The following is a 51,337-nucleotide window of genomic DNA, read 5'->3' as shown; positions in this document are numbered from 1 at the left end:
CTCATGTCTCCTGCAGTTTCAACCCTCTCCTAGTTGGGCGTCACGGTAGCCTCCAGCACCGTAACAAGCCTTTTAAACTTATATTTAATTAAAGTTTAAACCCAACTATCTTCTGAGCCCTGTTTGGTTCCTCTTGTTAAATTTTAGCTAGCTAAATTTTAGTTACTTTAGTAGCTAAAGTTTCAAACACATTGACTAAAAGGAGCTAAAACAGTTTAGTTCCGTTAGTCATTCAAGAATAGCTAAAATAATTTTAGCTAGCTAAAATTTAGCAAGGAACCAAACATGCCCCTGGTTTTAAAAGTGAATCAATATTTATATAACGTAGATTAATTTTATTAGGTAAAATTGTCTGGTGCGGAGGCTCTCGGCATGCACGGCCCCCTGTAGGTGGCTCAGCAGTTTCCTCCTACTGGATTTCTGAGAAGTCAAATGTTGATGTTGCTTTTCGTTACTGACACACCTGTGGAGTGTGGCCGCCGCCTGGTGGATCAGGCCTTCGTGGGCAACAAACTGACGTGCCGCCGCTAACACAGGACGCGCTGCTGCTGCCCGCCACTCTACTACAGTCGGTCCCTTCGTCGATGCTGCTGTGAACCGCTGGACCCGACGTGACGCCGTGTGCTACAAAAGCACGGCCGTGCGGGCAATGCAAGTGCCCAGTGGTGGAGCGGGCATGCACGATCATGCCATACGGCTAGGCTCTAGAAACCTACTCCACCTTAATTAGCCCAAGGATAGATTGTTGTCTTCTAGGTGGCCAAAAAAATTCCACGGACAGAAACCACAGGTTCCTCCAAGCACCCAAGCATCGTAAACCTCATAAAATTTACATTAATACTCCCTCCGTCCTTAAATACTGCTATTTCTAGAAAAAAATTTTATCCACAAATACTGCTATTTCTACTAGCATACTCAGTCCACTAGCCCATTTAATTTCTCCCGGAAACTTCCGTAGTCCACCAGCTCATTTAATTTCTTCTAGGGAGTAGTACATTGGCACATGATAATAATTGTTTAAGCCTGTTTAGTTGGCATTAAATGCAGCTCATTGGAACTAGAGAACCATGACTTAACGTGCATGATTAAATGGTGGAACCCAAATTAATTGAGGGTACAATGATCTTTTGTTTGCCACACTAATCTGTCTGAAATCTGCTAGAAATAGCAGTATTTGGGGACGGAGGGAGTAGGTTAGTATTTAAAGTCTATCTATGATGGTATTGACTTCTTAGTGTTCATACAAATTAAGGATCAAATCGACTTTATATGGCTTTTCTAGTGAGCATTGGAGTATTGCACATTTGCACGATTGTGAAGTAATAGACATGGAGGCATGTCTCACCGTCTTGAGTATTTATGTTTATAAATTTTCTTAGTTTCATACTCCTATACAATTGGTGCAAACACACAAGTAGTGTGGCGGTTGATCATCGGACAGAGGTATATATCAGGGTGCAGATCACATCTTGCACACAAAAAAATTGCCCTCACTGTTCCTCCTGAAAACAATGTTAGAGGACCGGCAAGTGCTAACGATGTGGTCTTACCCATGGATAGTGCCATAGTGGCAAAGAGTTGAGCGGTCTATTTTATAATGACATGTATGATGTTGATTATTCAAAGAAACATGGTTTAGAGGTTTTCTCGACATAATGTAAAACTGTAGAGTTAATCTTTTCCTACCAATCAAATATTTGCAAGTAAAATAATTGAAAAATCATTTTTTATATGAGACCTCTAAATGAAATAAAAAGGCCTCAGCCAAATAGAATCGGGCGCTATTTTAAAACCTTGATAAACAAGGTGCTTTATTTATTAAATTAGTTCTACAAAGGTTATTAACATATGTAGCTCTATGGCACTTGCACATGCACGTTGTTTCTTATACTCTACGCAAGAGCTGGATTAATTTACTATGTCGGCACATGCATACATAGCCAGTAATAAGTGATGGAATGGAAACGCTTGAATTCAAAGGCCTCAAGGGGACTAGAGTCTGAGGTCAACGTTTTCTTTTCCTTTTTTTTATCATGAGATCAATGTTTTTTTATTAACTTTTTTTGTGACTCATTATTAAAAGAAAACTTGAGATCAGTGTTTGGTTGTTTTAGTCTTGCGTGGGAATGGGACGTGGAGGACTGGAGCCTGGACCCTAGAGGCCGTTGAGGCAGTATCCTCGGGGATGGGCTATAGTAGGCCTAGAGCGTATTGGCTTTTTTTCTGCTGGCGGCAATGGTTCAGCAGTCTGGAGAAGAGAACACGGAGAAAATTACAGTTGGGGTTCAGAAGTTTTCTTGATTTACTATGATTCTTCTTCTAATAGAGCATTTCCAAAAAATTATTTAAAAAGACTAGCTAAATTTACTGATTTAGCTACTCTCTAAAATAGATTTGACAAAAAAAATACTAAAGTACTTCAACAGACCCGTATTTATATATTGACCCATATTTATAATAAATATATTTTTCTATTACTAAGTTGTTGATTTTAATTTAATTGGGAATAAATTATTATTATAGCATGAATCGGTTGATCTATTAATCAATCAAACTGTAAACTTAAATCTTGAATAGTTTGTTATCCAATCTATTATTAAAAACAAATGTTTCTTCAAGCTATTCGTACATACTAGTGTAAATCTTTAAGTATATTGCAACTCTCGATAAGGCTGACATGTAAAAATCGAGACACGATGACAGTTAACCCATTTTCTACTTTAATAAAATATTAAAATTACATTATAGATCCTCAAAAGAAACCACATAACTTAATATCTAACTCTAACAAAAATAAATACATATTTAACATTGCCATTCTTGTTTTCATTGATGAGTCCAGTCGTATGTGATTGCTCACAATATCAAAAGTAGCACCTATACAAGTTAACCTGTCGCAGCCGCTGCAACTGTGCAGCAAACTGAAGCAAATGCGTCGAACATTTGATAGTTTTTCTTCCGTCGTAATGCACGGGCCGCAAGCATATTTGCTGGTTATTTCTTATATATAAGACGTGGAATTTATTTACTATGTCGGCACATGCACGTAGCCAGCAAGTGATGGCATGGAAAAGCTTGGATTCAAGGGGATGTGGATTATAGGAACGGGCGTTTGAACTTTGGACTTTTGGACTAGAGTCTGAGATCTTTTTCTTTTTGATAGGATTTAGTTGTGTTTCTTCTTGCGTGGGATGAATTGACGACGAATGGGTCAATGGGGTGGCTCGGATCAGGTACGGCAACTTCTCGCGCGTCTCTTTGCATCCATCGAGGAGGATTCTTGACCGGACGGCGAACTACGACTAGTCGACTACTACTACATACAGTACTACTCTTCCTTCTTCCAGAGGTAATTAAAGGCGTCAATGCAAGGTAATTAAAAGGCGTCAATGCAAACAAACGTTCCGGTCTTCCAGACTTGCAGAAGATTTTTTTTGGTCGTCAGACGTCGTTGTCTGTCTGATGACTTCTGCGGTCCCCCGTCCGCCCTGGAGTGCCCCTTCGCGATCTCCGCCCGCCAGCTCTTCCAACGGTTCCAATTCAATTCGAAGCGGCCCAAGCAACACGCCGTCCTGGCGTCCTCCCCCTCATCATCCACCACCCACACCCAACGACAAGGACGCTGCCGCCTGCATGCTGGCCGCGGCGGGCAGCGTGGCGCGCACGTGCAGGTGCCGTCTCCCTCTCCAGTCTCCGCTCTCGCCGTCGGCCCGTCCCCGGTCCCCGCGATCACCACACGGTAGAATAGAATAGGCGTGTGTGGCAGCGCTTTGCATTGCTGGCTTGCTGCCACCCAATGCCCCCCGGGCCACGGCAAGCATGCACGCACTTGTTCCACATCTTAGATGGCTTACTGGTGTTCATGTAATCACGTTATTGAAAGCCCATCAATGGAAACTGACATCTATTCTGTACTATGAAAAGATTCAACGTAGACAAGACGATGATATAAACGAAAGACAAACATTTTGTGCTCGCTCCGGCCGGTTCCAAATATGTGACCTCCCATTTCAACTTGTACAAAAGAGCAATTTAAACCCACGCGTAAATTGAAGTAGATATGATTGTGCATCAAACAAGCCATAAGTAATTTAAACCCCTCATTTACTAGTGGTGAATAAGCTGAGATATACTGGTAACTGGTAACAGGAAATCGATATCCCTTCAACTTGCGGTGTGAATTAGCAATACACTAGTAACGTGAGAATGGATGTGTAGACATAAGTGGATAGAATCCTTTAGACATGTGAGACTAAATTTAGCCTCTACTACATTTTTTAGTGCAAATGTACAGAGGTTATGGGATGATATGATTCTATGATAGGCACAATAAAAATGCCACATATGCCGGCATTTTATTTATTTACTTGACATGTAAGGTATGAAATGCTACTTGGACGCAAAATGAGCATAGCTTATTAGCTGGTTAAGTTTTTTGTTGTGAAATTTGTCCATCAAAGCTCCACTCAGTTGTGATCATTTTAGCTGTCACTGCAAAGATTCCACTGCTCATCTCACTCTGCATATAGCAGTTCTAAGTTTCATCTCACTAAAAAACAACAGCAGCAGCCGCAGTGCCGCACTGTAGCCAAATGAGCACAGCCGACCAGGCTGTCAGTTTCGAGCTCCAACTTACGCGGGGGATTGCTATTTTAAATTAAGGGGACGTTTAGTAAAAAAAATGCAAAATACAAAATATCAACTACTTTAGAATAATGGAATGTAAAATGTCAAATTTTTTTAGAGTTATGTTTAGTTTCATCGAAAATGCAGAATTTATCGCTCTCATGAGGTCTCGTAGAGCTCTTTTGGGTTTTTTTAGCCTTTTGAGGCTAAAATTCAAAATGGAAAGTAACTATTTTTTGCCAAAAATTTTGTATGTTGTTTAGTTTTATTTTGTAAAATGATGAATTAAAATATTTTTTTTAATAGAAGGAGAATTAAACACCTTCTGACAGCAAGACACGTGTGATAAATTTGTCAATTCGGACGTTTGCTGTCCTTGTCTTGTCCAGCTTTTGGTCTGGGCCGGGCCGGATATACTGGAATCAACCGATGTGGCCGATGAACTCCACCGGGGCCTTGTGTTCTAAAATTTTTTACAAAATAAACACTATACAAGTTTTATTTATATTTGATAAATATTATCTAATTATAAACTAACTAGATTTAAAAAAATTATTTCGCAAATTAAAAAAGAAACTGTGTAATAATAATTATTTATATATATATTTAATACTTTATGTATGCATCGTAAAATTTGATAATATAGCAAAACTTTTTAGAAAAGTAAACAAGGCCCGGGCCGGCGGGGCCCGTAGAGGCTACAGCGTCGGCGTGCACGTGCCGCTGCCGTCTCCCCAGGGCCACCCCCACCCTCGGACTCGCCCTGTCGCCCAGCCGCGCGTTTCCAAATTCCAAACCCTCTCTCTCTCTGTGTCTTTCGTAACCCGATCCGCTTACATGACCGGTAGGCCTGGATGATTCCGGGTCCACATGGCAACCAAACGTGCGCTCGAAGGCTGAGGTCACAGACTGGGCTGTGGGCACGGGCACACCAGACACTGGATTTTTTTTTTCAAAAAATAAAAAAGAAATAACGTAACCAGAGTACCAGACACTGGAATAAAGCGAGTGGTTGCATAGAGTAATCTTGCATGGGTGCCAACCACATTCTGCCACCCGTTACACATGAAAGACAGGTAGGCAAAGCTAGTGTGCCAAAGGAACGCATCGCATATACAGTACACGGTTAGGTGCACTCGCTAAGAACGCGCACGCATCATTTGATTCCAACAGTAAATTAAGATTGCTGCTGTTTTCGTTTCGAAAAAAGAGATTTGCCACTTTGATTTGAAATGGAAAGGCCTCATCAGCATCCCGACCTATCATGGCAGATGATCTAAATAAAGCCAACATTATCATATACTACTATATTTAGTACTGCTCTCTCTTGGGGAAGACTACTTTTTTTTTTTTAAATAATCAATTCGGGGAAGCTACTTGTGCTTCAACGTGAGCCATACGAATCATATTACATCATAATTTAACGATTTTAGCATATAATATTATTACATCCAGAACAGAATAGCGAGATGAAGATTGATCATTAGAAGTATTTTTTTCTCTCTCTCTCACACACACAAATACTCAATGTACATAGTTGCGAAACCGTTTGACCAGTTTATCGAACAATTTACAAGGAGAATTTCGAAACATTAATTGAGCATTTTGGACTCAATGGACATAGCTGCAAAATCATTTTTGTAGTAGTGATCTATGCTGGAGCTCTTCTTAGGTTAGCTAAAAATTTTGAGAAAATTCATGCAAGGCTCAGAGCATCTCTAAGAGTCTTTTTTGAACCCGCTCTCTAAATCATCATTTGGAGAGAGTCATTCACACAAACTGTTTTCTATATCTTTTCACTTCATAATAGTTATTCTATATCTTGTATACGTTCTAGATAGTCATTTTTATTTTCTATCTTTGATTTAGCGATAAATTTGAAATAAAAAATAACTATATTTAGATTATCCAAAATCTCTATTCCCAATTATTATAACATAGTTATTCTCATACGGCTCATTAGATGGATCACAACCCCATCTACGAACGCGTATCAAACCACTTTACGAGGCTTAGTGGGTGAATATCGAGAAAACCGAAAGCACACGAGCAATTTATAAAAGATAAGCCACACGAAAACACAGCCATCCACAAGATTAAAAGGAATATAGTGATGTGTCACATCATGAATATAGAGAACTCCTTTGGTCTGGAGACAAACGGCAACGAGATATTTGGATTTGAAGTTCTTAATTCTTCTTCTCAAACAAAGCAAATTCCTCACGATAATAACGTGGTTGAAATTGTCGTCCTATAGGGTAAAAGGAAAGGCTCCTAGGCCATTTGATTTGGAGGTGAAAGCGGTATTTGTGTTTGGTTGATTCATTAACCTCCAACAGATAATGGTACCATACTAAATAAGGCCTTACTATTTCATGTAAACACAACATCTACACTGACACGTCATCTAAATTTAAAACCTTTTGTAGATTAAGTTTGAAATTTTTTATAGAATACCCTAATGTTCAAGTTTGAAATCTAGAATGTCTAATGCCTTGTTTAGATCCAAATTTATTTTGGAGATTGAAATCAAGTTTGAAATTTATATTTGACAATTATTATCTAATTATAAATTAATTAAACTTAAAAAATTACAGATAAATTATAAAATTAATTATTTTTTATCCATATTTAATACTTTATTTTATCTATATTTTCAAAACGCGGTCCCCGAATTGTACGGGCCGTCCTGCAGGAGGCATCCAACGGCAGCTACAGTATTACCTCAAAGATATCGGAGCGACGGCAGCGGCCAACGCGGCATCCACTGCAGACACCGAGAGACGGACGCGGCTGCCGCTGGCGTCTGGCGAGAGCGGCAGCAAAGAGCGCAGGCAGGCATCGGCACCAGTCAAAGCCACCGTCTTGATTACCCTTCCGTTAGTAAAACCTCTGTCTCGCCCACCAATAAAGTCCACAGCGATTTCCATTTCTTTCCCCAATTCCGTCCACCAGCTCGCACCACCAGCGGCCAGAGCAGCAGACCAAGCAAGCACGAGGGAGAGAGGAGAGAAAAAAAAAATTCGGAGCTGCTGAGCTTTGTCCCCGGAGGCGGCGAGGCGTATAGCCATGGAGCGGGCGGGGGAGGCGCCGGCCGCCACCGCCGTCGTGCGGAGGGCTCCCTCGACGGCGCCGTCGGCGCGTGTTTCGATCTGGGAGTCGGTGCGCGCGTGCGGGGTGTGGTCGAAGGAGGTGGACAAGGCCGAGCTGCGGAGGCAGGTCGTCATGCCGCTCTACCTGCGCCGCGCCGTCGCGGCCGCCGTCAAGGCAAAGGACGAGGCCGCCGGCGTGGCGGCGGCAGCCGCGGATGACCAGGCGGGGGAGGACGCGGACGGCCCCGCGGTGGCGCCCGTGGTGGTGTTCGTCAACTCGCGGAGCGGCGGGCGGCACGGGCCCGAGCTCAAGGTGCGGCTGCACGAGCTCATCACCGAGGAGCAGGTGTGTGACGCCATGGAGAATCTCTCCACGCTCGTGCAACTCTGCTTGCCCCAATTTTGCTCCTCCTTTTTTCTCCACCCAAATCGCAGTTTCGCTTTCGCGTTTTTCGATGTCGCTTTGTCGGTCGCTTGGTGTTTGAGCTTGCAAGTGATCGCTCGTGACACTCCAGTGGAATTTCACAGCGATTTTGACCTCGGAGACGTGTTTTAGGCCTTGTTTAGTTCCAAAATTTTTGTCAAAATGTGAATAGTACCAATTTCGTTTGTATTTGACAAATATTGTCCGATCATGGCCTAACTAGGCTCAAAAGATCCGTCTCGTCAATTTCAACCAAACTGTGTAATTAGTTTTTATTTTCGTCTATATTTAATACTTCATGCATACCTATTCGATGTGACGGACAATCTGAAAAATTTTGCAAAATTTTTTAGAACTAAACAAGGCCTACTTGAATTCCCTTGGGTAGGTGGACATACATCCCGTCGGAGTAGTACGCACATTGGTACTTTTGGAAAGAGAATATAAGCGTCACGCGATCTGTGTGACGGCTCTCTAAAGCAGTAAAGCCTTGTGTGGATCAATTCAAACGTTACAAGTTAGGTTACCTCGCGGCCACTGCCTTTTTGTGGAATTCACATGATAGATTGATATTGGTTCAACGGAAGGAAACGAATAATTGTTGGATGGCTCATGAAAAAAAAACAGTTATTTGTTGGATGGTGTCATGGTGAATGCTAAATGCATAATAAATGCTGGGAGTACCGTTGGCTGTTGGGAAGGCTGTAGCTATTTGCATCTCACTTTGTCACATGGCCTCGGATAGTATATAGGAGCAGATGACCTAGCTAGATGGAGATCATGTGGCATCATCTTTCTGTGGTCTTTCTGGGGGGAAACAAAGGCACGCACAATCCTTTCAGGGTGATAGCTTCCAGAGGGCAGTGATGGGACGTCCTTCTACTTCTTAGCTTGACAGTCTCTTGATAGGAAACCAAAGCGGCCAGCGACACTGATTTTGACACTGTTTAAATCTATCTAATTTTCTTATGCATCAAATCTGGTGGAACTTGATGTTAACTTCTTGGGTTGCTGATGTGACTATGGAGTATAATGGGGCTATAACTGATGAAAAACTATAGGTAGAAAACTTATATACAATTCTATGGAATCTGATAAGCTTGTGCATTGCTCTTGTGAGGTTGGACAGCTCATGTAGCATGTTATTGTGGTTGATACGTTTTCTTAAACTATCAGTTGGTCAAAACTGAACAGTACATACTGACAACCATTTTGCCAGGTCTTTGATCTTTCTGTTGTGAAGCCTTCAGATTTTGTTCACTATGGTTTGAGTTGTTTGGAGAAGTTAGCTGACCAAGGCGATAACCGTGCGAAGGCCGTTCGTGAGAGAATGAGAATTGTGGTATGTGCTTGATTCCTTTTGTTATAATAGTGCATTTCTTTATATTAACAGCACACATCCAGTTTTCTTTTCCTATCAAATAATTTGTAAAAGGCTATCGCTTTCTTCACTAATTCAGGCATCCATGTCTCTTCTCCTCATCAATAAATGATTTGTGATGTTGCTTACACATTAACCTTCAACTACTTTGTGTAACATCCATGTGCTAGTTTTTCCTGGCAGGTTGCTGGGGGTGACGGCACAGTTGGCTGGGTGCTTGGATGTCTCTCGGATCTTTATAAGACGAAAAGGGAACCAGTTCCACCTACAGGAATCATTCCACTTGGTACAGGAAATGATCTTGCTAGATCGTTTGGATGGGTAATGACCTATATATGTGTTCTTTTACTTTTGTATGTAAATCCTCTGTTTTCAATCAAAACAACTAATCAGCTCGTGCACAGGGTGGCTCTTTTCCCTTTGGCTGGCGCTCAGCTGTAAAGCGTTATCTCAGCAAAGCTTCCACTGCTCCCATTTGCCGTCTTGACAGGTGTGATCTTTGTTTGTCTTTTTGGCACTTTTTTTTTGTTATGCACATTCAAGTTTGACTTAGTTGATTATATAGAGGAAAAACGATTAATATTGTGTAGTAGCTGGTCGTCTACTCCACCTTAATAAAACTTCTGATCTACTATATGCTTATCTGCTATAAATTTGCCAATAGTGGAGCAAATTATTGCTCAATATATGCTTACCTGGCGCAGGCAGCGAGCCCAGGTGTCCGATTTTGGATACCTGTGGCTGCTGTCGCTCCTAGGAGGGTGCAAACCAAACACACCCTCAGTACATGAGATGACTACTTACTCTAGATAGGCAGAATAATATATCATGATATTAATGGGTAAGTTTGTACGTCTATATGATACCATCATAATATAGTATCTACTGTATATATTATGTTCCTATGCATGTGTTTCATCCATTTATGTGCTGATAACCTCTACTATTGTCCATGCAGCTGGCAAACTGTAATTCAGATGCCAGAAGGAGAAATAAAAGAGTTGCCATATGCACTTAAGAAAGTGGAACCTGGAGATCCGTTGGAGATCAGCCAGGTTTGACTTATCACTTCATGTCTTCATCTAGATTTGTATGCTACTTAAATATAAGTTGCCTACATTCACTACTCTTTCCATCTAAGCTCTGCTCTTATTTGAGTTTATTTATACTTTACAAATGCTAAGATTGCAAATGATAACAGAAATCTGAAAAGTATTGCTAGAGCAAGATAGTAACATAAAAACAATGTGGTTGCTTGTTAAAAAGGCGCTGGAGATAGTATTTGTAGAGTATGCTATAGTACATTTAGTGATTTCTGATTTTGGATTTATTAAAATGCTAATCTTATATGGTGCAGGAGAATGGCACAGAGTTATCCGAAAAGGCTTCTTTCTATAAAGGAGTATTCTACAACTACCTTAGCATTGGTATTTAGTTGGTTACCTTTCTCTTTGTTAAGGGTTTTCTTTTTTATCAGTTGAAAGGTTTCATTTGCTGAGATAATAATGCTCAAATACGAATCCTTCTGAAGTTTGAAGCTAGTGCAGTAGATAGACTTAAATTAGATCGTTTAACCTTTTGAACTATAAACAGAATTAGACCAGATGTTCTATTTTCTTAGGTTTCATCAAGAATTTGAATTTTGATTAATGTTTTTAGTTGTTATAGTTTATTTTCATTGATAAATTTGCTATTTACTTTGAGCAGGGATGGATGCTCAGGTTGCATATGGCTTCCATCATCTTCGTGATGAAAAACCGTATCTTGCACAAGGACCAGTTGCAAATAAGGTGCTAATAGGAACCCTCCAATGGTGTAATTTTAATGTTGTCTCGCTTAAATACTCTGCTATATGTTTCATCATTATTAGGTATGAAGTGTGATTATTGGCTAGCTCATTTTGTTGGAACTACATAGCAAATTCTTTTACTGAGTGAGCAGCATATACCCTTCCACTGAGACCGCTGGTTAGCAATATCTTTGTAGGTTGCCTGTCTCATCAGAACCTCGTAATTATGATGATAAAAATACCATGTAATGTCACAAAGAAAAAAAGAAATTCTTAATCTCCTTATATTGCTATATATCTGTTGGCTGAGCTGATGGTACTGCAAATTCTTCTAGAATATGACATATTTTTCTTGAACAAGCATGAGAGCTGTGTACCATTTTATTAAGGGTTTAGGGTTTGCACCTCAAACACACACCCTGAGTGAAACTGAAAAGGATTTGCCACGCACAAAGTTATAGGTGACCAGCTCACCCAAAAGATAGGACTGGCAGCTGTAAATATACTCCCTCCATACCCAAAAGTAAGTTCTATAAAGTTCTGTCAAACTTACAAAAGTTTGACTTATGAAAACTCTAGAAGTTGATTTATTCGGGGATGGAGGTAGTATAACATTATAACCTACGAATCAGGAAGAAGAAAATATGCTTCAAAGGCTTATTTATATGCATGTTTTTTTCCATTTCATTTCCTTTAGCATATTCCTGTGGTATCTCCTAACTTCCTTGGTTCTAAAAGGCTTTGTTGCTGCATGTCATTTGGTATTACAGATTCATGTCTTGCCTTCTTGGGTATTTACGTGACTTATAAAATGGTTCTGCTTTCTTGCCCTATGCAGTTGATTTATGCTGGATATAGCTGCACTCAGGGGTGGTTTTGTACACCTTGTACAGCAAGTCCTCAGCTAAGGTAAACGATATGCTTTTACATGAACTTTGAACTATTCCTTCTCTAAGCTGCTCTAAATTGTCCTGCTACCTATCCAAAGCTCACATAATTCTTTGTTGAATGTTGATGCAGGGGGCTTAAGAACATTTTGCGACTTTCCATTAAAAAGGCCAATTGTTCAGAGTGGGAGCAAGTTCAAATGCCTTCAAGGTTAGTTATTGATATCTTTTAACATTGTAAAGTACAAACAGGTTACAGCAAAGAGCCTTAAGAACCTTGAAAAATTCCTGTGAATCTGTGATACTTTGCCACTTCATATGCGAATTCCTGTGTAGTCATATTTACATGATGTTTGAGGTTTTTAGAAAGAGTACAAGAATACTTTACATTTTGTATGTTTGGTTCCAACTTCGAAGTTTGCACCGGTTATCACTCAAATGAACTGTTGCAATCATCCCTTGATTAGCTAGTTACTACTAGGGACCAAAGTATCTATTGCTACTAGCCTCTTCACAGCGTCGTCTAAACTGGCAAGTTGTCCCCTGCAAATAGCACCATTAGACTTATTACAATATTATTTTAATCATCATAATCCCTTTGATCATAAATAGAGGCTTCTTAGATATTTGGTATAAGATCAATACCCTTTATTTTTGAAAAAAAATCATAAAAATCAATACAAGAGCAAAAACTTAGTACCTACAATACTGCAACTATGCCATTACAAATCAGTTTTCTGTTGTTACATTGGATATTCAGTTTGGTATAATTGTACTGGAACAAAGTTGTTATTTTTATAATTTTAATCAGAGTATATCAAATAATGCTGGAGAGGAATTGCCCTGGAGAGTATATCAAACATATTTGATTAGTAGTAATTATTGGAGCATGATGCTTTTATCCTGGGTCAAATCGGAGTACCGAGGTAGTACATGGCAATGTGATTTGCTACTGTACATGAACTGATATGGCAGACACCTATACGGCTCACAATTCTTTTTAGCTGCAAATGTCCTATGTAAAGGTATGAAGTTGTATGTGGAGCTTCTTCATGTCAGTTTACAACTACACTGGCATAGTCACAGCAATTATTCAGAGTGCACATATTATGTCAGAAGATTGTAGTTTACTAATCAATATTTGAATGCCTTGGATACTCATCCTACTGTTGTGAAAACTGGATGGTATATCTGCTCATAACAGATGCTGAATGCTAGATGAGCATGCCTATAGAGAATTATCATCTAAACTATTTACTGCTGAGCAGGATGCCCTGGAACTGCACTCACATGCGTTTCTCTGATAATGCAGCGTTAGGTCCCTAGTTGTCTTAAATTTATACAACTATGGCAGTGGAAGGCATCCATGGGGTGATCTTAAACCTGAGTATCTTGAAAAGGTTAGTACTTACATTGCCATGTGAATCACATATGATTTGTCAATTTTACTTTCTGTTCCTAAATATAGTTCATCTTTTGAAAACTCAAATAAATGCCTTTGATATTGCAAAATGGTTTAAAAGATGGGTCAGCTTAGCATTTCTAGAACTATTACTGTTTCTTTTGTCCACAATGGAGTGTGATGTTAGCATTTTCTACCGATTTGCAGAGAGGCTTTGTTGAAGCTCATTCAGATGATGGCTTACTTGAAATATTTGGTCTGAAGGAAGGTTGGCATGCTTCATTTGTTATGGCCGAGCTTATCAAAGCAAAGCACATTGCCCAGGTACTTTATTTTTATGGTCTTACTTTTTGCATCATATGTCGGCAAAAGATTTGACTGTTGGGATAATCAAGAGTGATAAGCAACTGTGTTGTTGTGATCTTTTTTTTATGAGATACCTTGATAGTCACAATTATTTGGTTTATTAAGGTTTTAGAAATTTGTGGGGCTTAGTTTTGTCGATGTTATTGAGCAGTTTAGTCAAATGTCCTGAGTTGTTCCTAACGCGTCTTTTCCTACGGATGCTTTTTAATGGACTGTATGATCCAAATCCGTTTCCTGCTATCAGGCTGCGGCTATCAAATTTGAAATGAGGGGTGGCGAGTGGGATCGAGCATATATTCAAATGGATGGAGAGCCATGGAAACAACCACTCTTACAGGAGCACTCAACCATTGTGGAAATAAACAAAGTTCCCTATCATTCTCTCATGATAAATGGGGAGTAATGAGATTTCCCTATGTCAATCAGGTAAAGTTCCAAAGTCCTGTGTTTCTTTATGTACCATTTCCTTGTTGGCATATCATTTCCTGATATCACCTCTGGTCACTCGCAAATTGTACCAGGGTTGCATTCATAGATCGTTAGAATTGTGTACAGTTCAGGAGCAGCGCGCACTAGATTCTTAGAACTTGGTCGACTGCAGCGAGGATGCATCATGCATGTTCGGTGGCCTTTATGGTGCCATGGCCGGAGCATGATATGACACCATGCATTGTTGTATTGTATCATATGCGTTGTTGTATCCCAAGTTCTTTTTTTAAGGAAACAAGCTTGATCTGTTTGTATTGTAACGTTGTGTGTCAAATGCAAAAGAATAATCTGGTGAAAAACACTGTATTAACTGTCAAGTTGGACAGTTTGCCGTTTGCACTGTCCTATAGAATGTTTATTTGCGTACGCAACGTGGTTGAGTCTCAAAATTTCCTTTCCCGTGACAACTATATTATCGTAGAAGAAGTAGCAGCCTGGGAACGGGAACATGACCCAAGTTCTGTTCCCATGTTTCACGTTTTGGGAACGTCTACGTTTCGAAAATATGAATGTTCCTGTTTCCACCTTATAAAATAACATCAAAAGTTTCCGTTCCCGTTCTGGAGATGGGGACGGGAACAACTGCCTTTTCTGGTTCAGGTCTACTGTTGGTGTGGTGTAAGAGCTTGTCAGCTTACAAACTTGTATAGGCCTTGTTTATTAGTTCCCACCTATTTTTTTTTCACTTCATCTTATCGAATGTTTGGACACATGTATGAATCATTAAATATAGATAAAATAAAATTAATTGCACAGTTTGTATGTATTTTGTGAGATAAATCTTTTAAGTTATATATGTGTTATATTATCACTAAAAACTTTTCAGGGTGTGAACTAAACAGGCTCATAGATTGGGAAAAACAAATACTCTATCTATAGGTCGTTTTGGCTTTTCATACATAGTTTTTTCAGTGTCACGATGAATCCACATGCAAGTGGCACGTAGATTTTTTTTTTCTTTCCTCAATTCAGTTTTTTTTTTCTCGAAGGCGTAGAGTGTGCACGTCATTACATTAGACTGCGTTCATTTGTTACGAATGGTGATCCGGCTGGATTGCTTAGCCCTTTAACAAGAATAGAGTTTATGCTACCTTAACGAGAATAAAGTTTATGATACAAGAATTGCGACCCAACTATCGACCGGCTAGAACTGAAAACATGTATTGGTTTGGGATTGCAAGTTTGCAACACATACACTCTCCTAATGATGCACTCTGGACAGATTGTTCCACAACTACAAGTAGTGCGATGTCAGCACTTCGCTGAGCTGATGTATGTACATTGTCTAGACATTGGCTTGTTAGGCATGCTGGGGACAGATTCCCCTGTAAACGTGTACAGTTACGGGGCCGTTGATCCTGGCATGTCCACCGACACAGAGTGTGGCGCCTCCTGCATCCTCTGTTCGAACGAGGTCCCAAGCTCCGACGCCGGCGACGAACCGGCGTTGATCCTCTCCGACGGAGTGGAGGTGCTGAAACTGAGCGGGCTCATGGCAATGGCAATGGCTTCCTCCTCGGCCGCCGCCTGCACCGGTCCGTTCCCGCCACGGCCGTTCCTGACGGACTCAAACTCAGCCCATCTCTGCGTCTGGTTCCCATCCCTGATGGAGTCATCGTTCCCCGTCTTGAACGTGGGGCACTTGAGGTCTTTCTGGTCGAAGTGCCGCAGCCAAGCGCGCAGCCGGCGCATCGACGAACTCCCCGACCCTTCCTCCTCCGGCTCCGGCCGGATCTCTCCACGCTCGCGGTAGACGAACGTGACGAGGTAGACGAGGAGCATGAGGCCGGACACGACGCCGGTGATGAGGAACAGCCCGCCGAAGCTCCGGAAGCTGAGGTTGGAGGAGCCGAGGGCGGCGGTGGCGCCGCCGGCGCCCTGGCTCGGGCACTTACCCGGCTCGCCGAACCACTTCTTCTCGATCAGCGCCATCTCCTCGCCTTCCGCCAGCGTCAGGACCGCGCGCGACACGTCCGGCGTCAGCGGGCTGCCCATCGGGAAGACGAACCCGAAGCCGTCGGTCTTGTAGACCGGGCCGACCATGGTGTAGCCGTCGCAGTACTGCGACAGGAAGAGCTTCAGGTACGGGATCTCGTCGAACACGGCGGCGACCTGCCCGCTGGACAGCGCGTCGGCGTACTTCTCCGCCGTGCTGTAGCTTTTCATCTTGGCCTCGTCGAAGCCTAGTTTCTGGAGTTGTTGCTTGATGAAGGTGCCCTCCTGGTACCCGATGTGGGCCCCGGTCCGCTGGAGCTCCCTCACGTCGGTCACCGCCGGCTGGAGCTTCTGGACCGTCAGCATCGACGTCAGGCTCGCCGTGTAGCTCGACGTCAGGATCAGGACGACGAACACCCAGATGATCACCACGAATCTCGACAGGTTGCTCTCCAGCTTCTCCTCTGCACGATCACGATGGAAGCTCAATCTTTGAGCCATTGGTTCTTGTTCAAGAAAGAAACTAAACTTAATAATGGTGGTAAAGCGGATTCGCGCGTGCGTACTGTGCGAGAAGACGAGCGTGGAGAAGGAGAAGTAGAAGATGAGGCCGAACTGCTGCCACGGCGTGCCTCGGAACTCGGGGTTGATCCGGTGCTCGATGGCCCACACCACGAAGCCGGTGAAGCAGAAGAAGGCGAGGCTGGCGAGCCACAGGCTGGTGGTCAGCGGCTGCAGGAAGATCCACATGCTCGTGCTCGTCTCCGTGCGCACCGCCACCACCATCGACCACCCCGAGTCCGAGAATGGCATGCTGAAGTCCACCTTGCCCATCCTGCTCGCCGTGATTGTCACGTCGCCGACGACGATGTCCGCTTTCTGCAGTGATCATTGGCACAAATTAAGCTTCTCGATCAGCACACATACATACCATGACGTGCATCATCTGGTGTGTACTGAGTACTGACCTGTTCCGGCACCAAGGACACGAGATACTCGTAGGACTCGGAGCTGCTGGGGAACGGCACGTACTCGTAGCTCACAGGATATGGCATCTTGCTCATGACCGCGTCGAACACCTCAATGCAGTAGCCTGTGATGTTTGGATGTCCTCCTGTCGTCGTCGACTCACCGCCGACGTCGACGAACTCCTTGAACCCATGCTTCACCGGCACGGCGACACGAAGCTTCTTTCCGTTCGGAGACACGACCCAACCTCTTGGGGCGGACGTCGAATCACCTGGCCAAAGGATTTTCTTCAGACCTTTATTGGCGCCGTGGGCGCCCAGAGTCTGCGTGATCCCAGCCTCCGACGTCCAGAACCCCACCGCCCTCGAACTCTTCCCGACGATGTTGACGAACTCGTATGCCGGCGGCTGCAGCTGCCCGTCGACGAGGGCGAAGTTGCCGGCGAGGCCACGGAAGGTCGTCTCGCGCACCGCCTTGAGGAGCGTCGCTCCGGTTGCCGACACGCCGAGCCGGTCAAGGTCCGTGACCGCCGCGCTCTGCGGTGGTGTCTGGAACGCCGGGCTGGAGACACCGGCCGCCTCGGCCGCCGCCGCGATCGCCCACGCCGTGTCGTACGACCAGAGCATCATGACGGTCGGATCATGAGGGTAGATGTCGGCGCTCGGGTACTCCCGCCGGAGCCTCGCCCTGAACCGTGCGGAGAAGTTGCGCACTCGGTCCGTCACCTGCACGAACGGCCGGAGGCTGACGACCCCATCCATGGCGCTGATGTCGTCGGGGCTCAGCGCGTCCACGACGCTACCGACGCCGTCGGTGGCGACCCACGCGTAGTCCTCCGTCATCATGCCGGCCATCCTCGCCCGGCGGAAGAACCGCGCGGCGAGAAGGGCGTTCATGTGCACGACGAACACGCGCGTCGGCATCGCCTTGAAGACGTAGAGCATCAGGTCGATGCGGTCGTCGTCCGCGTCGCTCGGCACGGCGGTGCGGTCCGTGACCCTGGCGCCGACACCCTGCAGTGCGGCGGCGAGCGCCGGGAGGATGCCCAATCCGTAGGGCGAGTCCTCGTAGACGACAGCCGCCGCGTGCCAGCCGAACGCGGCGAGGACGGCGGCGACGGGCTCGGCCTGGAAGGAGTCGTTGACCGTGGTGCGCACGAAGAAGGGCGTCTGCGACGGGGAGAGCGCCGGTGAGGTGGCGGAGGAGGAGAGCACGGGCACGTGGGTGCGGTTGCCGAGGTAGGCCACGAACTCGGCCTCCGCCGACGTCTGCGGGCCGATGATGGCCTGCACCTGCTCGTTCTTGATCAGGTCCACCGCTGCAGGCAAACAAAAATCAAATGCTTCCCGCTCAGGAATGAATATGAATTGAATATGAATATGACGGAAGCCCATAAACATCTCGGCCCAAAGGATAACTTGGCCCATAGTCGGCAACAAGAGTTGGAAGAAAAACAGAAGATTCTATATGTAGCAATTGACTATAGACAAAATTGTGAATTATCACTTGTGAATTATCATTTCAATTGTACTAGTTGGTTATCTAAGATTATTGTCTGAAAATTTAAACACCTAAAATATAGCAACGCCCTTTCGTTTCACCTGCTAATAAATAAGTACCTACTAGCTAGTTTGATGCTTTGCTTGTAGTATGGCACAACAACAAAAGCTCGTGGTGTGAAAGTTCAATTCCATATACAGACATAAAAAAAAAGCATGGAATCCTGATTCCTTGACAGAAGATGGCTTTATTCGAGTAGCTGATTCTCTTTGTGAGAGGACTGTAAGATTCTTCTAGCGCATTTAATTACGTTGACCAAATGACCAGACCTCAAAATTGCTTGGTTGCCAAGCAGTCTGTTTTGTCCCTGGTTGACTGATGAATGCAGCACCATGCATCGGCAGGTGATAGATGGGTTTACGACAATTCTAGCATCCACTACCGACAGCGACGGATCGAGAGCTACTACTCCCTCCGTCCACGAAAGAGTCAATTTCTAGAGTTGTCCTAAGTCAAAAATTTTAAACTTTGACCAAATTTCTAGAAAAAATGCTAAGATTTATAGTATCAAATTAGTATTATTAGATTCATCATAGAATATATTTTCATATAATGTGTATTTTATATTATAGATGTTGTTACTCTTTTCTATAAAGTTAGTCAAACTTTAAAAAGTTTGACTGGTACGAATCTTAGGAATTGATTCTTTCAATGGAAAACCGGCCGACTATTCCGAAGGACCAACCGACCAAAGAGGGAGAGAGAGAAAGGGGTCTATGCAACAATTGCATGGAGTTGAGTCCCCATCGGCCAACCGCCGCCAACGCGCAGTCGGAGAGCACGCAGGCTACTGGTCAGTCCCAAGCAGATCCGATCAATCGGAGCGCGGACTCAAAATTTCCACGCGGAAACCGCCGGAATTTTCGTCTTCAGTGTTTTTGTCACTGGTGTGGTGTCTGACGACTGAGACTGATGACACCTGTGATCGCAACCTATTGGTATATAGAGTAGGTCATCAGCGAAACAGACGCATGACGGCCGCTGTAAAACTGATCCAGTGCTGGCGTAAAACTGATCCTGTGCCAACTAGTAGAGGGATAATAACAAAAGTATGTCTGTGTCAGACAAAAGTACAGTATGTTGAAAGGCCTCGTTTTAGGCCTTGTTTAGCTGACAATTTTTTTTGGTTTTAGGTACCGTAGCACTTTGTTTATATTTGATAATTACTGTTCAATCGTGGACTAACTAGTTTTAAAAGATTCGTCTCACAAATTACAAGCAAACTGTGTAATTAGTTATTCTCCACTTAAAATCCAAAAACTTTTTAAGATTCCCCATCATATAGAATCTTACAGCACATGCATAAAACATTAAATATAGATAAAAAAATAACTAAATGCACACTTTGCCTATAATTTGTGAGACATTTTTTTAGTTTAGTTAGTCTATAATTGAATAATAATTGTCAAATACAAACAAAAATGCTACGATAGCCAAATTCAAAAAAAAATTAGATCTAAACAAGGCCAAAGTTTTCTATTTCTATAATTTTTTAGTGGAACCAGCTGCTGAACAATTATGCCCTCAGTGGTGAATTATGCTCGGACATAGAAACTGGCATGGAGAATGAACCAGTCGTAAAAGTTTGTGGCCAACACTGGGCAGTAAGATTAGGATCTAATTAATATCTGTCGCCTAACCTGCTTCCGTACTTGGACTGAAGTCTGGCATGTTTGAAGGTTTGGACACAGCGCATGTCGCTCGCCTAGCTAGGCACGTGCCTCGGTGACGGAACACCAGGAACTAGTCCAAGTCTGGGGCATGCATCCCCCTGGATCGGAGAAGGCGACATGCATGGAGCCTTTTGTTGGTTTCTACTACCACGTCAACGGGCTGACAGGCAGACAGGGTATGGAGTATCTTGTGAAATCTAATGCGTTTTTTGTCCTCTTGGGAAGACGACCATGACATCGATCAGTTGGTAGTGCAGATCGATGACAGTTTAATCGATCGTTTGGTGCAGGAACTGTGTCCAATTGATTGGTGAGGAACTTCTTTTTGTATTCGTTGTGGGGGACCGGGACGGGAGAGACAGACGACACGGCAACTGAGCAAGGCGTTTTTCAATTGCAGAGCCGGTGAAAATGTGGATCAGACAAATTAAACCCGTAAGGTAGTACTGGTACTTGGCCACTTGGAGTCGGCGTCGTGTGGATGCTATAGCTAGTAGACGAGAACACGACCCTCGCGGTACGTACCAGTATACACTAAATGCTTGAAAGCTACTGTACTGGACAGCTCAAGGAGAAGGAATTGGGTCAGGAACCTCCGGCGACGAGATGGCCATGCATGGCCCTGTCTGCTTCTTGCTTGAGATGGAACGGGCGCGCAGAGCCACAGGAACTAGAGTGCTCGTTCATGGTTCGTATCACACGGCCGGGACGAGAGTACAGGACGGCGCAGCTACTACACAAACCGCGGCTGGTGGTGGTGGTTAGTTGCACTACGCTATGCATATATGGACAGGCAAGACAAGCTATGTCCGCCATGCATATATATGCTGCAGCATATCTACACAGTTCACTACTCGTCAAAATTGATCATGCATCTGAATTGCTCCGGAATTAATCGAAGCACGCATCATGAATGCATCTGAGTTCCGAAGAAATTAACACGGCGCCGCGCGCACGCAGAGCGCGTGATGAGGCGGGGGGATGAGACGATCGACCATTCGAAGCTATATATATATATTACCGGCGGAAGCGGCGCCGACGACGTCCCCGTCGGAGTCACGGAAGCGCAGCGCGACCCTGGTGCTGGAGCCCGGAAACGCGGCGTAGTAGTCCTCCACCGCCATCTCAATGCCGACCTTCCGCCGCTGCCCGACCAGCGACGTCAGGTTGAGGATGACGCCCACGCGCACCCGCGGCGCCGGCGCCGGCTGCTGCTGCTGCTGCTGCTGCTGCGCCGTGGCCACCGGCAGTAGGCTGGCCTGGCACCAGACCAGCAGCGCCGCCGCCAGAACGAGCCCCAGGTGGTGGCGGTGGCGGAGGGAGGGGGCGGAGTGAGAGCACGACGAGTAGTAGCGCAGCAGCCTCCCCATCTCGTCTACCTCTACCACTGCATGGATCACTCAGCAGCGACCAGCGGCAGCAGCTGTCTCAGCACTGCAGTCTCTCTCGTGTGCTACGGTTGCTATTGCTACCTACGCACAGACACAGCTGCGTGCGCCGGCATGAGCTGCTGCTTCTCCCAGCTAGCGCCGCAAAGGGGGCTTTTATGCCCAGGCCGCGCAACAATCTGGCGCCGATGCCGATCGATGGAAGCCAGTCGTCGTGATGTCGATGTCGATGTCGACGTCGCCTTGGTACTGCGACGTTTCTAATGAGTGATGAGGTGGCCTTGACTTGACTCCCAATCCCAAGTCCCATCCCATGACCATGAGGCGTGGGGCACGGCGCAGGCGCACGCAAGAAGATCGAGGGACATGCATGCAATGGTCCATGGTCGTGACACGGACGCGTCACGGTGGCAGCGAGCGCGCCATGCATGGAATGGAACGGATCCAAATCTAACCAATGCAAGCCCGGCGGCCAACGGCGACGGGAAAACGCCGGGACCATTGCCATGGCTACAGGAAATTAAGACCTCGTGCTCCTGGTCTTGGTCGTCTCCGCCCGTGTATTGGCCTACATGCCAGGAGAGAACTATTACTGGAAGGAAGAACCGATCGAGCACACGTTACTGCCTGCACCGGATGCATCATAGGTGGAGTACTTTGCGTTGCAGACAGCGGACCGACAATGTTTGTACTTGTAAACATTGACCTCTCTCTCACTAGACTTTTACAACGACAGACTGACTGACGATCTCCGTGGACCGGCCCAATACGCGCTTGCATTGGAGAAGTTTTTTGCGTTCCAAAGTAAAAAGTCTGTACGTAAAAATTGTGTGTACTTGTACCTGCTAGCACTGCATCCCGGTAATGTTTATACTCAAGTGAAAAACGGGTGTATTCGCCCGATCGAGAAAAAAATGTTTATATTTAAGTGTGCAGTATTCAGCCTGTGGTAATGTTTAGTACTCCAGGAGGAGGGAGCTGCGCCACCCAACATGGACTGACAGCCAACATTTGAACTGAAAATCTTGTCCTCAAGAGGAATAGAGGACCTTGGTATCCCTCCCCCTCGTTGGAGAAAAGTCACAAGAGCAGAGAGAATCTTTTGCCAGCCAGGAAGGCAAACTGGAAAATTGCTCATGGTAGGTAGTTGGCTATATATTAATTTAATTTCACCAGAATATGATACACTGTGAGGTGACAAGTGTACCTACTCTATAAAGATCTTTTGTATCATAACAGATTATTAGATTTCTTAGGTGCGTTTTTTTCTAAAAAAAAAAACGAAGACTAGCACAGTAGTTCAAAAGCTAATTAAAGACAGAGTATGTAACGACAGAAATTTTCCCTTTCCAATTAAAAAAAACTAGGTGAATTCCCCACACATTTGCTGCGGGATTTTCTTAAAAATAAATTATTATATATAGCATTACTATATGGTATTCGGTATATTTTGTATACAAATATATGAATTTGATTTGCATGTTATTTTGTTGTATTAAATCTGGTAAACAATAGTAAGAAGAAAAACAATAGAATATTTGATTATTATAGAGAAATAGGTGATCAAACATATAGCATATGTAGATGACTTATATGTTAATATATTAAATATTTAAAGTGTTTCACATGATATAGATGACATGTATTTTTTGTAATTAATATGAAATGACATAGACTTAGTGGAGAATGATGTAGACACCTTATATGAAGAGCGAATTAATCTAGTAGGGTTTAGCTTTATAAGAGTATATGATAGGCTAATAATAACATAAACCAGAGATATATTTTATTGTAATATAGTATCTAGAATGGTATGAAGCAACATGACGCTTGCATAATTTTATTGTTTTTTATATACATTTGTCAAAGGTGGAAGCAGAGCTGAAATTTCATGGGGTTGTCAAACTCTAACTTGAAAAAAGAAAGTCAAGATTTTGTCACCTGGTTTTCCGATTCAATTGAATTCACTTGCATCTCCAGAAATTAGTTGATCCGCCCACTAGGATTAGTTGTCATCCTATCCCACTCTATAATTTTCTTTTATTTTTTTTTGGTTAGAAGAAGAGTATAGGTTCAGCTTCCACGTCATAGATGTTGACATTACTGGGAAAACAATTGTGACATTACAACGTCAAAGCTCTTGCCACCTATATTAGGGAAAATAACTTAATAAGAAAGAAAGGAAGATAAAAACTTAAATGCAAAGTCAACTTATTTATGATAATATAGTTTTTGTTAGGCCAGACTCAATGGGTTTTATCAAAATTATAGTGAGCATTAAGTATGTTGATGTGGCACCATATTTATAAAGAGAGAGATGATAAGAGTTTTGTGGGAGCAAAGAGAGTTTCATAGGGATGAAACTCTTCTGCATTGTTTTCAAAATATAGATGTGTTGAAAACTGAGAGATATAACCTTCATTGAGACTGATCCTAGTTTTCCAATGCATGTGATACCTTTTGTCTTCAAGGGGAATGCATGTGGTAATGAGATCTTGAAACTTCAAGACAAATTCATAACATTCCTCCTAAATTGGTGATACTGTAGCATGGATTATGAAATTTAGTCACTTTCATGTACTCTATCAGATAGCTAGAAAGATGACGCTTAGTCCAGCAATTTCCATAGAGTTTCCTTGTTGTATTACTACTCTGACGTTGAATTAATCTTTCGAAAGCAGACTCGTCAATAGGGCTATCATTTTATCCAGAGGGTAAGACTGGTGAATTGTACTGATCGAATTGGTAATGACAATGAAAGCCATCGATTTTGCATAGTAATTTCCCCTTCCGTGATTTTCTACTACATGGAAATAATTGTTTTTGACGAGGCACTACCGCTCTAGTTGAAAATCAACACATTTGATTCTGCTTAATTTTCTACATCAAACCCAATTAACAAAACGCCATGAGTTTTCGCCCCTCTGGTGAAAACCACCTTTGTCACTGACGTCTGGATTCACTACAGGTCACTCCTTTCGTCATCTTATATCCTGAACAAGACTGGTGAAGTGACCATTATCCTATAGAAAACGCGTAGCGGTTCCCATGGCAGTAAATTTATTTCTAATTGGAGCGTGACAAATGGTAATCAAACCAAGCACCGCGACGAGAAAATTTGAATGGAGACAACATGCTGTTTTAATGTACGAGAAGGACTGACAACTTGTTTGATGGGGCACTTCAAACTGAATTTTCTGTGGACCAGTTCAGAGTCTCCTGACAACGTTGTTCATTTCGGTTGTTGGCAAGCATGCATCTATAGGAGTTGTTTAGTTAGTTCCGAAAAGATTTCTGTAATGTAATATTTTCGTTTTTATTTGACAAATATTATCCAATCATAGACTAATTAGATTCAAAAGATTCATCTTATGATTTATGGGCAAACTGTAAAATTAGTTTTTGTTTTTGCCTATATCTAATGTTTTATGCATGTGTCTCAAGATTCGATATCTAATGTTTTATGCATGTGTCTCAAGATTCGATGTCACAGAGAATCTTGAAAAGTTTTTAATTTTGGGGTAAAGTAAACAAGGCCATAGTACGCAAGGGCGATTCCCTGTCTTGCAACGTTGCCTTTACTAATGCAATCCAGGCATTGCCAAAATGAAAAATGCAAACCCAATTTTACAGCGTAGTTTCGGATTCTAAGGCAACATTTTACACCATACTTTTATAAAGCTGATCCAGCTTTTACATTCAAGATGAGAGAACCGAAGAACGCGACTCCATCAGCATAAACTTTCGCACTGAAGATCGAAGAACAGTAGCTTAGCAACCGCAGGAAACGCGGGATATATACATCTGTTTGCAGTAGGAGTGTAGGACGACTAGCCGAACTTGTTCTGAATTTCAGTGGCTTCGAGCTCACCTTCCAAATGTAACATCTTCTGCATGACCATGAGCAACTCGGGCCATTCACAATACAGAACTTCCTCAATGTCATCGCCATCCTTGTACCGATGCAAGTGGCTTCTTATATTTCTGTTGAGCCGCAGTAAATCATGTGGAGTCATTTTGTACTCGTTTTGAACATTGACAACCCACTGGTTGATTTTTGTATTTGCCTTGGCAGTATCCAACCAGTCTTCCTTATAAGGGAGACTAGAAAGTATCTTCTTCTTCTTCTTCTTGTTTGTACACCCAAGATAATCGACAATTCTATCGTGTAGCATCAGGAAGACCTCAGTGCTGTGAAGTGTGAAGACAAAAAACAAAATGAGTCTGTGGCAAAAAAGGGTAAAATAAGTAGAGACATTACCGGTTTCTTATGGGCAGCAGTGCAGCATTGTTTACAATCAATAATTCATCTTTCATTTTAAGGGTGTCCGATTCCAAGAGCAGGAGGAATTCTGCATAGTCTGGAGGCAATTTGGTGCTATCCCCACCCGAGATAGTAATTAAGGCTGTCAGGATCCTGGACAGCCGTTTGTAGTCATCTCTCACACGCTCAGTGCTGAAGCCTTTACTAGTGAAACTGACCCCCCTTAGCTTGACAATCCCATTGCTCCCAATCCAGATGTTGGACACCTGCAGAGGAGCAGTGAGATACTTGCCAACTGAGTGGTGGCTCCTCAGTATCAATGCAAGTTTTCTGCTGATCCTAGTCGCTTTGTCAGATAATCGCCAGAATTCCTTCGTTGTTCCTAGCACTTGGACCTGGATCAGCATCATGTTGGCCATGGCGTAGCTCATCGCGTCATACAGCCTCTCGGCGGATGACTCGTCGATGTCCTTGGTGCTATGAACACAGAGAGCAAAATGAGTGAAGAGAATAAAATTGAATCGACGGAGCAGGGAGAAGTTTCTCGCAATTATCTGAAGAAGCAACAACGAGCAGCATCTTACTTTTAATTGACAGGCAGAGCTCCTGTCATTTTTTTTCAAAAAGAAACAAGTGCAGAATCTTACTTGCATTCACACTGAGAAGTCAACACTCTGCTGGCAGGCACCCCATTGCTCCTCTGCTGGTGTCCAGTGTTTGGACCATCACCAGGCTGAAAATACCCAATCACGCACACTAAACCAACACATTTCAAGTGAAAAAATGTACTAATTGCTCAGGAGTAACACATATTGGTCCAGGAGGATCCTCATCAGTTTCCTTTCGACTAAGAGCAGTGTGTTGTCTTTTTTAAAAATAATAATAATAAATCTCTTCTCATGGGAAGGTTGTCAAAGGCTTGGCCGCTGAGATTCCCATATTACAACCCTAAGTCCCAAAATAAAGTCATGCATGCATAAGGCAATCTACATGATGTGTCAGAGGATGACCTTGCACGCATGGATTCGACTTAAAAAAGAATAATAACCTTTAACCTTGAAAAGGTAAAGTTTTGAAAAGGATTTAATGTTTTACTAAATTGAATTGCAATACATGGAATTAAGACTATCAGCTGCTGCAGCCAGCAGTGTCTGAACAAGCACATGCACAGTATGGACACACAAAGGGGAAGGAAGTGGAGAACACTGTATGTTAATGGCAGTATTTTGTACCGATGTTGATTCAAACCTGCATCAGGCCAGCACCGATGGTGAGACTCAGGTCACTTGTTCAGCTAGCTGCCAGAGGTGAAGGAAGAGAAAAGGGAAAGGCGTGGTAGGACTGGAGAAGATTAAAAAAAAAAGGAGATATAGACCTGAGACCTTCAGTCAAGCTTAATGGGCGATTGTTCATCATGGCATGACATGCAGGATAGGGGTCGACTGATTTCGAACTTTCGATGGCCATTCGGCTTGCTTTTCATCAGGCTAGTTTTATTGCTCTACTTCATATAGAATGTGTTCCTTCGGAAATAAAAGAAATATTATTTATGCATGCAAGACACCACCTCAAATGCCAAGAATAAATGGAACTGTGGCAGTGACCGTGTGATTACTGATTACCCTCTGAAAAATGATAATCCTGAATTTTCTTTTCAGTTTTGGGTCTATTACTAGACTTACCATGAAATGTTTCAGTTCCTCAATCTCAACATATTTCAAATCCTCAAGCTCAACATCACCTGCATTAGACCCCTTAACGCATGCTGCACATCTAATTCAATCAAACAATGTTAATTTAAATCACACCATGACTCAAGAAGACTAGAAGAGAACTGGAAAGCTACCTTCTTAAGCCATCAAGAACCTCCAGATTATTTGGGTCACACTTCAAGCCCTCTAGGTAAGTTTCCAAAGCATTTTCATAATTTTCCATCAGGAACTGGACTTTAGCTTTACGCACATAGCCCTTTAGAAATGTTGGTTCTAGTTCAATACATTTCTCTGCATCCTCAAGACCTTGAGGAAAAGCTCCCAGATGGATGTGGCATAGAGCTCTGTTGCTAAATGCCTGTAAGATAAACCATAAATTAAATGAATTGCTACAACCAGGAGTGCCAAAGAAAAAATGGGTCAGTTCCAGAGCATGTCTTTACAGCGAACAATGCATGCCAAATATGGCCGATCATAGATGACGTTTTACCAATGCAAAATTTTAATTTGACAAAAATTTTATAAATTTCAAAAAGAGGTACCACCTCTGGTCATATTTACTTGACATCTGACATGGGGGAGTTAGCTTATTTTCTTCTTGTTTTCTTGCCTGAAACATCATCTATACTTGACTGAAGATAAGTACTACTTTACTAAGGATCTGGAGTTGCCTTTACTTGAGAAGGAAAATCAGGGGAACAATCAATATGCTTACTCTTGGATCCTTTGGGTTCATTTTCGTAGCTCGTGTGTAGTGTATTGCCGCTTCATGGTAATTCTTCTGCCTGAAAAATTCATTGCCTGCAGCATTTCACAGTAAGGGGCAATTGTATCATTGTATGGCATATAATTAGTACTTAGGAACTGCCTGGATACATGATGCTTAAAAAACACAGATTACTAGGAGAAATATCTACTCGCCCCTTTGTTTTGTGCTCTGTCATCTTTCGCATGGAAATCCCCATACTATATAGTATATACACACAAAAGTACTAAATGGAAATTCTGAGAGTATTTCATTGTCGACCAAAATGTGTGTTTTCTTTGTGATTGATATAAGATAATGCAGAACAAAGAAAGAACCAAGGAGAAAAGCTGTCCAAGCATGGACCAAAATTGGGAACAATGATATGGAAGTTCAGGAGTGCCAGCATATTGAGAAGAGATAGAGTCTTCTTTTATTTTCCTTTCCTTTAGTTTCTACTTTCTTTTTCTTCTTCTTCTTGTTTTCTTTTCTCTTTCTCTTGTGGTCCTTCTTGTCTTTTTCGTTCTTTGCCACCTTGGCTTTGCATATGGACAGCTTGCATTTCATTTTAATTCAGATTAGGTAGAGGCCTCCCCTCCGGCCCTCCCTGACTTCCTCAAAGAAACATTGTCAATTTCACATTTCTATAGTGCTGTAATCGAGCAACATCCAAACCTTTCTCGCGGTATTGGTCGGCGGCCTCCTGATCCAATCGCTCCTGTTCCACAACCTCCTTCCTCACGCTCTCCGCCTCGTTGAGCTTCTCGAGCGTCTCCTCGCTGTAATTCTCGGCCAGCGACAGCTTGAGGGCCCTTATCGCCGGCGTGTAATCCGCGGCGCAGCACGCGAGCTCGAGCAGCGCCGACGCCTTCAGAGACAGCGCCTTCGCGATCAGCTCGCTGTCGGAGCCGAGCTCCCTGCCGCGCTTCACGGCCTCGTCGCAGTCCCTCGCGCACTCCTCGTACTGAACATGTCCCAAAGCGTTAGCGGCCGGCGGGTCGCAGCGAGGGTATGGGATAGAATCATAGAGAGAAGGGAGAGGAGGAACGCGAACCGGGAGAGACCTTGCCAATGCGGAAGTAGGCGTCGGCGCGGTTGGTGAGGAAGGTGATGTCCCTGGGGCCGAGGGTGTAGTGCTCCACGGCCTCCTTGGCGCGGCGCGCCTGCTCCGCCTCCATGGCGCGACGACTCCCAGTGGGTGCGCGATGCGGTGGCGCTACGGCGATTGCGAGGGTACTTGGTCCTCCGCCAGCGGCTTGTGGAGGTGGCGGTCGGTAGTGCAGCAGCGACGAGCACGAAGGAGCGGCGACTTGACTACGGCCGCCGCGGGTTGGTTTCTGTGACTGACAAGTAGGACACACCGGGGTTGAAGGAGGGCTCCACCTTCTACTAGTGCGCTAACACAGTAACACGTAACCATCCTACTTCTCCCAAAAACTAATTTTTAAAATTTCCTGTCACATCAAATTTTTAGATACATACATAGAGTATTAAAATAGACAAAAAAGATTAATTACATAATTTAACTATAATTTGCAACACCAATCTTTTAAACTTAGTTAATCTATAATTAAATAATATTTGTTAAATATAAAAAAATACTACAGTGTCAAAAAAAAATTCACAACTAAACAAGGCCTCAATTTCCACGCCGTCTTCTGTGGACAGAACGCCGGCCATCAATATGTGACATTGTTTAAATGCAGGACATAAAGTTTGGATTTCACGTCGGCTATTTTATTTTATGCTAACCTCACTACCTATTTTTCTTAGTATGTAAACTGTCTAACTAAATAATTTACTATTATATACAATTAAAAATTCACTATTTTATGGAATTATAATATCCACACTATATTTCTCTCAATATACAAGTTGTCTAATAACTAAGTAATGCACTATCACAAACAACTAAAATCTAGTAAAATACAATTGTAATGTCCACGTCAGTAAGACACATTAAGTATTTTGTTTGCCCACATCAGTAAGACACGTAATCTATCACATTCCCGCATCAACGCGTGGGGTATTCTTCTAGTATCGAGTATTATAATAACACTATAAAAAATAGAAACTTGTTTTTTTTAATTTATGCAAGCGTCGGCCTCAACCATACAAGGGAGTGGCAGCTCCAGCGTCCTGGTGAGGCAAGCATTGGTCTTGTACTTTTTTATTCTAAGTTTGACAACTCGTTTGATTTAAAAAAATATATAAATATAGTCAAATTTAAATTATTTTTGAAGAGTTTTTATTAATAAACTAAGCCACGATAAAAAAGTAATATTTTGTATAAATTTTTAAATAAAACAAATGATCAAACTTAGTGTTAAAAAAGTCAAACGTCTTATAATTTGAGACGAAGAGAGTACAACCCTATCTTGATCATACCATGCATGTGTTATCTTCATTGTCCCGCTCTTTGTTGCTATGTGTTACCCAGATCATGATCTATTTTCCTATATAACTACCCCTATAACTGTTTATAAATCACAAGAAAAAGTCGTCTCATACATGTATCTCAATCCATCTTTTATATTCCCATCCCAATGCTTAACACATATACGATAAATTCTATCAACCTCTCATTTATGTATCCCAACCCCTATTTTCCATGAACCAGGTGCCACATTTTTTTTCTCTAACTCTCTGTGGTGGAGCCCTCCTCTCTTCGGCTACTCCTTTTCTCAGTCGTTGACTGACTACCACCATAGAGTCGCCTTCCCAACCCCTAGCCAGCCATTTTCAAGGCTCGGGCCGTCTAGCACCCCCATGAATGTTTGCTTTTTTTTAATGGTTCACACTCCTTCACTTAGGCCTTGTTCGGTTCCTAAAATTTTCTTTTTTTGGGTACTGTAGCATTTTGTTTTTATTTGATAAATATTATCCAATCACAGACCAACTAAGCTCAAAAGATTCATCTCGCGATTTACAGACAAACTATGAAATTAGTTTTTATTTTATCTATATTTAATGCTTCATGCATGTTCCACAAGATTTGATGTGATAAGAAACCTTGAAATTTTTTGGAAACTAAACAAGGCCTTACCGACCTTAGTTTTGTCCTTATAATATTATCAAATAGACAATAATTATACAACTTATTTGCCACTTTGGACAAAGTGGTAGGTCAACTCATCCCTCTACTATGTACATGACACGAGAAATGACTATTGTTCCCTTGTCTCTTTATTTGTTTTATAGTTGATCATGTTTCTATATAGGCTTTGTTTAGTTCCCAAAATATTTTACAAAATTTTTCAGATTTCCCGTCACATCAAATCTTTAGACGCATGCATGAAGTATTAAATATAGACGAAAATAAAAACTAATTGCACAGTTTGGTCGAAATTGACGAGACGAATCTTTTGAGTCTAGTTAGTACATAATTGGATAATATTTATCAAATACAAACGAAAGTGGTACTATTCATATTTTGCAAAATTTTTGAAACTAAACAAGGCCATAGTATTCGTTCCTATTTTACTTTCACCTTGTCACCGTGGCAGCCAAGACGACCCTTCACTGTGCCTGTGCGCGAGGTGAGCTACATAGCGGCGGCGAGCACGTCGAAGCCCACGAAAATGGCCTCCCGCCTCTTCACCAGATCAGCGGCGGCGCGCCTCGTCTCCCACCTCCACCGCAAGAGGCCAGGAACTACTCACTGCCTCCTCACCCATGGCGCCGCCTTGGCGGCCCTCCTGGGGCCCACTGATGGCCTCCCCCACGCCGCCAACTCCACTCTCCTCCGCGTTCCGGTGCGGTGGTTCTCCTCTCCGTCCACGGAGGCGGTGGCGGAGGCTCCGATGACCGCTGACGGACTGACGATAGACTCGATCGCCGACAAGGGGTGGACGATTCTTCCCGAAGCCGAGAGCGATTGGCGCAGCCATGCCGCCGCCGTCGCGCAGTCAGTCAAGCTCATCAAGAAGCGCCTCAAGGTCCAATATTCACTTGACACCCGAACTGTCTTCTATTGTTGCGCCAAGGATGTGTAGCTTAGGTTCTTAATTCATTCAGGCATTTGAGCGAACACGTTCTGTGTGGAGTGTGTTTATGCTCACTAATTGGGCATTGTTTTGATTTGTTCAGTGGGGATGGATACTTGAGAGAACAAAGCAATTGGCTGTGGTGTTGGAGAGGCCAGATCTCTGGGAAGATCCAGTTTTTGCTGGGAGGGTTAGCCGTGAGCAGGGTGAGCTCATGGGCAAGATTAAGTCAGTGAACCAACTTGAGCAGGAATTGATTGAACACATTGAGATGCTACGGCTTGCACGTGAAGAAAATGATAATGAACTTGAGATGGTCAGTACAGGGCTCATTATATGATGTAAAGCTTGAAATACAGCACAGATCCATTTTCCATTCATTGTACAAACCATCTATCTGTTTCAACTGTTTTGTGCAGGAAAGCATGAGGGCTTTAGCCGATATGAGAATAAGTGCAAAGGAGAAAGAACTCAATGCGTTACTTTCTAGAGACAATGATTCTTGTTCTTGCTTCATTGAGGTTTAGTTAGTGTCTCCCTTAATAATTTCGTTATGTTTGCAAGAATTTTCAGCTAACTGCTCCATCTAGAGCACTTGTAGTTGAGGCGCTAATGCTCATCTTTTGCTTTCCTAATGAGGTTTTCAGCAGGTGATTCCTTATGACGATGGTTTCAGGTTCAGGCAGGGGCTGGTGGCACTGAGAGCATGGACTGGGCTGCAATGGTCATGAACATGTATAAGTCATGGGCCCAGCGACGAGGATATACAGTCACTGTGGTTGAAGAGATGCCTGGTGAAGTAGCAGGAATCAAGGTTGTTTTTCTCACTAGTATGTGCTGCTGAACATACAGGTTTTTTACTATAAAATCTATTCCATCTGAAACAGTTGTTTTCTGATCTGAGTAGTATTTAGGTTAGCAAAAAAAAAAGGAACTGATCTTAAGCAGCTGCTTTTTCCAGAGGGCCACTATCAAAGTTGATGGTGAATATGCATTTGGATATGCTAAAGCTGAAGTAGGAGTTCACCGATTAGTGCGAATTTCTCCATTTGACAGTGGAAAACGGCGGCACACTTCCTTTGCAGCTGTTGCTGTAATACCTATTCTTGGGGATGCCTCTAGCCGATACCAGATCAAAGATTCTGATCTTAGGATAGAACGTTTCCGTTCTGGTGGCCCTGGTGGTCAGCATGCCAACACTACAGAGAGTGCCATTCGAATTGTGCACATTCCAACTGGTATAAGTGCAACATCTCAAAATGAAAGGTAAATTTGATGTCTTCTCGTTTGGATCTCACAAGTTTATTCTTTACTCGTTATGCTATTTCTATTGTTGAATGTTTATAAACGTAAATGTAAAGTGCTATACTCCTGATTGAGAAATGCAGATCACAACACATGAACAAGGCATCAGCAATGGCAGTGCTCCAATCTCGTCTTGATCAGCTTGAGATTGCCCGCCAAGCACAGATGAATGCAGAGCACACACAATCACTCAACGAAATCAGCTGGGGCAACCAAATAAGATCTTATGTTCTTCATGTAAGCTTTCCATTTAAAATACCACTGTGACCTCTCAGTAGCATTATCTGTGTTCTCAGTGTTCCCTTTAAGCTGTGTATAGAGTTAATCTTTCTATTTCTGTTTTGTTTCCGTACCTATCTCAGGATTTTTAAAAATCAAGAAGCTGCAAATTAATGACTACTTTCAGGTGCTTTATGGATACATTAATCACATGTTTTGATCTAAACTTTCTGACATTATCTTTCTACCTAATGAAGTTTTGAAAAAAGAGAACATAAATCTTTCTTTACATATTCTTATTTCTGTCATGATTTTTCTAATGAGCTACAATATGGAGTAGAGAGGGATCTCTTAAGTGTAAACATCAATATTTACTATTATTTCTGTGAGCACCCTGTATAGTGTTAACATATATTAGTAAATAAATAATTGTTCTTGTTGTCTTTTGTCAGCCATACCGTATGGTCAAAGATCTCCGGACGAACTATGAAGTATCTGATCCTGATTCAGTTCTAGAAGGAGATCTAGATGATTTCATCTTGAACTATTTGTCTTCGTCACTGGATGAAGCTGATGTAAGTACCTGAACAAAGAATCACGCTCACTATTTTTCATGAGCTACCTCCAAATCACTTGGCTTTGAAACAAACCGAGACACTGCTGAAGCGCTAGCAACTGGAGGTGCTGCTCCAGTCTTTTGTTTGGTAGCGAATACAACTTGAGCTCAAATGAAGAAAATTTAAGGTACGTGATAGTAGTAGGTTGCAAGTGCAAAAATCAGAGTTAATTGCGCAGGATAGAGTTTATAGTGTAACAGACCAGGCAATATAGTGAAACTGTATGCTTGAGTCGAGATGCGGCTACTTTTTCTGTATTGCCTTCACCGTTTGTATGGATGTATAAACAGTCATTTAGTCAATCTATTAGCTCTTATTTACTGTAGTGAGAGTGTTGCACCCAAGTAATAAGCTGAGGTGGTCTACAATAATTGATTATTTTCTCCAATTTGTTGTTACATTGTTTGCTTGTTTTACTTTTTCCAAATTTTGTGCTGGGAGATTAAAAAAAGAATTACCACTATTGATGTAATGTCAAACTGTCTAATACTACTAGATTATATTTTGGGCGGAAACTGTCAGACAATTTGACTTGAAAGTTTAGTTGTCGTGGTTAGTGACACAGGTGGACTACAACAGGGTGATCTATTAGTGTTCAACATGGCTGCCGATGCACTGGACCACATATAGCTAAAGCAAACCAGAAGGGGTTCATCAAGGGGTCCTACCTCATTTGTCCCCAGGGAGTTTCACTCAATTGTAGTATTATTGATGGCACGGTTATTATGACAGGATGTGACGACAGTCCATTAAGGAACCTAAAGTGTTTGTTAAATTGCTTCGAATGGATGTCAGGCTTTAAAATCAATTATCATAAGAGTGAAGGCAATCATATATGAAGAGGTCCGGGTTGCTCAAGGGGCTATCTCCCCATGAAATATCTCGGGATCCCCATGGGTGTAAAGTCCCATGATCGAGAATGTGACCTCAGGGGGTTGACTCTCTAAGTATCATCCCATCATCTATGTGTGGGGACACTTCAACCAATGGATGCCATTAGATCCAAAAATATCACATGGGCCTTGTTTAGTTCACCCTGAAAACCAAAAAGTTTTCAAGATTTCCCGTCACATCGAATCTTGTGGCACATGCATGAAACATTAAATATAGACGAAAACAAAAACTAATTACACAGTTTAGCTGTAAATCACGAGATGAATCTTTTGATCTTAGTTAGTCTATGATTGGATAATATTTGTCACAAACAAACGAAAGTGCTACAGTAGGCCATGGTCAAATTTGAGAATATATGTAGGACCGAGGATTTGGAGATATGGGAACGTCAAGACAAGAAGTTTTAACGAATTCACTTAACTTATCATTATTATTTTTTAGCCATGGAATAATGTTTTCTCACACAACAAATCAATATCAGTCATTTTTTTCAGCCAGCCGAACAGGATTAGTTGTGAGAATGAAACACTACTCCAACGTTGAAAAATAGTGCTAAATAAACTCAAGCGAACAAGATTGCTGATAAGAGGTGGATTGGGGATTAGAATTCTGACAAACCTTAAATTAACTAAATCAGATGACGGTAAAGGATTTCCAAGACAGTTTTATTTGGAAGTTGGAGAAGAAAGGGATGCACACTACTAGGTCTATGTATGGAATCTTTACCAGTCGCTAAGTCATCTCACAGCTATAACTGTGGTGTCTCTCCTAATAATGATAAAAAGTATGGCCAATTCAAGTCGCAACTCGCAAGTGTAAATAGTCAAGTATTTTTTTTTTTATCTCAATCTCAGCCCTCATGGCCTTTCATTTATGGACAAAACCTCGACGCGATCGCGAGTCACACGACCCCCTCCCAGAATTTGTAAATAGTCAAGTATTGTATACATTAAACACAATCCTAACAAGATCCACGGATTGAAGTAGTGGGTATATGGGAGTGGTTTTTAGTCATGTTGCTTCCAATCTACCCGAAGTCTAAGGAGATGTTTGGTTGAGGTTGTTAAAGTTTAACTCCCAGGCATGTTTGGTTGAGGTTGCTGAGGTTGCTAAAGTTTAACTGGTACTATAGCATTTTCGTTTTATTTAACCATTAGTGTCCATCATACGCTCAAAAGATTTGTCTGGCAAATTACTCTGAAGCCATGTTTTTAGAGGGTGTTTTTTGGGGTGTTATAGTTTAAGCATTTTCATTGTATTTAACAATTAATGTCTAATCATAAACTAATTAGGCTTAAAAAATTCATCTCATAAATTACTCTATCATTGAATATACTATCATAATAAATTTATTTGAAGATATAAATTTACACATATTTTGTACAAATCTAATCAAAGTTTAAAAAAATTAACTAACACATATCTCATAACATCATCTATTTTTCGGATACAGGGAGTATATGCCACCTTTACCCGCTGGCACAGCCAGGTCAGTTCCAAACTCTGCCAATGCTTGTGTACCTAGTTTGATCAACAGCATCAGCGGGCACCTAAGAATATTCAACCAACGTGTCGTAGCAGCACCAACAAGGACTGACCGACTGAGACTACCAAATTTTAGTGTTTAATCATAACTTTGCACAAGTGAAAAAAGAAAGATTCATCTCCTATCATGTACAATTATAGCTCCATATCGAGCCTACCAATAGAAAATGGACATATTCAAACAGGTGACATCCGTTATTATTCATAGAGCTCTCAGCCTCATATCAAGCAGAAGCGCAGAACAGGCTCTTACCAGATTTTGTCATGAACTGAATTTCGTAACTTCAATTTCATGCATGAATCACTAGGATCACGTGATTAAAGAATCTCGCCTGCCTGCTTCACACTTGAAAGTAGGGACTCAAAAGAAGTCACGCAATGTCGTCAACAGAACAGAACATAAGGTGCAATCCACGATGTTGGGAAAACCTGGGTAGTATTGGCTTGTTGGATGACAGCGAGAATAGCTGTAACTTCTCCAAGATAGCAGTGATTAAAAAAAACTATGTGTCACTACATTCCATACATCAATCTCCAACTTTATACATGAAGACGGGGAGCCACAATCAGATGTATTCTTATGTGAAAAGCTGAGAGAGCAGACCAACCTAATGCATTTCGATCTCCTGCACAGGAATGGCGTTCTGATCTAATTGACGAGCATCAGAAGTACCAGACGAGCCCGCTATCTCAGATTTGCATAGAGGGCAAAGTGCATTTATCTTAAGCCATTTATCAACACAATCCTTGTGGAAACAGTGTGCACATGGAAGTTCACGGAGCTCATCATTGTGCGCATACTTTGCAAGACAAATGCAGCAAACCTGCAATACCAAAGAGTAATAAGAAAACAAATAAGTGATGATTAAAAAAAACTCCTAAAAATTCAAGATAGACGTACAGCGTCTTCAGCAGAAAGCGATCGCTCCTTGTCAGTCCCTGCAGCCACTATCCCTCCTTCTTGTCCTTCAGCTTCACTTCCTGAACCATGGCGGCGTTTCTTGGTTTTGAATTTATATGTAGGCAAAGCATTGATAGATTCTGAGGTAGCACCCCTTGTATTGTTTGTATCTTCTCTAAAACCCATAACAGATATAATGCAGGGAAGACAACAGCATATCATTGCACAGAGGATGAACGGCATGGCATACCCAATGCAACTGAAAGTGAGGAACACAATGCACAACCTGGTGGGAAGTAAAAGTTAGCAACAGGATAATGAGATGGCATCTCATCCATGGAAGAATAGTTTGCATTTACCTGTACAAGTTTGGTGCATCAGCAGCAGAAGAACGGCCACCGAATATCCACACGTTTCCAACAACAAACCAGACGGCAAAGAAACAATCCAGGGCCATCTTGAAGTGGTCAAACAGCGCATTAATCCTGCAGATGGCATAGTGCATTCATATTTAATGCATAGTCATTTAGCATAAATGAACAAAAACAAGTGACAGTCAATCATATTCATTGTAAATATCAATCCATTTTTTTACGAAAAAAGAAGGTAGGGGTACCTAGGATTAGCAAGCACAGCATTTCGTGCAGCATTTCTACGGCGTTCTGATGCACTTGCAGCATGAGTGGCTTCGTTTGAGTTGTTATGAGCAGACCCCTGAGGTGCATGTGCTGGTTCATGCTCACCATTTACAATATTACGGTGTATATAGCGCCAATAGAGATGTGGTAACGTGGCGAAACAACCAACAGTGTAACCTATAACCCACTCAAGTAATGGAGCTTGTGGGTGTTCCTTTCTTGACAGACAAAGAACAACAATGGCAGCTACAATCTGGCTCACATTGACGATAACTTCAATTGAAATCCACAGTCCAGAATTCAAAGGGCTTCTGTGCCGACGAACATAGTTATCATTTCTCCTAGTGCCTGAAGTCTGCCCTGCATTAGGTACGGCACCTATTGCTGATGGTGCCTGCAAGGCAGGTACTAGAGCTCTTGTTGAAGGCCTGTCCACGGGATTCAATTCTTCATGGTTCTCTCTACCAACACTACGAGAAACCGAAGCAGAAGGACCAATTTCCCTTGGAATATCAATTATGTGCTCAGGACCACTTACACCTGTTGCTTGCTCCATCCTCAGTGTCCGTACCAGTACGACCTTGAGCTAAGTAACGTGAGAGGCTGAGTTCATCAGCATTCAGGAGTAGACAAGAAAAGAAGCAAATTTCACATTTAGAAGATCTGCAGTCTTCCTCAAAAGGCAGGAAATATTTCTCTGTACCCAACAACAGAAGCTTCCAGATTTCAAATGAATCTTCAGGTATAGATCTCCAACTCCAAGATAGTTGCTCTGCGAGGCCACAAGGAAAAAAGAAACATTAGTCTGCGGTATGGACCGATAAAGAAACAAACAAATTTAATTACACATACTGAACCAATTCAGAAATATCATTCAAAATTCGATGGCATTATGAATATTTTCACAAGAAAATACCCAATTAGTTAGGTTGAAGACAAAATGGTTACCGAACATAATATGGCCAAGGCCCAAGAAATTAAAAAAAATATGGGCTAAATATATTGCCATAATAAGTACACTGCCTTTGTTTTTGAGTTAGGCTAAAATGGTTATATGTTCGTTTAACATGAGACCAGTAATTACTAATTAGTACATATAAAAGGCAGCAATAGAAAATTACAAATTGTGCATGATAGCATAATGACACTTTGGTCTATGGAATGGTATCAATTTTTTCGTTACAGCAACAACCAGTTGCTTAGCCAGGCTAACACAAGTTCACAACCACAAAAAAGTACAACTTTTCATTTGGGCTGAGAAGAGTTTAATACTTGAATTCTCAAGGAAGAATCAATGCACAAAACACTAGAAAGAAAAGAGTAACAAATAAGCTGGGGAAATACTGGAAAGCATATGGAGGCGTACTATTTTATTTTATAGGCGCCCAAACCAGTGAAGGGCAAATAAAATTAAAGAGTCTCATAAATAACGAAATAGGAAAATTCATGGGGGTAGGACAGATTGGTTCGATTCACCATATTAAAGGGTGCCATGTCTTTCTAAACCATTGAGCACATCCCATTAGTTTTTTTTTTTTTTTGGTACCAAGGCATTCCCTATTTACATTAACAATCAACAGGAATACAACATCAGAAGAGATGTTCAAGAAGCAAAGGATCCAGACAGTCCACCCTACTTGTCCATTTTTGTTTTATCTTCCTGCTCAGCCAAACTGATTCAGCCAACCTAGCAGAACGAAGGGGTCAGACAGAAGCCAACTCTAACAAAGGACAACTGACAGTTCAACCAACAAGTCTTACAACCACCCTTCTCACTCCATCCGAAGTCGAAACAAAACCTTCTTCCCTCCTCTGCTGCCCATAGCATCGATGGTCTAATTTATAACAGATCACTCGTAGCACCCACATCATCAAAATGTGGAGGTCTAATCTTATACCCAATCTACAAGACTGGTATCCCCAATCACTGGTAGATTGGCAGTCGAGAAGTGAACGACATTAGCTGCAGCCTCTATCCGACTGTGAACAGTACAGTTTTCACTGTCAGGATGCATCCACTACAACGACAATATAAATCTGAACATAAAAAAAAGTAAAAAAAAATGGACCCACAACAAACATATGAATTCGGACTACGCAGGAAAATTAAGACATAAACCACATCCAAGCAATTCAGTAACCTCGCGGGATCAAAGGAACACACGAACGAATTCGATGGAGCTATCAAGTGGCCAGATCTGGGAAAGGGGGGGGGACCGAAGAGGCCGGAGTCTGATGGGGGCCGAACCTGTAGGGGAATTCGTCGGTGGACGCGACGGCAGCAGTGGCCCACCCGTAGCAGGAGGGAGCAAGCGGGGGACGGCGCGCAGTCAGAACCGGAGCGAGAGCCGACGACCGCGTGCACGGAGCCTGCGCGCGTCAGACGAGACGGAAAAGGTAGACGGGGGTAAAGCCAACCCTAGCCCGGCGAGGTAGCACCAGATGCGCCCCACACACGGAGGGCGGCCGTGTTGATGGACACTGCGCGCGCGGCGGCGGCGCGCGGAGGCGAAGCGATCGGGGTCGGGGTCGGGGTCGAGGCGGGCGGCCGCGAGGAAGGAGTCGCCTTCCTCGCCTGTAGTGGGTCGGGGGAGAGCGGAGGAGGAAGAGGTGTTGGGGTTGGTGTGGCCGAGTGGCGACCAGGACGGCAGCAAGGGTTGTGCCGTCTCTCGTCTCTGTGACGGGGCGTCGGGGAATCGGGTCTCGGGAGGATGCCTTCGGGTCTCCGCAAAGCGAGAATCCGTCAGAGAGATGGGCCAGGCCGGCGATCCCAGCTGAAGCCAGTAAAGCTTCTTTTACTCCTGCGCGTGGCCTGCCGGCCCATATACAGCAGAAATCAACAAATCCTACGCTAACCTCGTTTTACCTCCTACTAGTAACTCCTCCAAAAATACTCCTCCTGTAGTGAAATATTCCCTCCAATCACAAAAGGATGCAACTATATAGCTTATGCGTTCCTCAGGAAAAAAAACAATATAGCTTATGCAAGTCAAATTAGCTTAATTTGACAAATTTTATGTATTAACATTTGTGTCTCCAATTAAATTTACTATGAAAATATATCTCATAATTAATGTAATGTTACTTATCTTGTATAATAAAAATTACTAATTTTTTGTAACTTTGGTTAAACTTCAATTGTTTGAATCCTCAAAAAGTGAGAATTGTATCCGTTTGTGCCTGAAAAGGAGTATAACAGATACAAAATATCAAAATTCATACAAAACACAAGATATTTTTGGTTCTTCTCTTCTATGTCTCTTTTGGCAGGAGCGATGGAGGTTTCTCTTAAAATTGGCGTCGCCAAAAATCAAACCTAATTGGTGAGGGGCAAGATGTTCTTTGTCATGCTCCTTGATTTATCTAAATATCGCTTGAACACCTTATATTTTAGGATTGGAGGAGTGTACTTTTAGTCGATTATTACAACAACTGCACCAACAATAAAATAAAAAATAATAGCTCTTTCATAAGATCCTGATCTTCTTCTTTTTGAAGAAGTGTTCAAAATCTCATTCAGTGTGTGGTCCTGAATACATCTGTATATATGAATAAATCTTTTGCTTATCGACACACTATCATTTCGGCTAAACCATATTGCCCAACATAGAGGCTAACTCCTACCAAGATTTGAACCTTTGTTTCATGTGTCACTCCATGTAACCAAGGATCGATATGTGCTAAATGTTATTAGGAGGGGATACCAGATTTTACATAGAATTTTTGCAATAAACTTTTTGATGGATGCATGATAACCATGTATGCAATGTCTGATTGACACAAATAATACGAAGGAGAAGGAGGAAAATAAGAAGAAAAGTAAGAATGATAATATTAATACTAATAATTATAAAAAAGAGCATTTCTTCCTTCAAATGTGGTCGTTGACTCTATATTGGTATGTTTTCTCTTCTTTTCCCTCGAGTAAGAGTTCTTATTAGATTTACCAAGAGTACCAGTTAGGAGTCTAACTGATTTATTATCCCATATGTGACAAGGTAATACGAGTTAGAATAGCGTGCACCTAGACATGAGTGGTCTAAGCTATACTTTCTGATGCAAGGGTATGCTTGCTAGTCCGTATCTATATTAAAGTAGGGAAATATCTGTCTCCATCACTCGGTCCATCATACTTCACTCCCATCAACCTTATTACAAGTAGAATTTATTATAGCCTCATGATTTAGGCCTTGTTTAGTTCCTGAACTATTTTGCAAAATTGCAAAATCCCAAAGAGAATGTTCAGCACACCAAAAACCTGACAACAACTTTTTTGCTTTTGCTGTTTACTTACCAAAATATTTTACAAAACTGCAAGTAATGCAGCTGCATTAAATGGTTGCCATGCAACCCCATGCACATGCAGGTTGACATTGATGCTGCTGTTCCACTGCTTGGCCACCATGCACAACATGCGTACATTGAATTATACACAAAATCACAGGCACTGTTCATGCACACTTTATTACAACAAAACTGTAATCATCCTATTACAACATTTATTTCCTATTACAACCACATAATGGGCTCAACAATGTTACAATAAACATCACAGCTCATATATGTCCTCAAACATTCACAGATACTCGCATGAATTCAAAACTGTCGTACAAAAATTACTCACAAACCTCTGCAATCAAATAAACAAACCTGTGAACAATAACTACACTTTTACGAACCAGTTGCTATAGCATAAGCAAGCGAGTCACGGAATGCAGCCATCGGGTTTGGACCATCTTCCACAACCTCAGGAGGTGGCTGATTCTCATACGCTTGTCGCGGCACATAGTTCTCATTATTGTCACACCTATTGAAGTGCTTATCTGGTATGCCACTGCTTCTCATAAAATTATGCAGGGCCATACATGCAACAATGATTTTGGACTGCTTGTGAGGTGCGTATGGAGGTATCTTTTGCAACATGCGCCACTTCATTTTCAAAACTCCAAATGCCCGCTCAATAACATTTCTAAGGCTAGAGTGCGCATAATTGAAGATTTCCTCTTTACCTTGTGGCTCCGGCCCGTCACGGAACTCCTGCAGATGGTACTTGTTGCCTTTGTAAGGAGCTAGGTACCCCTGCTTGTTAGCATAGCCCGAGTCCACGAGATAGTATTTCCCTGCATGAACAAACAAGCAGTTAGCCACACTGTCATCAACTATTAGAATCGGTCATGTGTATCAAATAGTCAGTACCTTGAGGTGGATGTGGGAACACAGCGCTATATGTTGTTGTCGAGTCATTGAACACTCTCATGTCATGAACAGATCCAGGCCAGCCAGCATTGACAAAGGTGAACCTCATGTCGAAGTCACAACAAGCCATGACATTTTGTGTAGTGATTCCCTTGCGGCACAAGTGCTGAACAAACATGTCATTTGGCACTACACATTGGACATGAGTACCATCTATAGCCCCTACGCAGTCCTTGAAGTGGGGATAAAACCTAGGATTTGTTAGCCTTGGATGCAATGTTCTAAACTCTGGGTCAACTGGCTTAATGATGTCTGCTGCTAGCTGCACAAGGCTATTCAAGACTCTGTTGAACATTTTTGAGACAGTCCCCAAGGACCTCTCAAACCTGTCCTCAGCTTGCCTAACAGACTGTGGTGCCCCAACCATCCATAAGAATATCCCTAGAGCCTCAAAAGAAGTCGACTTGGTAGTCGATTTCAAACCGTACTTATCACATAAAAGGTCATGCAAGGTAAAGAACATTGTAGGGGTCATTCTAAACATGTTGTAACATGACTTGTCACTGGCCGTTTTAGCATGAACCCATTCAATGTCACTCATTTTAGGAACTCTATACTCAGCTCTAGACAGGTACTTGTCACAATGCATTGCATATTGGTACATACCAAAGATGAACTCATCCTCCTCAGCATCTTCCATCATCTGGTCCAGCAACTCATCTTCTTCCTTCTCCAACTGCTGCAGCAACTCCTCCCTTCGTGCATCATACCAAGAACTCTTGGCCTGCCACATTTACAGCACAGAGTTGTCAGCATTTGGTTAAACACATTCAAGGTTACCAGAATGCCCCAAAGGTAGCATAGTAGCACATACAAATTCATAATGCAACAAAGAATGGTGATCAAACAAATTAGTACATTCAAAGGTCTTTCCAAACAAGTGACAACATAGAGTTCAGAGTTCTTGAAAAGAAAGAAATAAAACCACACACACGTACGCACTACAACATACAACGATAAACCAAAAGCATCGGCCCTCATCTCCAGCAAAAGGTTCTACACTGTCAGTGCAACTACTGTCAGTGGAACTACGGCGCCATTGCTACATGCATTAGATGGAAGGTGTTCTAGGGGTCCACCGGCGGAGGGTTGCTGGCGAGCTTCTGGATGATTCGTATCCTCACTGTCTCACTTGACGAAAGGAACAAATCCATCTGCGCTTCATTCTCTGCCAGAGCAAGGAGTCCGTCCAACAGGGCTGGCGTGTCTCGAGAAATGCCAAGCTCATGCTCAGCAATCCTAGATCACTCAGCTATTTTCCAGTTCACAGCTGTCCTTGCGGCTTCCTTGTCCTGTGCTTTTTTCTGCAGGGCATTCTTGTGAACCTCCAGCCTCTCTCTAGCAAGCTCCAAATGCGAGTTCATGTGCTGGTTCATGACCCTCGCGTATGTGTTCTTTGTCTTCTTGTTCGGGCTCGTAGCAGTTGTGCTAGTGCTTCCTGTCCTTTTGGTCCCAAGGCTCATAGGGGTACGGGTGTCCTCGTCATCTTGTCCTTCGTCATCAGATGAAACTTCATGCACTTGGGTTGTTGGACCAGCAGCTGGAACGTACGATGACGAGCCATCAACTGTGTTGCCGGCAAACATCTCGTCGAGCTGATCTAAGTACGGAGGCAGTCCATTTGACCTAATCTTCATGAACTCGGTTTCCTGCAGGCAGTGAAACAGTTAGATATTGTTGGAGATGTACAAGTGAATTCCAATGTATAGTCCATGAGACACATACCGTAGCGTTGTCGTTCCACCACTTGTCTGTAGCCTGGATGAACCCGTCAGCATCTATGTTAACTCCAGTGTGAGTACGTGCAAGGTTACAGAACCTCCACAGCTTCTTAAGGGTCCTCTGCTTGCCCTGCAATTGTTCCCTATCGTGCAGCAAACCTGTGGCAGCATAGTATCTACTGCTCAACCCCTTCCAGCCAAATTTGTTCATTTGGCCTCCAGGGCAATTCCCATAGTGCATCTCTAGAACATAGCACTCGCAGTACTTCGTTAGGTTATCGGTTGTCCAATTTGCTTTGCTCTTGTGGACCTAAACCGTGATAACCGAGAGCACAAATTATATATAACATGAATAACGTAATCTCATAATTGCAGAAGACTATGAGGGCAAATTCAACATGCACTGTGCAGATCGGTGGAAATTATATATAACATGAATCAAGGAACCTATAGTACAATTCAACATGCACTGTGGCGGCAGCGTTGTTCGCGGGGTTATATGTACTATACTAATGAATTCTGTAATATGTTGAACAGATGTGTCCTAATTCATTGATGGAACAGAAAACATGGGAAGCTTCACGGCAGATAACAGCAACAGAAAAAGGTATAAAAGGATAATGCTATAAATGCTGAAAAGACCATGCAAGAAATGTTTTGAGCTTATTCTCGAAGGAAAAAAAGGCATATAGCCCTCTCTTGTTGCTCCATTATTAGATATAAACGTGACTATGGATTATGGAAGCTCGTCAGTTCAGTAGAAAAGCCAGAACTCTTAGCTGCAATTTGCAAGGCAAGGGATAGGCAATAATATTTCAACAAAAAACAGCATGTCATGAACATCAGTTCACTCAGTCATGAATACAGCAAGAGAAAAAGGAACCTATACTAGTATACAACATGCAACATTTACAAAGATGGGGCGGGGTGTTTTGTACCTTCCCGGCCGATGCGTGTGCGCGGTGACCGCGTCCTCGGCCTCGTGATGGCGTGCGTGCAGATCGGGGGTTGCTGCCCCCGTCAGGCGACAGTCGGCCGCCGAAGCCGTCCTCGGCTGAAGGCTCAGTTGAAGGCGCTTGCCGAGGCGGGCGGAACAACGGACGCCGCGAACCGCCGACCGACGGAGCTCGAACGGGAGGCGGCATGAGGTCCCTGCTGCCGCGGAGATGCTCGGCGTAGTGGTCCACGTCTTCTGGCGCCCATTCCTCGCCAGCGTTGATGTCCAGGCCGTCGAACCCTAGGTGCGGGTTCGGGTAGGAGCTTGAACCAGCGCCAGAGCCGAAGGGGCTTGGACCGGAGGAGCCCCAGAAGTCCCGCGTCACGCCGCCGGCCCCAGATCCACTGTTGTGGCTCCGGTTGAAGGCACCCTGGTCGCCGTCGAAGCCACCGCTGCCATGCCCGGCCATGGTTCGCAAGGAACAGGCGAGGAGAGTACACGAGAAGGGTGGATCTACTGCTGGAACACGGACGCGACGGAGGAGAGCAAGGCGGCGGCCGAGGGCACGGACTGGAGGGACGAGAGCAGGGCTAGGGTTCGTGCGGGTGGCCGCGTATAACACCGCTCGCGGCCGGCCGTGGATGTTTGGGCGTGGATGTGTGCAGCAGGGAGGGGAGAGCGTCGCGGCGGAGGGAGAGGATAGCCTCGCGGCGGCGGAGGGAAGCAACGGGGGGAGAGGAGAGCGTCGCGGCGGCGGAGGGAAGGAACGCGAGAGAGGAGAGCGTCGCGGCGGGCGGTGTGCGCGGCGGGTGGGCGAATGCGGAAGGGTTAGGGTTTCACGCGGCGCCCGGGTAAAGAACGACCGCGCCCTGGAATTGGGCTGCCAGAGCCGCCGTTTCGGGCTGCGAAATTGGCCCAAAAAATTTCGGGCCCGTTTACTTCCAAAAGGCCAAATTGCAAATTTTTTTGCAATTCGGCCCAAAATTTCGGGAACTAAACAAGGCCTTAGTAGAAATAAGATTGACCCAAGCCCAATTAAATCTAACAAGATAGCTAGCTGTAGCCTCTATTTTGAACATACAATAAGGTTTATGTTTTGTCCACTAATAAAAGGTAGTAAAAGATATAAGGCAACCAAAATCAAATTGTGGAGACGTGATGGCCTGGCCTGCTGCGTGCTCTAATCCTATCCGCAAAGGTGGCCTGGCCTTTCGGCCTGGGGAATTCATGGCCGAAAGTTGAGCCTACATGGGAACGTGAAAAATGGGCCACAGCCTCACCAACGGATCCCGCGGCCCACCAGCACGCCGGAGACACAGGTCACTGAATGCTGTGCACTGTTGAGAGTGTTGGTCGCCTCACTAGTCCTGATCTACTCCGTCAGCCCAGCACAGCACAGCACCCACCAGTTCGACCATACTCCCCCCGTGGTTTCGGCGCCATGAAATCACTGGAGAACACTCTTTTTTTTTTGCGCTGGCAGCTGCTTCGCTGACTGCCGTCAGAAATCCGGCGGTAGCTTTTGCAGAAAAGCCGGCCCGTTACCAGTTGCTGAATCACGTCAGTTTGCAGGGCAGCAGCAGGGGAAATCTGACAAAGCCGATGGATGATGGTCGCGGCGGAGCCCAGCTTTTGACAAAGCCCCTCTTTTTCTAGTATCCGCCCAATCGAGGGCGGAAAGCATCGCGCTCGCGCGCCATCTCTGCCGGGACCATTCCTTTGTGCCCAAATGCGAGGCAGTGACTAGTGAGGCACCAACACTCTCAACAGTGCACAGCATTCAGGCAGGCTCCGCTCGGGACAGACGCCTCCAACCAAAGGTGATGTTGTCCCTTTGTTCTCGGCTCCTTGCCTCCTTTGATGTGGTAGTACCACAGTGTTAGTAGTTCTGAACGCAACTGGCATCCGCAGTAAAAATTCCCCCGGGTGCTCTCGAGATGACGCCTCCCCCGAGTAACCTGGGCGGCCAAACTGGGACGCTTGTTGTGCACCTGACCTGACCTGAAGTAAACAAAAGCTACGCTACCCCTGCCTGGCTTCCATTCCATCACCATCAGCAACCAAGTTGAGAGTGTGTGACCACAGGACGTCACTAGGCACCCAGCACAGCACGCCTCGTGCTTCAGTACTACAAGTTCCTTTCGACGGATCTAGCGTGAAGCTCACTCACTCACTGATGAGCATGAGCGCCGCCGCCGCCACCGCCTCCCCTCCCCCTTGCGATTCCGCGCGTGAAAAAGTGCCATCGGAACATACGGGTTCCCACGTGAGCATGTTGGCGGCGCCGATGCTCGTAGTGCACGGCACTGCATCCGTGGCCCTGCCGCGTTTGCCAATCCGAATCAGCCCGTCCAGGCCGACCCCTGGCGCCATGGTACCGGTGGTATACTTGTTGCCACTACCACTCATCAGGCATCAGCAGTGTACTCGTACGTCGATGCTACTGTAGTACGTCTATCTGTACCCATCGTCCCGTCCACACCTGGCAGCAAAAATGACAAATCCGCAAGACCTGTTGTCCGTCCGTCCGTCCGTACGCGGGCGGGGCCGTGCACGTCGGCGCGTCGCGATACTGGCCAGGTCCAGTGTTGTCGTCGTCGTCGGCCTCGCTGTCGCGCCTTGGCTGGCCGCCGGCTGGGCGAACGCCGCCGTGCGTGGCGTCGCGGGCACCCGGCGCCATCATCGCATATCGCTGCATTGAAGCCGAAAAGGCGCCTGGTTCCGTCGGCAACCGCGACGCTGCAGCCGAGGCTGATGGGTGCGTGGTAGGCCGTCCGGCCGGTGTCGTCGTTGACTTGTTGCTCCGGACCCGGAGAGAGCGACGGGTGCTTGCATGCATCGCCTGGCCGGGAACTGGGACTAGCTAAGCTAGGGAGGCCTGCTTGCGACGGCCAGTCGATCGATCGCCCCCACTGCTTTCCGTCGCGCAGCGCAACACCACCATGCCCATGCGTACATGATCTGGCCTGTGAGCTGTGTGCGTGTTGTCGAGGCCATGCATGACATAGTAATGATGACAGCCGCCGGGCCTTCATCATCATCACCATCACCCCGCGTCCACGTCAGCGCGAAAGTACTTTTCAATCCCACTGGAATTGTGATCAAGACAGTTACATCGACGTTGCTTTCTTGTTGGTTTCTGCAATGTCAAACGTGAAGCTGCAACGAAAAGGAGGGCGATGGAAAAAGAAGCAATATATATTAATCCCTTTTTCCTGTTCATTTATTATATTCGGAGCCGGTGAGAAAGCGAGCTTTTTCTAACGAAGACGGTGCTTGGGTGGAGGTTTTCAGCTAGCGGTCACTATACAAGTGTTGCGTATTGGCGTACGTACAATTTTTCAACTCTGGTGGGGACATTAAAAGATAAAAACTGTCATTCTAATTATGCCAGAAACGAAAAAACTGCTAACGAGTATAGGATGGAGTTCATGACATCGAAAGATATACATATAAAACGATATGCATATGCCGAAAGCAAGCCAGAGTCCCCAGCCCCTGACCAATAGGATTGATCGATAGATCTTATCGACTCGTGAAAAGCAAGTGCCATATCTCTATCATCCCATTTATCCATCGCTGTCTCTCGGTTCAGCTCGTAGCATCAAAGTTTTATGATAACATCTTTGTTTACTTCTAGTACTGGCACAGCTACGGCCCTCTTGCAAAATTTCTCATAGGAATAGCATTCCTTTGTTTTGCTGATGGTCATCGTTCGTTTGGAACGGAGGATTTTACATCTTCCCTAGTACGTCTGCTTCTGTGTTCTCGTGAATATCTGCTGCCGTCCTTTTCTTTGGATCGACATAATGCAGTTCCACGAAAACAAAGATGACAAAAAAAAGTACTAGTAATACACGCATGATAACATGGCTCAATTTGTCGCCGAGTAGTCAAATTTCTAGCTAAGTAAGTAGCACAATATTCTTTTCTGATTGTACGTACCAAACTTAGCTAGCTAGCTTCGGTTAGTTATATCCTCAGGCTACGCTAGGTTTTTTCCCCGTGGATTTGTACCACAAGAAGATCGTATATGAACCTTCTGGTGCAGTCTTTACCGGTGCCGGAGTGTGAACGAGAACTCGCTTTCTGTTGATTAGTGACAAGTGGTTAAAATAAGCAATGTCTAAAGAGACCTCTTTTTCTGCTGCTGGTGTGCAAAGCAGCTCACCTTTAATTTGGCATACATGCATGCCTCTGGTCATCATAATAAGGCCTTGTTTAGTTCGCAAAAAATTTCAAGATTTCTCGTCACATAGAATATTAGATCGTATGTATGGAGCATTAAATACAGATAAAAATAAAAACTAACTGCACAATTTACCTGAAATTTGTGAGATGAATCTTTTGAGCCTAGTTACTCCGTGATTGGATAATGTTTGTCAAATAAAAACGAAAGTCCTACATTAGCCAAAAAAAACTAAAATTTTGCGAACTAAACAAGGCCTAAAACTATAAAAGTAATGTAATAGTACAGTGGTGATTCTTCTTAGAGGCGGGTAGCAATACATTGGCGTGCATTTAGTAAGTAAATGGCAGTTAGCTAGCCTAACATATCACCATCCAGAACTTTACCACAAAGAAATAGTCTGCGTGGCAATCAGCTGGTGGATTAT

General features: G+C 43.5%; 6 protein-coding genes across 7 annotated transcripts; 2 read left to right on the top strand and 4 right to left on the bottom strand.

Moving 5' to 3' along the window:
- LOC8082713 (diacylglycerol kinase 7) lies at window positions 7,443-14,822 on the top strand. The gene is made up of 13 exons (XM_002454630.2): window positions 7,443-8,064; window positions 9,362-9,484; window positions 9,707-9,844; window positions 9,928-10,013; window positions 10,482-10,578; window positions 10,881-10,950; window positions 11,231-11,313; window positions 12,151-12,221; window positions 12,333-12,410; window positions 13,512-13,599; window positions 13,809-13,925; window positions 14,212-14,393; window positions 14,489-14,822. The coding sequence occupies exons 1-12, from the start codon at window positions 7,696-7,698 to the stop codon at window positions 14,368-14,370; spliced, it is 1,479 nt and encodes a 492-aa protein (XP_002454675.1). The 5' UTR covers window positions 7,443-7,695; the 3' UTR covers window positions 14,371-14,393; window positions 14,489-14,822.
- On the bottom strand, window positions 15,522-22,128 carry LOC8082712 (glutamate receptor 2.8). Its single transcript, XM_021459277.1, has 4 exons — window positions 21,615-22,128; window positions 17,360-18,678; window positions 16,958-17,270; window positions 15,522-16,855 (listed from the first exon to the last, which is right to left on the bottom strand). Exons 1-4 carry the CDS (start codon window positions 21,961-21,963, stop codon window positions 15,798-15,800), a joined length of 3,039 nt encoding a protein of 1,012 aa, XP_021314952.1. The 5' UTR covers window positions 21,964-22,128; the 3' UTR covers window positions 15,522-15,797.
- Window positions 25,542-30,008, bottom strand: LOC8081959. The gene is made up of 8 exons (XM_002452901.2): window positions 29,767-30,008; window positions 29,378-29,666; window positions 28,673-28,758; window positions 28,092-28,315; window positions 27,928-28,018; window positions 26,893-26,978; window positions 26,243-26,722; window positions 25,542-26,172 (listed from the first exon to the last, which is right to left on the bottom strand). Exons 1-8 carry the CDS (start codon window positions 29,878-29,880, stop codon window positions 25,812-25,814), a joined length of 1,731 nt encoding a protein of 576 aa, XP_002452946.2. The 5' UTR covers window positions 29,881-30,008; the 3' UTR covers window positions 25,542-25,811.
- LOC8082710 (peptide chain release factor PrfB2, chloroplastic) lies at window positions 32,212-35,586 on the top strand. The gene is made up of 7 exons (XM_002454629.2): window positions 32,212-32,640; window positions 32,792-33,004; window positions 33,108-33,209; window positions 33,365-33,502; window positions 33,650-33,954; window positions 34,077-34,230; window positions 34,665-35,586. Exons 1-7 carry the CDS (start codon window positions 32,284-32,286, stop codon window positions 34,797-34,799), a joined length of 1,404 nt encoding a protein of 467 aa, XP_002454674.1. The 5' UTR covers window positions 32,212-32,283; the 3' UTR covers window positions 34,800-35,586.
- On the bottom strand, window positions 37,339-41,479 carry LOC110434902 (E3 ubiquitin-protein ligase At1g63170-like). 2 transcript variants are annotated; one of them, XM_021459819.1, is made up of 6 exons: window positions 41,056-41,475; window positions 39,511-39,579; window positions 38,786-39,393; window positions 38,529-38,654; window positions 38,170-38,455; window positions 37,339-38,092 (listed from the first exon to the last, which is right to left on the bottom strand). In XM_021459819.1, exons 3-6 carry the CDS (start codon window positions 39,361-39,363, stop codon window positions 37,877-37,879), a joined length of 1,206 nt encoding a protein of 401 aa, XP_021315494.1. In that variant the 5' UTR covers window positions 39,364-39,393; window positions 39,511-39,579; window positions 41,056-41,475; the 3' UTR covers window positions 37,339-37,876. The 2 variants fall into 2 exon arrangements, with proteins under 2 accessions (XP_021315494.1, XP_021315493.1); XM_021459818.1 differs by having other exon boundaries at window positions 38,786-39,579; window positions 41,056-41,479.
- LOC8081958 lies at window positions 43,479-47,190 on the bottom strand. The gene is made up of 6 exons (XM_021459618.1): window positions 46,918-47,190; window positions 45,789-46,094; window positions 45,332-45,712; window positions 44,670-44,787; window positions 44,004-44,192; window positions 43,479-43,927 (listed from the first exon to the last, which is right to left on the bottom strand). The coding sequence occupies exons 1-6, from the start codon at window positions 47,188-47,190 to the stop codon at window positions 43,479-43,481; spliced, it is 1,716 nt and encodes a 571-aa protein (XP_021315293.1).

Source organism: Sorghum bicolor, chromosome 4, assembly GCF_000003195.3.
Source record: "Sorghum bicolor cultivar BTx623 chromosome 4, Sorghum_bicolor_NCBIv3, whole genome shotgun sequence".
Taxonomy (NCBI): Eukaryota; Viridiplantae; Streptophyta; class Magnoliopsida; order Poales; family Poaceae; genus Sorghum; species Sorghum bicolor.
Note: the sequence above shows the minus strand (reverse complement) of the source record. Positions and strands in the feature narration are given on the sequence as shown.

Excerpts from the sequence above, each read along its gene's own strand:
- LOC8082713 (XM_002454630.2), top strand. The coding sequence starts at position 7,696 with ATGGAGCGGGCGGGGGAGGCGCCGGCCGCCACCGCCGTCGTGCGGAGG. Across the intron at positions 10,014-10,481 it reads CCCATTTGCCGTCTTGACAG|CTGGCAAACTGTAATTCAGA; the intron begins GTGTGATCTTTG and ends TTGTCCATGCAG. Across the intron at positions 11,314-12,150 it reads AAGGACCAGTTGCAAATAAG|TTGATTTATGCTGGATATAG; the intron begins GTGCTAATAGGA and ends TGCCCTATGCAG.
- LOC8082712 (XM_021459277.1), bottom strand. The coding sequence starts at position 21,963 with ATGGGGAGGCTGCTGCGCTACTACTCGTCGTGCTCTCACTCCGCCCCC. Across the intron at positions 18,679-21,614 it reads CGTCGGCGCCGCTTCCGCCG|CGGTGGACCTGATCAAGAAC; the intron begins GTAATATATATA and ends GTTTGCCTGCAG. Across the intron at positions 16,856-16,957 it reads CACGCTCGTCTTCTCGCACA|AGGAGAAGCTGGAGAGCAAC; the intron begins GTACGCACGCGC and ends GTGATCGTGCAG.
- LOC8081959 (XM_002452901.2), bottom strand. The coding sequence starts at position 29,880 with ATGGAGGCGGAGCAGGCGCGCCGCGCCAAGGAGGCCGTGGAGCACTAC. Across the intron at positions 29,667-29,766 it reads CCTACTTCCGCATTGGCAAG|TACGAGGAGTGCGCGAGGGA; the intron begins GTCTCTCCCGGT and ends GGACATGTTCAG. Across the intron at positions 28,019-28,091 it reads GTTCTTGATGGCTTAAGAAG|ATGTGCAGCATGCGTTAAGG; the intron begins GTAGCTTTCCAG and ends TGATTGAATTAG.
- LOC8082710 (XM_002454629.2), top strand. The coding sequence starts at position 32,284 with ATGGCCTCCCGCCTCTTCACCAGATCAGCGGCGGCGCGCCTCGTCTCC. Across the intron at positions 32,641-32,791 it reads TCATCAAGAAGCGCCTCAAG|TGGGGATGGATACTTGAGAG; the intron begins GTCCAATATTCA and ends TGATTTGTTCAG. Across the intron at positions 34,231-34,664 it reads TAAGATCTTATGTTCTTCAT|CCATACCGTATGGTCAAAGA; the intron begins GTAAGCTTTCCA and ends GTCTTTTGTCAG.
- LOC110434902 (XM_021459818.1), bottom strand. The coding sequence starts at position 39,363 with ATGGAGCAAGCAACAGGTGTAAGTGGTCCTGAGCACATAATTGATATT. Across the intron at positions 38,655-38,785 it reads GCTGTGCTTGCTAATCCTAG|GATTAATGCGCTGTTTGACC; the intron begins GTACCCCTACCT and ends TGCCATCTGCAG. Across the intron at positions 38,093-38,169 it reads CGCTTTCTGCTGAAGACGCT|GTTTGCTGCATTTGTCTTGC; the intron begins GTACGTCTATCT and ends TTGGTATTGCAG.
- LOC8081958 (XM_021459618.1), bottom strand. The coding sequence starts at position 47,190 with ATGGCCGGGCATGGCAGCGGTGGCTTCGACGGCGACCAGGGTGCCTTC. Across the intron at positions 45,713-45,788 it reads GGTGGAACGACAACGCTACG|GAAACCGAGTTCATGAAGAT; the intron begins GTATGTGTCTCA and ends CACTGCCTGCAG. Across the intron at positions 43,928-44,003 it reads GTTCCCACATCCACCTCAAG|GGAAATACTATCTCGTGGAC; the intron begins GTACTGACTATT and ends TTGTTCATGCAG.